The sequence below is a fragment of the Staurois parvus genome, unplaced genomic scaffold (assembly GCF_062004578.1).
Source record: "Staurois parvus isolate SC_StPar_1 unplaced genomic scaffold, SC_StPar_1.0 ptg000029l, whole genome shotgun sequence".
NCBI classification, from domain to species: Eukaryota; Metazoa; Chordata; class Amphibia; order Anura; family Ranidae; genus Staurois; species Staurois parvus.
The window spans coordinates 116402-188274 of record NW_028317825.1 but is presented as its reverse complement, the minus strand read 5'-3'; the positions used below and the strand labels follow the sequence as shown (position 1 = coordinate 188274).

The following is a 71873-nucleotide window of genomic DNA, read 5'->3' as shown; positions in this document are numbered from 1 at the left end:
GCTTGGTGAGGGAACACCAAAGGACAGGGGCAGGTAGAGGACACGTGATTTCAGTGGGCTTGCTCCCGGGCCATGCCAACTAACGGTTGTGTCTGACGTACCCACCGACCGTTGGCTGTAGGTGTCAGAGGTGACCTGGGAAGAGGAAGACGACCGAGCCAACCAATTGATGACGGCAGGGTTGTCGGTGGAGACACGACCGCTGGATGACACCGGGAGCACTGGCCTCTGGCTGCGAATAGTGCTGCCTCGACCCCTTCCTCTGCTGCCACGTCTGCTCGCTCCTAAAACATTGCCTCCTCTGCCACTCCTCTGCATGTTGTCTGACATACTCTTTAAGTAAACGATTCTGTGTCCCTGAGTAACAATTCTGTGTCTGTCCCTGAGTAACAATTCTGTGTCCCTGAGTAACGTTTCTGTGGCCCTAAGTAACAATTCTGTGTCCCTCAGTAACAATTCTGTGTCCCTCAGTAACAATTCTGTGTCTGTCCCTGAGTAACAATTCTGTGTCCCTGAGTAACGTTTCTCTGGCCCTAAGTAACAGTTCTGTGGCCCTCAGTAACAATTCTGTGTCCCTCAGTAACAATTCTGTGTCTGTCCCTGAGTAACAATTCTGTGTCTGTCCCTGAGTAACAATTCTGTGTCCCTGAGTAACAATTCTGTGTCCCTCAGTAACAATTCTGTGTCCCTGAGTAACAATTCTGTGTACCTGAGTAACAATTCTGTGTCCCTGAGTAACAATTCTGTGTCCCTCAGTAACAATTCTGTGTCCCTCAGTAACAATTCTGTGTCCCTGAGTAACAATTCTGTGTCTGTCCCTGAGTAACAATTCTGTGTCCCTAAGTAACGATTCTGTGGCCCTAAGTAACGGTTCTGTGGCCCTCAGTAACAAATCTGTGTCCCTCAGTAACAATTCTGTGTCTGTCCCTGAGTAACAATTTTGTGTCCCTAAGTAACGTTTCTGTGTCCCTAAGTAACGTTTCTGTGGCCCTAAGTAACGATTCTGTGGCCCTAAGTAACGATTCTGTGGCCCTAAGTAACGTTTCTGTGGCCCTAAGTAACGTTTCTGTGGCCCTAAGTAACAGTTCTGTGGCCCTCAGTAACAGTTCTGTAGCCCTCAGTAACAATTCTGTGTCCCTCAGTAACAATTCTGTGTCTGTCCCTGAGTAACAATTCTGTGTCCCTAAGTAACGATTCTGTGGCCCTAAGTAACGTTTCTGTGGCCCTAAGTAACGTTTCTGTGGTCCTAAGTAATGTTTCTGTGGCCCTAAGTAACAGTTCTGTGGCCCTAAGTAACGGTTCTGTGGCCCTCAGTAACAATTCTGTGTCCCTCAGTAACAATTCTGTGTCTGTCCCTGAGTAACAATTCTGTTTCTGTCCCTGAGTAACAATTCTGTGTCCCTGAGTAACGTTTCTCTGGCCCTAAGTAACAGTTCTGTGGCCCTAAGTAACGGTTCTGTGGCCCTCAGTAACAATTCTGTGTCCCTCAGTAACAATTCTGTGTCTGTCCCTGAGTAACAATTCTGTGTCTGTCCCTGAGTAACAATTCTGTGTCCCTGAGTAACGTTTCTCTGGCCCTAAGTAACAATTCTGTGTCCCTCAGTAACAATTCTGTGTCTGTCCCTGAGTAACAATTCTGTGTCTGTCCCTGAATAACAATTCTGTGTTCCTTAATTAATAATTCTGTGTCCCTCAGTAACAATTCTGTGTACCTCAGTAACAATTCTGTGTCCCTGAGTAACAATTCTGTGTCCCTGAGTAACAATTCTGTGTCCCTCAGTAACAATTCTGTGTCCCTGAGTAACAATTCTGTGTCTGTCCCTGAGTAACAATTCTGTGTCCCTAAGTAACGTTTCTGTGGCCCTAAGTAACGGTTCTGTGGCCCTCAGTAACAAATCTGTGTCCCTCAGTAACAATTCTGTGTCTGTCCCTGAGTAACAATTCTGTGTCCCTAAGTAACGTTTCTGTGTCCCTAAGTAACGTTTCTGTGGCCCTAAGTAACGATTCTGTGTCCCTAAGTAACGATTCTGTGGCCCTAAGTAACTTTTCTGTAGCCCTAAGTAACGGTTCTGTGGCCCTCAGTAACAATTCTGTGTCCCTCAGTAACAATTCTGTGTCCCTGAGTAACAATTCTGTGTCTGTCCCTGAGTAACAATTCTGTGTCCCTAAGTAACGTTTCTGTGGCTCTAAGTAACGGTTCTGTGGCCCTCAGTAACAAATCTGTGTCCCTCAGTAACAATTCTGTGTCTGTCCCTGAGTAACAATTCTGTGTCCCTAAGTAACGGTTCTGTGGCCCTAAGTAACGTTTCAGTGGCCCTAAGTAACGATTCTGTGTCCCTAAGTAACGATTCTGTGGCCCTAAGTAACTTTTCTGTAGCCCAAAGTAACGTTTCTGTGGCCCTAAGTGACGTTTCCGTGGCCCTAAGTAACGTTTCTGTGGCCCTAAATAACTGTTCTGTGGCCCTCAGTAACAGTTCTGTGGCCCTCAGTAACAATTCTGTGTCCCTCAGTAACAATTCTGTGTCTGTCCCTGAGTAACAATTCTGTGTCCCTAAGTAACGTTTCTGTGGCCCTAAGTAACGGTTCTGTGGCCCTCAGTAACAATTCTGTGTCCCTCAGTAACAATTCTGTGTCTGTCCCTAAGTAACAATTCTGTGGCCCTAAGTAACGGTTCTGTGGCCCTCAGTAACAATTCTGTGTCCCTCAGTAACAATTCTGTGTCTGTCCCTAAGTAACGATTCTGTGGCCCTCAGTAACAATTCTGTATCCCTCAGTAACAATTCTGTCTGTCCCTGAGTAACAATTCTGTGTCCCTATGTAACGTTTCTGTGGCCCTAACTAACGATTCTGTGGCCCTAAGTAACGTTTCTGTGGCCCTATGTAACGTTTCTATGGCCCTAAGTAACGATTCTGTGGCCCTAAGTAAAGTTTCTGTGGCCCTAAGTAACGTTTCTGTGGCCCTCAGTAACAAATCTGTGTCCCTCAGTAACAATTCTGTGTCTGTCCCTAAGTAACAATTCTGTGGCCCTAAGTAACGTTTCTGTGGCCCTAAGTAACGGTTCTGTGTCCCTCAGTAACAATTCTGTATCCCTCAGTAACAATTCTGTGTCTGTCCCTGAGTAACAATTCTGTGGCCCTAAGTAACGTTTCTGTGGCCCTAAGTAACGTTTCTGTGGCCCTAAGTAACGATTCTGTGGCCCTAAGTAACGTTTCTGTGGCCCTAAGTAACGTTTCTGTGGCCCTCAGTAACAAATCTGTGTCCCTCAATAACAATTCTGTGTCTGTCCCTAAGTAACAATTCTGTGGCCCTAAGTAACGTTTCTGTGGCCCTAAGTAACGATTCTGTGGCCCTAAGTAACGTTTCTGTGGCCCTAAGTAACGTTTCTGTGGCCCTCAGTAACAAATCTGTGTCCCTCAGTAACAATTCTGTGTCTGTCCCTAAGTAACAATTCTGTGGCCCTAAGTAACGTTTCTGTGGCCCTAAGTAACGTTTCTGTGGCCCTAAGTAACGATTCTGTGGCCCTAAGTAACGTTTCTGTTGCCCTAAGTAACGTTTCTGTGGCCCTCAGTAACAAATCTGTGTCCCTCAGTAACAATTCTGTGTCTGTCCCTAAGTAACAATTCTGTGGCCCTAAGTAACGTTTCTGTGGCCCTAAGTAACGGTTCTGTGGCCCTCAGTAACAATTCTGTGTCCCTCAATAAAAATTCTTTGTCTGTCCCTAAGTAACAATTCTGTGGCCCTAAGTAACGTTTCTGTGGCCCTAAGTAACGTTTCTGTGGCCCTAAGTAACGATTCTGTGTCCCTCAGTAACAATTCTGTATCCCTCAGTAACAATTCTGTGTCTGTCCCTGAGTAACAATTCTGTGTCCCTAAGTAACGTTTCTGTGGCCCTAACTAACGATTCTGTGGCCCTAAGTAACGTTTCTGTGGCCCTAAGTAACGTTTCTGTGGCCCTCAGTAACAAATCTGTGTCCCTCAGTAACAATTCTGTGTCTGTCCCTAAGTAACAATTCTGTGGCCCTAATTAACGTTTCTGTGGCCCTAAGTAACGGTTCTGTGGCCCTCAGTAACAATTCTGTGTCCCTCAATAACAATTCTGTGTCTGTCCCTAAGTAACAATTCTGTGGCCCTAAGTAACGTTTCTGTGGCCCTAAGTAACGTTTCTGTGGCCCTAAGTAACGATTCTGTGGCCCTCAGTAACAAATCTGTGTCCCTCAGTAACAATTCTGTGTCTGTCCCTAAGTAACAATTCTGTGGCCCTAAGTAATGTTTCTGTGGCCCTAAGTAACGGTTCTGTGGCCCTCAGTAACAATTCTGTGTCCCTCAATAACAATTCTGTGTCTGTCCCTAAGTAACAATTCTGTGGCCCTAAGTAACGTTTCTGTGGCCCTAAGTAACGATTCTGTGGCCCTCAGTAACAAATCTGTGTCCCTCAGTAACAATTCTGTGTCTGTCCCTAAGTAACAATTCTGTGGCCCTAAGTAACGATTCTGTGGCCCTCAGTAACAAATCTGTGTCCCTCAGTAACAATTCTGTGTCTGTCCCTAAGTAACAATTCTGTGGCCCTAAGTAACGTTTCTGTGGCCCTAAGTAATGATTCTGTGGCCCTCAGTAACAATTCTGTATCCCTCAGTAACAATTCTGTCTGTCCCTGAGTAACAATTCTGTGTCCCTAAGTAACGTTTCTGTGGCCCTAAGTAACGTTTCTGTGGCCCTAAGTAACGATTCTGTGGCCCTAAGTAACATTTCTGTGTCCCTAAGTAACGTTTCTGTGGCCCTCAGTAACAATTCTGTGTCCCTCAATAACAATTCTGTGTCTGTCCCTAAGTAACAATTCTGTGGCCCTAAGTAACGTTTCTGTGGCCCTAAGTAACGATTCTGTGGCCCTCAGTAACAAATCTGTGTCCCTCAGTAACAATTCTGTGTCTGTCCTTAAGTAACAATTCTGTGGCCCTAAGTAACGTTTCTGTGGCCCTAAGTAACGTTTCTGTGGCCCTCAGTAACAATTCTGTATCCCTCAGTAACAATTCTGTCTGTCCCTGAGTAACAATTCTGTGTCCCTAAGTAACGTTTCTGTGGCCCTAAGTAACGTTTCTGTGGCCCTAAGTAACGATTCTGTGGCCCTAAGTAACGTTTCTGTGGCCCTAAGTAACGTTTCTGTGGCCCTCAGTAACAATTCTGTGTCCCTCAATAACAATTCTGTGTCTGTCCGTAAGTAACAATTCTGTGGCCCTAAGTAACGTTTCTGTGGCCCTAAGTAACGATTCTGTGGCCCTCAGTAACAAATCTGTGTCCCTCACTAACAATTCTGTGTCTGTCCCTAAGTAACAATTCTGTGGCCCTAAGTAACGATTCTGTGGCCCTCAGTAACAAATCTGTGTCCCTCACTAACAATTCTGTGGCCCTAAGTAACGTTTCTGTGGCCCTAAGTAACGATTCTGTGGCCCTCAGTAACAATTCTGTATCCCTCAGTAACAATTCTGTCTGTCCCTGAGTAACAATTCTGTGTCCCTAAGTAACGTTTCTGTGGCCCTAACTAACGATTCTGTGGCCCTAAGTAACGTTTCTGTGGCCCTATGTAACGTTTCTATGGCCCTAAGTAACGATTCTGTGGCCCTAACTAACGTTTCTGTGTCCCTAAGTAACGTTTCTCTGTCCCTAACTCTCTCCCTGCATACAGCCAGGTCTGCCTCTGTTGAATGACTGGAGGCAAATGGAGAATTCTAAAATGGCCGCCATTTATAGCTCGACCATTACACTGTGCTGGCTACTCGGCCTTTTTGCTAAGATCAAGTGTAGTATCTGTTCTTATCAGTGTCCAGTGGGGGTGCTCCCGACCATTCTAGCTTTGCGGGGATGGTTGTTGTATAGTACCCTCACTGGTATGATGGGGGTCTGGAAGGCTGAACCGGAGGGACAGAAACCAGGGAGCGCCATGATGAGCTCTGGGGCCTTGGGAGTAATTCCTCTGGTGAAGCTGGAAAGACCCAGTACCTCCTGATTCGGACGGATCTACCTTGGTCTGGCCTGGGGCTGGGGACGCAAAAAGTCCGCAAACTCAGTGCCCCCTGGGGAAGACGCTCTCAGGGGTGTCACTAGTAACACTTGGGTGTGGGACCCCACGGTGTGAAGATGACACATGGCCACTGTTTTTCACTTCTTTTTGCACAGCGCCCTAAGGACCAGGTCTTTTGGCTAAGTCCGGGGCAATTTTTGCTACAGGCCTCAGGGCCTGGTCTGTGCACTATTTGGCACGGTACCACTTTTTTATTTTCTATTTATTTAATTTAACCACTCCCACGTCTTGTCACTTTTTCTGTTCTTATGTGTGTGTTTTTCACGGATGGAGGGTGTGGGTCCTCGGGCCTTACCTGAAGTCTAGGGGGAGGATGTGTGGCCCTACGGTTCCTTCCTCCCCTGATCCCTAGGGGGTTTTCTCTTCGGGAGAACCCCCTTGCCTAGTACTGGATGTCCGGCTTCGGCTGGGCATAAGGAACGGTGGTCCACCAGGCCTTTTGGCCAGGAGGACCAAATGGGAACCTTGTCCCTGTCAGGAGCTTCGTGCCCCGGGGGTTCGGGTGAACGGTCCAACCCTTCCAGGGGTAGGACAAACACACCCCTAAGTGCACTTTTTCGTGTGGTGTTTTGCACTTGCACATTTTTTGTGATCACTTACGGGTTTTTTCGTTATAGTTGCACGTTTGCGGACTTAAAAAAAAAAAAAAAAAAAAAAAATTACACTGTGCTGGCTGGCTGCTGATTGGCTAATGCGATCACATGTCATGAATGAATGCATTATGGGTCAGCGCGCCTTGTCTGCGCGCCTTCCCAGACATCCCCGCTCCATCGCCGCACATGTCGCCGCCATTTTAGGAAAAATTTCGATTCGCGCATCCGAAGTCTGCTTATTTTCGGATTCGACGCGAATCTAAATTTTCCTAATATTCGAAACGAATTCCACTTTGCCTACTTCGATTCGCTCATCTCTAATCATGAGCAGTTCCTTTCCTTCTCCATACTCTTCTCTTCCCATCACTCTGGTACAAGTTGATCTCGGTCTCATCTGTCCATAGGATGTTGTTCCAGAACTGTGAAGGCTTTTTTAGATGTCGTTTGGCAAACTCTAATCTGGCTTTCCTGTTTTTGAGACTCACCAATGGTTTACATCTTGTGGTGAACCCTCTGTATTCACTCTGGTGAAGTCTTCTCTTGATTGTTGACTTTGACACACATACACCTACCTCCTGGAGAGTGTTCTTCATCTGGCCAACTGTTGTGAAGGGTGTTTTCTTCACCAGGGAAAGAATTCTTCGGTCATCCACCACAGTTGTTTTCTGTGGTCTTCCGGGACTTTTGGGGTTGCTGAGCTCACCAGTGAGTTCCTTCTTTTTAAGAATGTTCCAAACAGTTGTTTTGGCCACGCCTAATGTTTTTGATATCTCTCTGATGGGTTTGTTTTGTTTTTTCAGCCTAATGATGGCTTGCTTCACTGATAGTGACAGCTCTTTGGATCTCATCTTGAGAGTTGACAGCAACAGATTCCAAATGCAAATAACACACTTGAAATGAACTCTGGACCTTTTATCTGCTCATTGTAATTGGGATAATGAGGGAATAACAGACACCTGGCCATGGAACAGCTGAGAAGCCAATTGTCCCATTACTTTTGGTCCCTTAACAAGTGGGAGGCACATATGCAAACTGTTGTAATTCCTACACCATTCACCTGATTTGGATGTAAATACCCTCAAATTAAAGCTGGCCGTCTGCAGTTAAAGCACATTTTGTTCGTTTCATTTCAAATCCATTGTGGTGGTGTATAGAGCTAAAAATGTTAGAATTGTGTCGATGTCCCAATATTTATGGACCCGACTGTACCTGCAAGACAGCATGTGTAATGTACTTTGTATATCCAGGGGTGTGGGCTTGTTGCTGGGCTGTCTGGGGTGGGCTTGTGGCTGGCCTGGGTGTCTGGCTGTTGATTAGCATACAATTTAATTAGCTGTTCATTAGATGTACTGAATATATTACTGTTTACCATTTGCAATGTTTAGGATAATGTGATCAAGCTCTTACCTAATCAGTAATGAATGTTTATCATAATGTGTAATATTTGTTTTATTGCTCATGTGGGGACTGACCCTATTTCTGAAGTGTATAAAACCTGCATTTCTGTTGAATAAAGGGTTCCAGTTTTTGCACCTAAGCTAGTGTCATCTAGTCCTTCATTGAAATGCCCAGCTATAATACCTTGGTCATGTGTCCCAGCAGCAAGGAAGCCGTTCTCTGAAAGAATCACCCAGGTGGGGTGCCAGGCAGTCTGTCATAGGAATCTTTATGGTACTGAAAAACATCTTGTTGCCTACCACTTCAACCGCTGTCATGCAGGGAATGTATCAGCACTACAGGTTCAAGTTGTAGAGAAGATTTGACCCCCTAAGAGAGGTGGTGATGTCTTTCAGCTTTTATGTAAAAGGGAAGTTTTTTGGATTTTCCATTTAAATACACGTATCCCACATGGTTTAAACCATGAATGGGATATTGCATATTTTTATGAATAGTTTGGTTGAAAAACTCTAACCTTACTGAATTACACTGTTTTTGACTATATATGTATAAAGTGCTCAGCATAAATGAGTACATCCCAACACATGTGTCAGAAAACCTTTACTTTCCTTTCAGAATCAATATTTTCTATGGGACACTATACTATACTATAAAATACTCCCACAAATTGATTGCAAACAAGATTTGTTAATTTGCACACACAAAAAGTATTTTTCCTAACAAATACATTCAAGACCATGTTGCAAAAATGAATACACCCCAATGAAAGTCTTTGGAGCAAAGCTACATTTTACACAACAAAATCCTAATTAACAAGAATTCAACTACAGGTGAGTCTAATTATTAATTAAACAGGTGTCCAGCAGACAGTTGATTATAAAAGGGCGTTACTTAACAAAGAAAAACCCTTCCCATTTCATGCTGTCAGTAATGGCATCACATGAAAGAGAAATGTCACAAAGCCTGAGAAAGAAAATAATTTCTTTACACAAGAAAGGTGAAGGCTACAAGAAGATCAGCAAAGCTTTAGTTATCAGTCAGAATACTGTAGCAAAAGTGATAAAAATATTTAACAAAGATGGAACTGCAACCATCTTACAGAGACTGTCAGCACCTGTGGTAGTGAGCCCTTGTAGATAGTCAACTTGGGGTTCCCCAGGGCGCGGAGTCTAAGTCGCAGCCTGCTTCTTCACCAGAGCCCCTGATGGTGGGGATGGACTTGCAGCAAGCTGGGACAAGGTCGCGGCCCCCTGGTACGCCCAGCTGAGAATGAGGAGACCGCTCGTGGGAGCAGAGTACAATGGGAGTAGACAAACAGAAATCTGATAGACTCGAAGCTGCTCCGGGAGGTGATTGCGGAGGCTTCCCTGCGAGACGCAGTGGGATCCGTGGGGCGCGGTTCCGTGAACTACTCATGGAGCCGCCCCGATGGATCTGTGCGCTCCAGGATTGACTTTGTGCTCACCTCCAGGGCAGTCAGGCACCGCGGGTTCTCCATGGTTCCCTGCTTTTTCTCTGACCACAGGGCCATTCACTTTCAAGGCGATCTGGGAGAGGGCTTTGCCCCGGGCCCAGGCTCCTGGAAGCTGAATTGCACCCTGCTGGACGATGAGGAACTGCTAGAGGAGCTCAGGGAAACCTACGGTGCCTGGCGAGGGGAGAAGTCTTTCTTTCCCAAGGTAAGCGACTGGTGGGAGTTCGTGAAAGTCAAGCTGCGCAGCTTCTTTCAGGCCAGGGGACGCCAGCAAGTGTGTGCCAGGAGGAGGGAACTCAGGAGGCTGCAGCGTCAGCTGCAGTCCCTGCAGGACCTTCATCTCTGTGGCTGGGACGTGAGGCAAGACCTGGAGGACACCAAGAAGAGCTTGAAAAAGCACTTTGAGGAAGAATCCAGGCACATTGTCTTCCGTGCCAAGGTGGAGCATCTAGAGAAAGGTGAGAAGTGTAACTCTTTCTTTTTCAGGAAACTCCACTCAGGACACACTCCCCTGTCTGAGCTGCGCGACAAGACTGGAACACTCCAGAAGGGGAAGGAGGCCGTGATGGAAGTGGTCAGCGACTACTACTCCGACCTCTACTCCCCCAAAGAAACAGACACGGCAGCGGCCGACAGGTTCTTGTCAGGTATCTCTAATGCTATTGATCCTGCAGGTTTGTCGGCCACCAACGCCCCCTTGACGCTGGAGGAACTGCACTCTGCCGCTAAATCCTTTAGGCGAGGCAGGACCCCGGGCTGCGACGGTCTCCCAGCGGAGCTCTATGTAGCGCTGTGGGATCTCGTGGGCCCGGACCTGCTCGAGCTGTACGAGGAGATGGTGGTGGAGGGCAAGATGCCTCCTTCGTTGAGGGAGGGGATGATCACGATCCTGTACAAGCGTAAGGGGGAGAGATGTGACTTGAAAAATTGGCGTCCCATCTCTCTCTTGAACGTGGACTACAAGATCCTCGCCAAAGTTATGGCGAACAGGTTGAAGGCTGTCATCGGACAGATAATCCACCCGGATCAGACTTGTGGCATTCCTGGCCGCAGGATTGCGGACAGCCTAGCGCTTGTCCGGGACACGGTCCAGTACATCAAAGACCGCCGTGTGCACGCGGCCCTGGTCAGCCTTGACCAGGAAAAGGCCTTTGACCGTGTCTCCCATGGGTTTATGTGCAGAGCCCTGCGCAGGTTTGGTCTTGGGGAAATGTTCTGTTCGGTTGTGGATATGATGTATAACGACATTTGTAGTTCCGTGCAGGTGAACGGCTGGAAGACTGACCCCTTCCCGGTCCTCTCCGGGGTCAGACAAGGCTGTCCTCTCTCACCTCTGCTTTTTGTTTGCTGTATAGAGCTCTTCGCCGAATGCATCAGAAAGGAATCCAGAGATCGGGGGAATCACCGCACCGGGACCAGACAGACGGGAAGTGAAGTGCTCGCTCTACATGGACGACGTGACGGTGTTCTGTGCCAACCAGCGCTCCATCGACCTGCTCGTCCAGACCTGCGAGGACTTCGGCCAAGCTTCGGGGGCAAAGGTCAACTGCGGGAAGTCGGAAGTCATGCTCTTCGGAAAGTGGTTCCTGCCTTCTTCTGCATCCATGCCCTTTGGCATCAAGACAGACTTCATGAAAATTTTGGGAGTTTGGTTTGGTGCCGAGGGCGCAGCCCTGAAGTCTTGGGAGGAGAGACTGGCCAAGATGCGTCAAAAGTTTGGACTATGGAGCCTCAGAGACCTCTCCATCGAAGGGAAGACACTGGTACTCCGCAGCGAGATTCTCCCTGTGTTGCAGTACCTCACCCAAGCCTGGCCCCCACGGGCCAACACCTGTAAGGCCATCACCAGGGCGGTGTTTCACTTCATCTGGGGCTCCAAGATGGACAGAGTGAAGCGGGCAGTCATGTTCAAGGAACCCCTCAAGGGCGGTAAGGGCGTGCCCGACATCGCCACCCAGCTGAGGGTGTTCTTTGCTTGCAACTGCATCCGCAGAACTTTGCCCAGACGGATTATGGACTCTGGCGGGAACGCAATGTCTCGCTTCTTCCTGTTGCCTCTCTGGAGGTCCCTGGGGTGGGACACTTGGGATAGTTCCATCCCCTACAACTGGGACACTCCTTGGTACTACTTGGATACCTTCAAGTTCATCAGGGAGCAAGGGCTGCAGGGAGTCAAGCCTGACTTGTGGAAGCCAAAGACTATCTACAAGCTCATCCGAGCCAGCGACATTTTGGAGTCGGTTCCAGGCCTGCCTTCAGACACCTGCAAGGTGGTCTGGAGGAATGTTTCTTCCAACATTCTTACCAACAGGCACAAAGACCTGGCATGGATGGCAATCCAAGGGGGGTTGCCTCTCAGGACATTTATGCATGCCAGGAACCTGAGCAGATACAGACACTGCCCCTTCTGCATCATCCACGAGGAAACGTCTCACCACGTTTTCTGGGAGTGCTCATTTGCTCAGGCCCTGTTGGGGGCCCTGGAACCTGAACTCAAGGACTTTGTACCACAGACAGCCATCACTCACTTTGGGGTGTTGAATGGACTATTCTGTGGGACTTTTTCTCTGGAGGACATTGACGGCGCCTGGCGGGTGCTGTTTTAAGGACGCTTTATGGTGCGCCAGAAAGCGCCTCATCCACCAGCGGGAGAGGATGTCCATTGAGGACTGCCGCAGACTGATCCTCAGTCTGCTCAGAGACTATTCCTTGATGGACTTTAAGGAGGAAGAGGACGTCTGAAGATTTCCCCCTTCCCCCTACTCCCCCTTGCGTGTCTTTGTCTTTTCAATAAAGCTTCGGGCCTGTGTTCTTTCCCCCCCTTCCCCCCCCACACACCCGATGCCTATTGTTGATCGCAATATCCGGTTTTCGTTTTTGCATGCATTAGTATTATTAGGAAACGTAATGTATATTAGGATGCTACAGTTTTTGGGGTAAGTGGCGTTATGCATGACGTGGTGGTCTGGAGATTCGTCCTCCACGCACATCACGTCAGGCATCATACCGCTGAGCGAATGTATTTATTTCTGAATGTATTTATTGTATGCTTGGAACTGTATTGCAATGTGGTGCGCTGCGTCGCAGTACAGGGTGAGATGTACCCCGATTACAAGTAACATGTTGTTTTTTGATGCTTCTGTAATAAAAGTATCTTTTCAATCAAAAAAACAGAAATCTGATAGACTAGCCGAGGTCAGGACAGGCAGAAAATAAGCACAGTCAGAGAACAAAGCCGGGGTCAGTACACGAGTAGTTAATGCAGGATACACGCAATAGCAACACACAGGAGCTCAGACAACTAGGAAGTTGCTCAGGCAAAGTGGCCCAGACTGAGCATGTCTTATATAGGCAGGCAAACAAGGAGGCAGGCCAGAAAGTGATGGAAGGGAAGGAAATAAAACCCAGAGAACAGCAGACGATGCCCATAGGTGAGCACAGCCAAACTACACATGCGAAAGGGATCAGCAACAGCAGTGCAGCAAGGAGGTAAGAACACAAACAAGAAACTACAGGCTAACTTGTGACAGAGACGTCCAGGACGTCCATTGAAGTTAAAGGATCAGTTCACCTTTTGGACAAAAATAATAAATACACATTTTTTTTACAGGTAAAAAAAAATGTGCATTTATTATTTTTATCCAAAGGAGCCTGGAATGCATTGCATCAGCGATCAGAAGATCACTGATGCCTTGCAGGTCTTCCTGTCAGAATATCTGTATGAGCAAGCATATATTCTGATAGTAAGCTCCATAGCGCCGTCGTAGTTCTATGAAAACTGCAAGCCCACAGCCGCTAAGGCTGCCAAGACTTGCATTTCATTCATTCACAGAAGTCCACGAATAAATGACACGGCCTTGTGGGTGGAGCCCTGTATGGCAGCGCTGTTTTCAAATCTGACAGATAGTAAGGGGAAACTTCTCCCCATACTGTCAGAGGGAGGGTGGGGCGGTGGGTGCAGCTACCGCAACATGTTACATGTTCCACCCTAAAAACGGGTGGAACATGTAACATATTCCAAAGGTAATCTTATCCTTTAACACCTCGCCAGGAGCGTCTTCTCCTGTTGAAGAAAATTTCACTACAGTTAGCTAAAGAAGTAGAAAGCCAAACTGGGGTGACTGTTTCCCATGAAACAATACGGCTTACACTGCAGAGGAATGGCATGCATGGGTGTCGTCCACAAAGGAAGCCTCTCCTAAAGCCCATGCACAAAAAGCCCACCTAGAATTCGCCAGGGCCCATGCTGAAAAAGAAGAGTACTGAGACTCTGTACTCTGCAGTGATGAGAGCAAGATAAATGTTTTTGGAACTCATGGCTTCAAAACTGTATGGGGTCGCAAAGGTGAGGAGTACAAAGAAAAATGCATGGTGCCTACAGTGAAACATGGTGGTGGCAGTGTCCTACTGTGGGGCTGCATCAGTGTTACTGGTGTCAGGAAGCTGCATTTCATTGATGGTATCATCAATGAAATGGAATTCACAGATGTGCTACTCTATATTGAAATAGAAGATGCTACCATCACTCTGTGCCCTTGGTCATCATGCACTTTTTTCAACATGACAATGATCTAAAACACATATCTAAGGCCATTTCTGAAGAAGAACAGGGTGAAAGTGAATAAATGGCCAAGTATGTCTCCAGATCTGAACCGGCTTTCAACCAGTCCTCCTCTGCATCATTCAGATGTTCAGTGGCAAACTTCAGATGGGCCTGGACATATGCTTTCTTGAGTAGAGGGACCTTGCAGGCACTGCAGGACTTCAATCCTTGTCGGCATAATGTGTTACTGTCAGGGCAGGAGCTGAGGAACGGACAGGCAGGCCTAACAATGTAACGCACTGGCTGACGACAACCACCACCCACAGACCAAAGTCCCTCAGGGCGCGGAGTCTAAGTCCCAGGCTGCCCTTCACCAGGGCCCCTGATGGTGGGGATGGACTTGACGCAGCCAGGAACCAGGTCGCGGCCCCCGAGACACCTCAGCTGCGGTAATGGCCGCCGCCAATGGCGTGTAGCTGGTGGAAGAGACAAAAGAGTAGTCAGACAAGCCGGGGTCAACAACAACAGGACAGAACAGTACAGGACAGCAGACAAGAATCACAGGTCACGAGCCGGGTTCAGCAACAGAGGGTCAGATCAAAGGAGAATACAAAGAATAGTCAAGACAAGCCGAATCAGATACCAGGAGAGTCACGAGAGTCAGAACAGAGTAACAGCAACACAAAGACACAAGACACAAGTGCAAAGAGCATGTGCGGGCCACAGGCTTATATGTCATCAGCCACACCCCTCTGGAGGATGGGCCACAGAAACCTGAAGGCATAAAAGGGCTCCCATCATGCACAGCAGAATCCAAGATGGACACCAGCACATGAAGTAACATAACCACAGGAAAAAGGTAGGACCTTGACAGTACCTCCCCCTCAAGGGCCCCTCCCCCTCCGCGGCTCAACAAAAGGTTTCTGAGGAAAGCGGGTATGAAAAGCGCGGAGGAGGGCAGGAGCATGGACATCCGCGGAAGGAACCCAGGAACGCTCCTCGGGACCATAACCGCGCCAATGAACCAGGAACTGTAATTGACCGCGCACCAATCGAGAGTCCAGGATCCGGCTCACCTCATACTCCTCATGACCGTCAACCCGGACAGGACGGGGCCGAGGAAGAGAGGTAGTGAAGCGATTGCAGATCAGAGGCTTCAACAGGGAAACATGAAAGATATTGGAGATCCGCATCCCAGACGGAAGGGCAAGTGCATAGGCCACCGGATTCACTTTGCGGAGAATGCGGAAAGGACCGACAAAACGGGGAGCCAGTTTGGGTGTGGGCACCCGAAGATTGAGGTTGCGAGTAGACAACCACACCCGATCGCCGACCTGGTATGAAGGAGCGGGCAACCGTCTGCGATCAGCCTGGAACTTCTGGCGCTGAGCTGAGTCCCTCAAGGCCCTCTGGATCTGCCCCCAAGAAGAACGCAGGGCAGCAAGATGGTTCTCCACAGCCGGAATGTCCTGTGGTGAGAACCTCTCAGGTAATACCGCGGGTTGAAACCCATAGTTGGCCATGAAGGGAGACATCCCGGTGGAGGAGTTGACCGCCGAGTTCCTGGCAAACTCTGCCCACGGCAGGAGATCGGCCCAATCATCCTGATGGTCTGAAATATAACACCGAAGGAATTGTTCTAAGGCCTGATTGGAACGCTCCGCAGCCCCATTGGACTGCGGGTGGTAGGCTGATGAAAAGGAGAGACTAATACCCAACTGGGAGCAGAAGGCACGCCAGAATCTGGACACGAACTGACTCCCGCGGTCTGAGACAATCACCTTAGGTAACCCATGCAGGCGAAAAATCTCCCTGGAAAAGACCGTGGCCAGTTCCTGCGCTGTGGGTAATTTCCTGAGTGGAATGCAATGGCACATCTTGGAAAACCGATCGACGATCATGAGGATGACCGTATGACCCCGAGACACCGGGAGGTCTACAATAAAGTCCATCCCTAGATGTGACCAAGGACGCTCCCCATTGGGAATGGGTTGCAGAAGACCCAAAGGGAGATGCCGTGGAGACTTATTCTGGGCACAAATCGAACATGCCGCTACATAAGAGGCAATGTCGGCACGGAGGGTTGGCCACCAGAATAAGCGAGAGACGACCCAACACAGCTGGTTCTTCCCTGGATGCCCGGCAGTTTTGGCGTTATGGTAGGTACGCAGCAGGCGGGTGCGCAATCCCTCGGGTACGAAACATCTACCCTCCGGCCTCCCGGGAGGAGCATCAGTTTGAGCCGCCAAAATCTGCTCCCCAAGGGGAGAGGTCAGACTGGTGCGAATGGCAGCCAGGATCTGATCTGGAGGTATAAGTGAGATTGGCTCAGAGTCCTCCCTGGACAACTCAGAGTATTGCCGTGATAACGCATCAGCCCTGACATTCTTGGAACCAGGCAAATATGAAACCACATAGTTGAAGCGTGACAAGAACAGAGCCCATCTGGCCTGGCGGGGTGTCAATCTCTTGGCCTCCGAAAGATAAGTCAGGTTCTTGTGATCGGTAAGAATGAGGACCGGAACCGCGGAACCCTCGAGCAGGTGCCTCCATTCCTTGAGAGCCAGAATGATGACCAACAACTCCCGATCTCCAATCTGGTAGTTGCACTCAGCCGAGGAAAGCTTCCTGGAGTAGAACCCGCAGGGAAGTAGGGGTCCATCGGGCGACCGACGCTGGGACAGGAGAGCCCCTACTCCCGTCTCGGAAGCATCAACTTCGAGGACGAAGGGCAACCCAGGATTGGGATGCGAAAGAATCGGAGCCGAAGCAAAGGCAGCTTTCAGAGCCTCGAAAGCTCTGATGGCCTCGGATGGCCACTCGTGAGGGTTACTCCCCTTCTTGGTTAGGTCAGAGAGAGGCTTTGCCAATGTGGAGAAGTTCCTGATGAACTTCCGATAGTAGTTGGCAAAACCCAGAAAGCGCTGAATGGGCCGAAGACCATTGGGACGAGGCCACTGCAGAACTGCCGCAACCTTCTGAGGGTCCATGGAAAATCCCTCCGCGGAAATTATGTAGCCCAAAAAGGCAACCTGGGATCGATGGAACTCGCACTTCTCGAGTTTACAAAAGAGTCCGTTCTCACGCAATCGTTGCAGCACCTGCTTAACATCCTGGACATGGGACTCCATGGAGGTAGAGTAAACCAAGATGTCATCCAGGTAAACCACTACGCATTGCTGCAACAAATCACGAAGGACATCGTTTATGAATTCCTGAAAGACCGCGGGCGCGTTACACAATCCGAAGGGCATCACCAGGTATTCGTAGTGCCCAGTTCTAGTGTTAAACGCGGTCTTCCACTCATCCCCCTGTCTGATCCGTACGAGGTTGTACGCCGCCCTAAGGTCGAGTTTGGTAAAGACCGTTGCTCCCTTAAGGCGGTCGAATAACTCAGAAATCAAAGGAATTGGATATGCATTTTTAATGGTAATCCGATTGAGACCCCTATAATCGATGCAGGGCCTCAATTCCCCACCTTTCTTCTTTACGAAAAAAAACCCCGCTCCTGCTGGGGAAGTAGACTTACGAATGTGCCCCCGGGAAAGCGCATCCACCACGTACTCCTCCATGGCCTTATTCTCCGCAACCGAGAGAGGGTACACCCTGCCACGTGGAGGAGTGGCCCCGGGTTGCAGGGATATGGCGCAGTCGTAAGGACGATGCGGTGGTAAGGTACCAGCGCGTACCTTATCGAACACGTCCCGGTATTCCCCATAGTCGGTGGGCAACGCAGAGTCCGAGGAGGCACACAATACCTTAACCGGCCCCCGGATGCACCCGGCCCCACACTGTGGAGACCATGAGAGAATCTCGGCTGTTTGCCAATTGAAGGTTGGATTGTGCCTCTGGAGCCAGGGATACCCCAAAACCACCGAATAGTGTGGGGAAGAAATCACCTGAAAACAGGCCAACTCCCTGTGAACAGCCCCAATGGCTACCTCTATTGGCAGGGTCTCGTGGGTAACCTGCGGCGGCTGCAGGGGCCTGCCATCTATTGCTTCGAGAACCAATGGGGCAGCACGAGCCTGCAGGGGAATGGAGTGCTGCGCAGCAAACGAGCTGTCCAAGAACAACCCACCGGCCCCAGAGTCTACCAACGCCTGGGCCGTCACCGAGCCCCCTGTCCAAGAAAGGACCACGGTGATCAGTGGCTTATCCTTGCGGGACGCCGGGGACGAGGAAACTCCACCCAAGATCTGTCCCCGACATGATCTCAGGTGCGAGCGTTTCCCGGACGGACCGGACAAGACTGCCGAAAGTGCCCACCGAGGCCACAGTACAGGCAGCGACCCTCCCGACGCCGAGCGGCCCGCTCCCCCTCGGAAAGGCGAGCAAACCCCAGCTGCATGGGTTCCCCACCAGACAAGCCATCCCCAGGAGGCGTGGGAGGAGAGGGAGGAACGGGTGGGACAGAAAACGCAGGTGCCAGTCGATTGGAAGGCCTCCGCAGGCGTTCCTTGAGTGAAGGCCTCTCCCTGAGCCTGGTGTCAATCAGGATCAGGAAAGAGATGAGCTCCTCCAACACCACAGGCAGTTCCTTAGCTGCAATCTCGTCCTTCAATGAGTCAGAAAGACCATGGGAAAACGCAGCCACCAGAGCCTCATTGTTCCAACCGACCTCTGCCGCCAGGGTACGAAACTCTATAGCGTACTCGGCCACGGTCCGTGAACCCTGATGCATGGTCATGAGCAGCTTGGCCGCCGAGGCGGAACGAGCCGGTACGTCGAATACCCTACGGAAGGCATCGACAAAACCAGAAAAATCTTGAATCACCGGGTCGTTCCTCTCCCATAAGGGATTTGCCCAGGCCAAGGCCTTGTCTGAGAGTAGTGAGATGAGGAACCCCACCTTTGACCTCTCAGACGGAAAGGCGTGGGGTATTAATTCAAAATAAATACCCACCTGGTTGAGGAACCCACGACACTGACTCGGCTCACCCCCAAAGCGCTGTGGAAGAGGGGCTGAACCGGTCATACCTCTGGACACCGCGGGTGCCGCATCAGCCGCGGCGGTAGGCACAGCAAGCGGAACGGCATCGGAAGCGACCACCGGAGCGACAACCGGCCTAATAACACCAGGAGTAAGGTGCGCGGTGCGTGCAAGCAGAGTTTGCAACGCCTGAGCGAACTGATCCAACAGGTGATCCTGTTGATCGAGTCTGGCGACTAGCATTGGGAGCGAAGGCGTGCCTGCACCGTCAGGGTTCATGGCACTTGTGTAATGTCAGGGCAGGAGCTGAGGAACGGACAGGCAGGCCTAACAATGTAACGCACTGGCTGACGACAACCACCACCCACAGACCAAAGTCCCTCAGGGCGCGGAGTCTAAGTCCCAGGCTGCCCTTCACCAGGGCCCCTGATGGTGGGGATGGACTTGACGCAGCCAGGAACCAGGTCGCGGCCCCCGAGACACCTCAGCTGCGGTAATGGCCGCCGCCAATGGCGTGTAGCTGGTGGAAGAGACAAAAGAGTAGTCAGACAAGCCGGGGTCAACAACAACAGGACAGAACAGTACAGGACAGCAGACAAGAATCACAGGTCACGAGCCGGGTTCAGCAACAGAGGGTCAGATCAAAGGAGAATACAAAGAATAGTCAAGACAAGCCGAATCAGATACCAGGAGAGTCACGAGAGTCAGAACAGAGTAACAGCAACACAAAGACACAAGACACAAGTGCAAAGAGCATGTGCGGGCCACAGGCTTATATGTCATCAGCCACACCCCTCTGGAGGATGGGCCACAGAAACCTGAAGGCATAAAAGGGCTCCCATCATGCACAGCAGAATCCAAGATGGACACCAGCACATGAAGTAACATAACCACAGGAAAAAGGTAGGACCTTGACAGTTACCAATTGTTTCTTGGTGACTGTGGTCCCAACTGCCTGGAGATCATTGACAAGATGCTCAAGTGTAGTTCTCGGATGATTCCTCACTGTTCTCATGATCATTGACACTCCACAAGGTGAGATCTTGCATGGTGCACCAGACCTAGGGAGACTGACAGTTGTTTTGTGTTTCTTCCATTTGCGAATGATTGCACCAACTGTTGTCACCTTCTCACCAAGCTGCTTGGTGATAGTTTTGTAGCACAGTCCAGCCTTGTGTAGGTCTACAATCTTGTCCCTGACATCCTTGGACAGCTCTTTGGCTTTTGCCATGGTGGAGAGTTTGGAATCTGATTGATTGCTTCTGTGGACAGGTGTCTTTTATACAGGTAACAAAAGGAGATTAGCAGCATTCCCTTTAAGAGACTGCTTCTAATCTCAGCTTGTTACCTGTATGAAGACACCTGGTAGCCAGAAATCCTGCTGAATGATAGGGGATCAAATACTTATTTCCCTCATGAACATGCAGATCAGTGCATAATTTGTTAGACATGCATTGCTTATTAATTTTTTGTTGCTATTCTGTCTCTCAGTGTTACAATATACCTACCATTCAATTTTCAGACTGATTATTTCTTTGTGAGTGGGCAAACATTCAAAATCAGCAGGGATCAAATACTTATTTTCTTCACTGTATACTGATATGGACTGCGTAATGTGTTAGGAAAAGAAGGATGCCCCATCGTTTGATGGAAATAGAAATGATCAACCTACAGAAGACTGAATTCAAAGACACCCCGAAAATCAAAGTGAAAATATTATGCAGCAGGGTAGTCCATTTTACTGAAATTTTATTAGAGCAACTCAAAATAGTACTCAGTAGGTTTGTATGGCCTCCACGTGCTTGGATGAATGCCTGACAACATCGGGGCATGCTCCTAATGAGACGACGAATGGTTTCTTCTCTCAGGTATTTTCTCTCAGATCTGGACCAGGGCATCACTGAGCTCCTGGACAGTCTGAGGTGCAACCTGGCAGCATCGGATGGATCAAACATGATATCCCAGAGGTTTTCTATTGTATTTAGGTCAGGCGAGCGTGAGGGCCATTCAATGGTATCAATTCCTTCATCCTCCAGGAACTGCTTGCATACTCGCACCACATAAGGCTGGGCATTGTCGTGCACCAGGAGGAACCCAGGACCCACTGCACCAGCGTAGGGTCTGACAATGGGTCCAAGGATTTTATCCTGATAACTAATGGCAGTCAGGGTGCCATTGTCTAGCCTGTAGAGCTCTGTGTGTCCTTCCATGGATATGCCTCCCAGACCATCATTGACCCACCACCAAAACGGTCATGCCAAAAGATATTACAGGCAGCATAACGTTCTCTGTGGCTTCTCAAGAACCTTTTACGTCTGTCATATGTGCTCAAGGTAAACCTGTTCTCATCTGTGGAACACAGGTCACCAGTGCAGACCTGCCAATTCTGGTGTTCAACAGAAAATGCCAATTGAGCTCTATGGTGCCGAGCGGTGAGCACAGGGCCCTCAGGCCACCCTCATGAAGTCTTTTTCTGATTGTTTGCTCAGAGACATTCACACCAGTGGCCTGCTTGGGGTCATTTTGTAGGGCTCTGCCAGTGCTCATTCTGTTCCTCCTTGCACAAAGGAGCAGATACCGATCCTGCTGATGGGTTAAAGAACTGCAGCCCTGTCCAGCTCTCCTAGAGTAACTGCCTGTCTCCTAGATTCTCCTCCATGCTCTTGAGACTGTGCTGGGAGACACAACAAACCTTCTGGCAATGGCACGTAGTGATGTGCCATCCTGGAGGAGCTGGACTGCCTTTGCAACCTCTGTAGGGTCCAGGTATCGCCTCATGCTACCAGTAGTGACGCTGACCCTATCCACATGCAAAACTAGTGAAAAACAGTCAGAACAGATGAGTAGGGAAAAAAATGTCAGTGGCCTCCACCTGTAAATACATTCCTGTTTTGGATGTTGTCTCATTATTGCCCATCTAGTGCACCTGTTGTTAATTTCATTAACACCAAAGCAGCTGAAACAACCCCTCTGCTACTTTACTGACCAGATCAATATCCTAGGAGTTTAATTGACTTGATGCTATACTCTGATTAAAAAGTGTTCCTATCATTTTTTTGAGCAGTGTATATATACCTCCCGTTACAGGATTTTCTTTTCAAATTGATTGATTTCTGTACTCCTAACAAGATTGGCTGGATTTGTATGGTCATTGTGATTTTACTACTGTATATTTGAGTTTTGTTTTTGTTCTGTGTTTAACTTACAGAATTCCTTAATATTTTGGGCTCATATACAGTTTTTCTTATAGTTAAAATTTTTTTCTTCTATGTACGTTTTTACATTTTTGTATTGCTTTTTGTGTGATGTTTGTCATAAGGTGATTAGGAGTGCTAACTGACACAGGTGGTATCCTGTGGGTTGGTGATCATAAGGAATAGCACTCCTGATCACCTCTCTGTTATGGCTAAGCACTTAGGACTCATTCACACTTGACTTTATTTCTAACTCTTGCCAAATGCCCCTATAGCGTTTGACAGGCATTTGTGAAGCGTTTTCAATGCTCCTCAAACGCCCTATGCACGGTTTTGAGGCGGTTGATAGGCATTTGCCAAGTGTTAAAACCGCACCACAAACTCCTATAATGAAGTTAAATGGTATTAACGCTCCGCAACCACCTTGCAACTGCACCGCATATGCCTGCCAGGCGTTTGCTGAACGGCACCATAGACTTAGTTGGGAGGCTTCAACTCCTCCTGACTCGACATGAGGCATCAGTTTTGCCGCAACGCTGACACTTCCGTGTGAACAGCACTGTGTGCTGACTTGTGCAAAATTTTCATAGGCATTTGAGAAGCGTTAAAAACACTTCCCAAACGCCTGTCTGACACCTGCTAACAAAGCTAGTTTGAACGTAGCCTTAATTGTGTGAAACACATTAGCAGCTTGTCAGTCCTCTGTGCTGTTTGTCCCATTTTGGAACATTAAAATTTTTTTATCTTTTACTAAAGGTGGGAATACATGATTAGAAAATCGACCGATCGGTCATCCGACGACTGAGAGGTGTTGGTTGGTTGGTCGAAATCGTGGCCCACATTAACCAATCTAAAAAAATCATTCATTGGGCAATATGTAATGTCTTCCGTACAAGTGTAAGTGATGCAGTGTGCATGTGATTTTGTAGCCATGCCCTTCCAGCCAGAATGAACGATATACACAACAATTAACAGCAATGAGTATAATATAGTTTATTTCATTACCTATATAGATAAATAGTGATACATAAAAATATAATTTGCATAATTCTGGTTTCATTATCTCATTAGGCCAATCTACTTTTAACATTTGGATTTTTTGTTCGTGTTTACGAAGATTCCTTGGATATAAACATCCGAGTCATCTTCTGTTTCCGCTCATGCGTGATAGCACTTGATAGATTTTTTTCGTATGACCGTCATACCACCGCATAGAAAATTGGTTGTTCGTATGCAAAACGACAACATTTTTCACTGTTGTTCAACCGGATTTTTTTTGTTCACAATAATGTTATCGGTTAAAACATCCTACTCATCAACAAAGAGAAAATCGTTCGATCAACGGTTCCGTGAAATTTTTCGGACGATTTTCTTATCGTGTGTACAGGGCATAAGTCTCTGGTGTGCGGCCATCATCTTTTTTCCATGTTGTACTCTAGACTAATACGCCACTAGTGTGTGGTAGCGATAGAAGCAGTCCTTAATGCAGAGATCAGTTGGCCAGGACAGAAGTGACAGAAAAAAACAGGTGTCTCGTTTTATTTCGCATCTACTACAGACATCTTCTTTAGGGTGACCTTTGGGTTGGGCTACCAGAGAGAACACCTGGAAAATGCCTCTCATGAAGCTGACTAACTGCATCTCTATTTGGGGTTTGGGCCACAGCACCTTCTGGATACAAAAGGGCTGTGATGATCGCTTCCTGAAATTTTAGGAAGGATCCAGTTCTTCCAGTTGCTTTGTATATAACAAAAGCATTATATATAGCCAATTTAAATAAATAGACACTTTTTTGTATGAGTATCTAACTCTACGGGAAACTACGTACAGCTTAACATACATTTGGTCATTGAAGTCTACATCTCCCGTATTTGGATTATAGTCGTGGATACAGAGAGGCTTTTCAACGACACCAGATGCAGTGTTAATTTGGACCATCGTGTCTGAATGAGTGGAAGACAGGACAAAAACATCCCGGTTGTTCTTCCCCTTCAATGTGAAACGTTCACCAATGCTCAAGTAGACTTTCTCACCCTAAACCGGGTGTTAACAAGCTGTTGGGGGAAGCCCCAGTGACTGGGTTGCACAGTGCCACAGCCAATTCAAAGATTGAATAAGTGTCTAAAAAGTGGCACGCTTGCATTATATTTGTCCATGAACAAATGGAACTCCCTAGGAAACAAAAGTGACGCCATTTCCCACACTATCTTGACACTGCTCCTCATGTAGTCTGGGCAGTCGGGGGTTCCACTTCACTGTCTTTTCCTTCATAAACTCTAAATTTGTATGTATAGTCTGTTGCCCTTTCACAGAGCTTATACATTCTGATCCCAGATCTGGCACACTTGTTGGGGTGATATTGCTTAATTGTAAGGTGGGCAGTGAAATGTATGAGAGACTCGTCTACGCAGATGTTTTGTTCAGGCACATACACATCTACAAATTTCTTGGAGAGGTAGTTTATGAGGGGCCAAATTTTGCAGAGCCAATCATATTCATGGTCACCACAAGGACAGCAGAGTGTATTATTAATAAAATGCAAGAAATGCATTAGTTAGTCTGGCTGAAAAAAGACAAGTCCACCCAGTTCAACCATTAAAAAAAAAAAAAAGTTATAATCCCATACCTACAGTTGATTCAGAGGAAGGCAAAAAACCCCAGCAAAGCATGATCCAATTTGCTCCTGCAGGGATAAAAGTTCCTTCCTGATCCCCCAAGAGGCAATTGGATATTCCCTGGATCAACTTTACCTATAAATGTTAGTATCAAGTTATATTCTGTGTGTCTAAAAAAGAATCCATGCCTTTTTTAAAGCAAACCACTGAGCTGGCCAGAACCAACTCTTCAGGGAGTCTATTCCACATTTTCACAGCTCTCACTGTGCATAAACCTTTCCATGTTTGGAGATTAAATTTCTTTTCCTACAGATGTAAAGAGTGCCCCCTTGTCCTCTGTGATGACCTCAGGGTGAATAACTCTACACCGAGTTCACTATAGGAACCACTGATGTATTTATACATGTTGATCATATTCCCCCTTAATCTCCTCTTCTCAAGAGAAAATAAATTCAGTTCTTCTAATATTTCCTCATAGCTGAGCTCTTATCAGTTTGGTTGCCCTTCTCTGTACTTTCTCCAGTTCCCCAATGTTCTTTTCGTGAATTGGTGCCCAAAACTGAACTGCATATTTCAGATGAGGTCATACTAATGATTTGTACAGGGGTAAAATTATATCTTTCTGGAGTCCATACCTCTTTTAATACAAGAGAGGATTTTGCTCACTTTAGAAACCGCAGCTTGGCATTGCATGCCATTTTTAAGCTTGTGGTCTACCAGAACTCTCAGATCCTTCTCCACCATTGATTTCTCCAGTTGTACTCCCCTAGTATGTATGATGCATAGCCCCCAAGTGCATCACCTTACATTTATCAACATTAAACCTCATTTGCCACATACTTGCCCAATTAAACAGTGCATTGAGGTCAGCTTGTAAATTGAAGACATCCTGTAAGGACATTATTCCACTGCACAGCTTGGTGTCATGTAGACTGTATTTTTAATCCCAGACCCTATATTGTTTATAAATATATTAAAAAGTAAGGGCCCCAACACTGAACCTTGGGGTACACCACTGACAACCCTAGACCATTCAGAGTATGAATCATTAACCACTACTCCCTGAATACGATCTTTTAGCCAGTTTTCTATCCATTTACATATGGATTTTTCCAAGCCTGTAGACTTTACCTTACACATTAGCCATGTGTGGGGAACTGTGTCAAACGCTTTTGCAAAATCCAAGTATACCACGTCTGTGACAGGAATCACTTTGGGTGGGGGGTTCATGGAACCCAGCTTACTTTGCAGAGGTTGGGAGACCCCTGTCTCAGCTCCCCATATCCCTCTTAAGTGCAAGTCACCCTGTGTCTCTTAGGGCCGCAGGGTGACTAATGGACGCTGAGAATGCGGTTGGAATTACTTCAGATGGGACAGTAATATTGGCCTCAGGGCCTGGTCTGTGCACTATTAGGCACGGTACCACTTTTTTATTTTATTCTATTTATTTAAACCACTCCCACGTTTTGTCACTTTTTGCTTTCTTATGTGTGTGTTTTTCACGGATGGAGGGTGTGGGTCCTCGGGCCTTACCTGAAGTCTAGGGGGAGGATGTGTGGCCATACGGTTCCTTCCTCCCCTGATCCCTAGGGGGTTTTCTCTTCGGGAGAACCCCCTTGCCTAGTACTGGATGTCCGGCTTCGGCTGGGCATAAGGAACGGTGGTCCACCAGGCCTTTTGGCCAGGAGGACCAAATGGGAACCTTGTCCCTGTCAGGAGCTTCGTGCCCCGGGGGATCGGGTGAACGGTCCAACCCTTTCGGGGGTAGGACAAACACACCCCTAAGTGCACGTTTTTCGTGTGTGTGTTTCTGCACTTGCACTTTTTTGCGGACACTTACGGGTTTTTACGTTATAGTTCCACGTTTGCGGACTTAAAAAAAAGAAAAAAAAAAAAAAAGTAATATTTGCCTCTCAGGACATTTATGCATGCCAGGAACCTGAGCAGATACAGACACTGCCCCTTCTGCATCATCCATGAGGAAACGTCTCATCACGTTTTCTGGGAGTGCTCTTTTGCTCAGGACCTGTTGAGGGCCCTGGAACCTGAACTCAAGGACTTTGTACCACAGACAGCCATCACACACTTTGGGGTGTTGAATGGACTATTCTGTGGAACTTTTTCTCTGGAGGACATTGACAGCGCCTGGCGGGTGCTGTGTTGTTTTAAGGACGCTTTATGGTGCGCCAGGAAGCGCCTCATCCACCAGCGGGAGAGGATGTCCATTGAGGACTGCCGCAGACTGATCCTCAGTCTGCTCAGAGACTATACCTTGATGGACTTTAAGGAGGAAGAGGACATCTGAAGATCTCCCCTTCCCCCTACTCCCCCTTGCGTGTCTTTGTCCCTTCAATAAAGCTTCGGGCCTGTGTCCCCTTCTTTTCCCCCTTTCCCCCCCCACACACCCGATGCTTATTGTAAAGTGTAACATCCGTATTTTGCATGACTCTGTAATGTTTACAGTACTTGTACCACTAATTGTACAGAGTACAATTCAGCTTCCAGGAGCCCGGGCCGGGGGCAAAGCCCTCTTCCAGGTCACCCCGAAAGTGAATGGCCCTGTGGTCAGAGAAAAAGCAGGGAACCATGGAGAACCCACGGTGCCTGACTGCCCTAGAGGTGAGCACAAAGTCAATCCTGGAACGCACAGATCCATCGGGGCGGCTCCATGAGTAGTTCACAGAGCCGCACCCCATGGATCCCACGGCGTCCTGCAGGGAAGCCTCCGCAATCACCTCCTGGAGCAGCTTCGAGGTGGCATCGAGTTTAGCGTACATGCTGGAGCTGCGCCCGTCCTCCTCCTCTGGGGAGGTAAAACACAGACTGGGGGGTAATACACAGACTGGAGTGTAATGGACTGGGGGTTGGGTAATAGACTGAGGAGGTAAGACACTAAGACACAGACTAGGGGGAGGGTAATAGACTGGGGATAATACACAGACTGGCATGGTAATAGACTGGGGAGTATTGAACAGATTTAGGAGTATAATATACAGATTGAGAGGTAACAGACTGAGGGGATCGTAATAGACTAGTGAGGAAGGACACAGACTGGGGGGGGGGTAATAGTCTGGGGATAATACGCAGACATGGGGGGTAATAGACTGGGGAGTAATGAACAGACTTAGGGGTGTAATACACAGACTGGGAGGTAACAGACTGAGGGGATTGTAATAGATTAGTGAGGAAAGACACAGACTGGGGGGGGGGGTAATAGACTGGGGATAATACACAGACTGGCGTGGCAAGACTGGGGAATTATTAACAGACAGGGGGAGGGTAATAGACTGGGTATTATACACAGACATGGGGGGGGTGGTAATAGACTGGGGAATAATGAACAGACTTAGGGAGGAAGACACAGACTGGGTGGGGTAATAGACTGGGGAGGTAATACACAGACTGGAGTGTAATAGACTGAGGGTTGGGTAATAGACTGAGGAGGTAAAACACAGATGGGGGAGGGTAATAGACTGGAAATAATACACAGACATGGGGGGTAATAGACTGGGGAGTGATGAACAGACTTAGGGGAGTAATACACAGACTGGGAGGTAATAGACTGGGGAGGTGATACAAAGACTGAGGATAATACACAGAGTAGGAATGAACTGCTTCCCGACTGCCCTATAGCAGAAATACTGCTACAGGGTGGCACAGGTGCGTAAAATCACGTATATATAGGTGATTTTGCATTTCCGGGTAGGGGGCGTGTGCAAGCCGGGCATGCTCCCTACTCGCAGTCGTCAATCACCGGGTCCAGGCCGGTGATTACTCGCCGGCGCCCCGTGATTTCTGAGGATCTCCGATAGGGAGGAGAACTGTTTTGTTTACAAACAGTTCTCCTCCCTGTCAGCTTGGGTACACTGCTTTGGATGGCTGCAGTGTGATTGCAGTGAAGCACAGTCACCACCCCCTAGTAAAACACTCCCAGCACACTTAACCCTTTGATCACCCCTCATGTTAACCCCATCCTGCCCAGTGCCATTAGTACAGTTTCAGTGCTTTTTATTAGCACTGATCACTGTATTGGTGTCACTGGGGTTGTCAGTGACACCAATTCAGTTCCCCCCAGTGTCAGAATACCCGCCGCAGTCCCGCTATAAGTCGCTGATCACCGCCATTACTAGTACAAATTTTAAAAAAAGAGCCCAGTATATATACCGCCATTTGTAAACGCTATAATTTTCACGTAAACCTATTAATTTACACGTATTGGGGTTTTTTTTCAGCAAAGACATGTGGCAGAATACATTTTGGCCTACATTTATGATGAAATTTGATTTTTAAATTTTTTTTACTGGACATGTTTAATAGCAAAAAGTCAGAAATATTTTTTTCTCAAAAGTGTTGGTCTTTTTTATTTTCATAGCGCAAAAAATAAAAAACACACAATCAACTACCACCGAAAGAAAGCTCAATATGTGGGAAAAAATGAACTGAAATTTTATTTGGGTGCAGAGTTGCATGACTGCGCAATTGTCAAAGTAATGCAACGCCATAATGCAACAAATGGCCTGGTCAGGAAGAGGACTAAATCCTCAGGAGGGAAAGTGGTTAATAGCCTGGGGGGGTGGGGGGGGTAATACAGACTATTGGTTCACGTGGTTCCTTGGTCTGGAGCCTATCTCGGAGGTGAGTGTAGGGTTAACCCGTGCCCCGCCCCCTGACTGATGTCCTCCGCTCCTCCCCCTCCTCTCAGGCTGTACGTGTCTTTTCTCCCGCCGTACAGGAGGATGGAGGTCCGGTGTCGTGCCCCCGCTCTCCTACTCGTCTTCCTCTTCAATACGGCCACTGTCACGTGTCATGGTGCTGAAGACAAGGAGCAGCCCCGGACCGGCCGGGCTCACCAGGACGGAGAGTGTCACTTCTACGCCGGGGGGCAGGTATACCCTGGGGAGGCCACCCGTGTGCCCGTGTCCGACCACTCCCTGCACCTGAGCAAGGCGAAAAGTGAGTGTGACCTCCAGAGCCTGGGCGGGGAACCTCCCGCAGAGCGTCGGGCCGCGGTACCCCTCCCCACCCCCCCAGTGCTGTGCTGGGTGTCTCCGATTGGTGGAGACGTTCAGTCCCGAACATCTGTCATCCTCCGCTCTTCTCTCTACAGAGGGCGGAGCCTGTACTGTCACATGGACTGGGGGACCTCTGGACGTCTAGATATGTCAGGAAGACTTTGGTGTGATGTTGATTATAGTGATATTGGAGCCATTCATCACTGATACATTAATTACACCCATCATTGGTTATTACAGGTACTTGTATAGCGCCATCAATGGATGCAGTGCTAACCCAGTCCCTGACCCTCGAGGGGTGTACAATCTAAGGTCCCTAACTCACATTCATACATACATATACTAGGACCAAGTTAGACAGGAGCCAATTCACCTACCAGCATGTCTGTGGAGTGTGGGAGGAAACCAGAGTACCTGGAGGAAACCCACACAGGCACAGGGAGAACATGTTAAGTCAGGTGGTGCAGTGGTTGGGATTCGAACCAATGACCCTAGTACTGTGACTTTTTTTTTTTTTCATTGCAACAGTGATCAGCAGGTGCCATGCTTAGCCTCCAGCAGACTGTATCTCCAGCTGTACACAGGCTTACAGGGCAGGAGGAGGAAATGCATGGACTACCAGCGTGGTAACATCACTGTGCTTGTGCTCTATTGACATCCGTTAGACCCTGTGTGGTAGATGGGACTTGTAGTTTTTCCAGTTACCCATCTCTGTGAATGGATGAGACAGCTCTGTGGGTGGAGCCATGTACAACTGCACCACATTTCAAACCGTGAAATGATGCTTCAAGAATAATGCCTGGTAAGTGGGGGAGATCCCTAAATATGCATGTACTTGGAAGTCTCAGGAAAGGGGGAGTTGTCCTTAAATCACTAATGTATAAAGCAAAAATGTACCCACTCCAAAATATGTACAGTCAACCCTAATCTTCTTGAGTGCCCGCTGTTCCATCAAGTGACGACTTGTTTTTGGACTGCATGTCTCTAGATTCCTCACTTCCAGCCCATATTGTATCCACTGTAATGCAGTCAGGTGGCGGCTCGCTGCATCCTTGCACCCAGCCCATACAGCACGTGTGCCCTCTGTAATACTATTGGGTGGCCTCCTGCGTCCTTGCTCCCAGTCCATACAGCACGTGTGCCCTCTGTAATACTATTGGGTGGCCTCCTGCGTCCTTGCTCCCAGTCCATACAGCACGTGTGCCCACTGTAATACTATTGGGTGGCCTCCTGCGTCCTTGCTCCCAGTCCATACAGCACGTGTGCCCTCTGTAATACTATTGGGTGGCCTCCTGCGTCCTTGCTCCCAGTCCATACAGCACGTGTGCCCACTGTAATACTATTGGGTGGCCTCCTGCGTCCTTGCTCCCAGTCCATACAGCACGTGTGCCCTCTGTAATCCTATTGGGTGGCCTCCTGCGTCCTTGCTCCCAGCCCATACAGCACGTGTGCCCTCTGTAATACTATTGGGTGGCCTCCTGCGTCCTTGCTCCCAGCCCATACAGCACGTGTACTCACTGCAATACTATTCGTTGGGCCTCCTTGCTCCCAGCCCATACAGCACGTGTACTCACTGCACTACTATTCGTTGGGCCTCCTGTGTCCTTGCTCCCAGCCCATACAGCACGTGTGCCCACTGTAATACTATTGGGTGGCCTTCTGCGTCCTTGCTCCCAGCCCATACAGCACGTGTGCCCACTGTAATACTATTGGGTGGCCTCCTGCGTCCTTGCTCCCAGCCCATACAGCACGTGTGCCCACTGTAATACTATTGGGTGGCCTCCTGCGTCCTTGCTCCCAGCCCATACAGCACGTGTACTCACTGCAATACTTTTGGTTGGGCCTCCTGCGTCCTTGCTCCCAGCCCATACAGCACGTGTACTCACTGCAATACTATTCGTTGGGCCTCCTGCGTCCTTGCTCCCAGTCCATACAGCACGTGTGCCCACTGTAATACTATTGGGTGGCCTCCTGCGTTCTTGCTCCCAGCCCATACAGCACATGTGCCCACTGTAATACAATTGGGTGGCCTCCTGCGTCCTTGCTCCCAGCCCATACAGCACGTGTACTCACTGCAATACTATTCGTTGGGCCTCCTGTGTCCTTGCTCCCAGTCCATACAGCACGTGTGCCCACTGTAATACTATTGGGTGGCCTCCTGCGTCCTTGCTCCCAGCCCATACAGCACGTGTACTCACTCCAATACTATTCGGTGGGCCTCCTGTGTCCTTGCTCCCAGTCCATACAGCACGTGTGCCCACTGTAATACTATTGGGTGGCCTCCTGCGTCCTTGCTCCCAGCCCATACAGCACGTGTACTCACTGCAATACTATTCGTTGGGCCTCCTGCGTCCTTGCTCCCAGTCCATACAGCACGTGTGCCCACTGTAATACTATTGGGTGGCCTCCTGCGTTCTTGCTCCCAGCCCATACAGCACATGTGCCCACTGTAATACAATTGGGTGGCCTCCTGCGTCCTTGCTCCCAGCCCATACAGCACGTGTACTCACTGCAATACTATTCGTTGGGCCACCTGTGTCCTTGCTCCCAGTCCATACAGCACGTGTGCCCACTGTAATACTATTGGGTGGCCTCCTGCGTTCTTGCTCCCAGCCCATACAGCACATGTGCCCACTGTAATACAATTGGGTGGCCTCCTGCGTCCTTGCTCCCAGCCCATACAGCACGTGTACCCTCTGTAATACTATTGGGTGGCCTCCTGCGTCCTTGCTCCCAGTCCATACAGCACGTGTGCCCTCTGTAATACTATTGGGTGGCCTCCTGCGTCCTTGCTCCCAGTCCATACAGCACGTGTGCCCACTGTAATACTATTGGGTGGCCTCCTGCGTCCTTGCTCCCAGTCCATACAGCACGTGTGCCCTCTGTAATACTATTGGGTGGCCTCCTGCGTCCTTGCTCCCAGTCCATACAGCACGTGTGCCCACTGTAATACTATTGGGTGGCCTCCTGCGTCCTTGCTCCCAGTCCATACAGCACGTGTGCCCTCTGTAATACTATTGGGTGGCCTCCTGCGTCCTTGCTCCCAGTCCATACAGCACGTGTGCCCTCTGTAATCCTATTGGGTGGCCTCCTGCGTCCTTGCTCCCAGCCCATACAGCACGTGTGCCCTCTGTAATACTATTGGGTGGCCTCCTGCGTCCTTGCTCCCAGCCCATACAGCACGTGTACTCACTGCAATACTATTCGTTGGGCCTCCTTGCTCCCAGCCCATACAGCACGTGTGCCCACTGTAATACTATTGGGTGGCCTCCTGTGTCCTTGCTCCCAGCCATACAGCACGTGTGCCCACTGTAATACTATTGGGTGGCCTCCTGCGTTCTTGCTCCCAGCCCATACAGCACGTGTACTCACTGCAATACTATTCGTTGGGCCTCCTGTGTCCTTGCTCCCAGCCCATACAGCACGTGTGCCCACTGTAATACTATTGGGTGGCCTTCTGCGTCCTTGCTCCCAGCCCATACAGCACGTGTGCCCACTGTAATACTATTGGGTGGCCTCCTGCGTCCTTGCTCCCAGCCCATACAGCACGTGTGCCCACTGTAATACTATTGGGTGGCCTCCTGCGTCCTTGCTCCCAGTCCATACAGCACGTGTGCCCACTGTAATACTATTGGGTGGCCTCCTGCGTCCTTGCTCCCAGCCCATACAGCACGTGTGCCCACTGTAATACTATTGGGTGGCCTCCTGCGTCCTTGCTCCCAGCCCATACAGCACGTGTACTCACTGCAATACTTTTGGTTGGGCCTCCTGCGTCCTTGCTCCCAGTCCATACAGCACGTGTGCCCACTGTAATACTATTGGGTGGCCTCCTGCGTTCTTGCTCCCAGCCCATACAGCACATGTGCCCACTGTAATACAATTGGGTGGCCTCCTGCGTCCTTGCTCCCAGCCCATACAGCACGTGTACTCACTGCAATACTATTCGTTGGGCCTCCTGTGTCCTTGCTCCCAGTCCATACAGCACGTGTGCCCACTGTAATACTATTGGGTGGCCTCCTGCGTCCTTGCTCCCAGCCCATACAGCACGTGTACTCACTGCAATACTATTCGTTGGGCCTCCTGCGTCCTTGCTCCCAGTCCATACAGCACGTGTGCCCACTGTAATACTATTGGGTGGCCTCCTGCGTTCTTGCTCCCAGCCCATACAGCACATGTGCCCACTGTAATACAATTGGGTGGCCTCCTGCGTCCTTGCTCCCAGCCCATACAGCACGTGTACTCACTGCAATACTATTCGTTGGGCCACCTGTGTCCTTGCTCCCAGTCCATACAGCACGTGTGCCCACTGTAATACTATTGGGTGGCCTCCTGCATTCTTGCTCCCAGTCCATACAGCACGTGTGCCCACTGTAATACTATTGGGTGGCCTCCTGCGTTCTTGCTCCCAGCCCATACAGCACATGTGCCCACTGTAATACAATTGGGTGGCCTCCTGCGTTCTTGCTCCCAGCCCATACAGCACGTGTACTCACTGCAATACTATTCGTTGGGCCTCCTGCGTCCTTGCTCCCAGTCCATACAGCACGTGTGCCCACTGTAATACTATTCGTTGGGCCTCCTGCGTCCTTGCTCCCAGTCCATACAGCACGTGTGCCCACTGTAATACTATTTGGTCTGCATCCTTTTCAAGCCATACAGCATGTGTGCCTGCTGTCACATGGGTGGCTTGCTGCATCCTCATTTCCAGACCCATATTGCACAAGTTCACTTAAATAGGTGACTTGCTTTGTCCTCCCTGGCCCTGTGCATCTGTGCCTGCTGTAATAGTCTGGTGGCCTCCTGCATCCTTGCTCCCTGTCCATACTGCACGTGTTCCCACTGTAATACAATAAGATGGCCTCTTACCTCATCACCCCCCCGCCCCCATACTGTACATGTGTCCACTGTAATGCATACATACAGGTGGTCTCCTGTGTGCTCATAATGCCCATGCATGCCCAGTCTAATAGTCTTAGCTGTCCCTACTTCCAAAGCTATGTGGTCCTGGCTGGGCGCATGTGCATTGCAGTGGCTTCAGGGATACCCTGTTTTGAAGCATGGCCAACCTATAGGTGGTTGTGACAGACCCAACTGGGGCAAGGGCTTTTGGAGGGAACTAAAGGCTAGCCTTGCACCCACTGATTATGGCCCATGAAGGAGACCAAGCATTTTGTCTGCTTTTCCCTGTCAGAATATGGAAAAAAGCTTGGTTCAGTTTATGATCACATGTAGAGAGCGGATCAGTCTGATGGATGAAAATGTGATGAACGCTGTGAATGGCTTGGCTTAATTCTCTGAATAAAGGCAATAAAGCTTTCCTTCTGGATTGGATGGAAATGTGTAATATTAAGTTACACAGGTTGTACAGGTTAATGGTCAGAGGAAATATAGTGGCCCTCTTGCAGACTGAGCTCGGTAAGCTCCACTTGGGATATACATATGTATCACCAGTCTCCTTCAAGAAATCCTATAAAGATAAATTATTTCCTTTTTGTCAGACTGCTGGAACATTGTATGAGTTTAATCTTGCGACGACTTTTCCAGTGGACAGATCATACAAAGGAAAAGCAAACACCTGAAAGACAGCGTGTGTTGTGTACTTTGTATATCCAGGGGTGTGGGCTTGCTGTCTAGCATGAGCTCTTGGGTGTCTGGCTGTTGATTACCTTGCTGTTAGCTGTGCATTGGATGTACTGATATTACTGTTAAAGGTTTGCATTGTTTAGGATAATGTGATCAAGCTCATACCTGATTCTGTGTGGTATAAGTTGTGTGAATCAATGGTAAGGAGAGTTCCGATTGCACCTAAGCTAGTGCTTAGTTCTTGGGTGCAGTGCCCAGCTATAATACCTTTTGTGTCCCGGTGTTGAGGAAGCCGTCCTTTGATGGAAGCACCCAGGTGGGGTGCCAGGTATTCTGTCAGTGGTAGTACCGGTGGCAACATTTTGCGTCCAGGTTATGCTGGAAGCACATGCTGCAGGGACGCTAGGTATGGAGGTATTGTTAAGTAACTTTTTTTTTCTTTACAAATGTATATATTAAAGAGCCCAAGCCCCATAACTGATCAATGGAGACCCAACATGTTGTGAATGAGCTCTTATACTTACCAATTTTAATCCCCCCCCCCACCCCATTTTGTTTGCTACAGTCTCGGGACTTGCAAAGATGACTTGTTTTCCCTTGTTTAAAATGCATGCCAAAGGCAGGTGAGCAGATTCCCATTGCTTCAATGTGTGTATTTGCATATCCTGCAGTTAGGAACTAGCAGCCACATACTCAGATTGTGTCCAGGGTCAGACATTTGTCCCTAACAGGTAACAACTGGATGTGGCTACATGTGAAAACCCATGTTATTGTTTTTTTACAGGCTTTCTGGCTGCAGCTGTTAATGTTCACATGTTACTCTTAACAGCAATAATCTGCTGATTCTTACACAGGCAATTCTTCAGTTTTGGCACCTTGTAAAAGTATGCAGAATTTTGAGGCACCCCAGTCTAAAGTGGAAAGTTCCCTCATATCAGTTGCACTTCACATCAGTGCCGTTTCTTTTGACTCCAGAAGCACTGCAGAGGGCAGTATGTGGAGGAGGTCTGAAGGGAGGTAGTCTTCTGTCTTTTGAATGCTAGGTGCAGCCCTGCACGCTGCCAGCCCCAGATTAGTCGTGTTGGGGTCCTTGAGTATCAATGGTTGTGGTGCTGACATCCAGTCTGCCCGTGTTGGCAACTCATGACCCTGATCCAGGGAAAACCAAGTCCTGTCTTCTGGGAACCCAGATGGCACCCCAGGATGCTACAGCACCCTGGTTGAGAAACACTGGCTTAAACCACTTAGGGTTGCAGAAAATGGAGAATGAAGGCCACATGTAGCCGTGAAAATGCCAGCTGGACATGTCTGGCTTTAGGTTTTCCGACAGGGGACACTTGTATTTGATACTATCCATGAACAGAATGTAACCTGTACATGTTATCATTGTGCTTCTTTTCTCAATCAAATTGTTTTTGGGAAAAATTAAATTTTTTTTGTTTTTTTTTTGTACAGTATATCTAAAATGGCTATCCTATACATTTTTTTTTTTTTTTTCCTAAGCTAATTTACTGAAGTGATTAAAGTGAGGGTTTATGGACATGGTGGTTTCTTTCGTTTGTTTTATCTTGGCATGAAGGACACGTATGATGAAGCGGTTAGCCCTAGGAGAAGTTCTTTGAATTCTTTCTGCTGTAACTGAACTACTATTCTAATAATTTTTGCCTTCCAGCATGCATTGTCATCGTGCAGACGTCGGAGAAATTGGAATTTTTTTCTTCATGTTGACTTGTTGGTAAACTTTAAAATGTAGTTTGCTCCACAATGTCACAGTGCTGATAGTGTGTACATATGTGAGCTGTCACTAAGTATATATAAAATGTTAAATTTTTTTACTGTGCAAACTGTTGGTGCTGTATAAATCTATAATAAGTGCTGAGACAAATGGACTCTAATGCTGGCAATACACTTAGATGATTCTCATCAGTACATTCAATGATGTGACAAATGTCATTCAAAATTACTAAAAAAAAAAAGGTCTTGCTTTTTTTAAAGTTGAAATCCAGCTTTTGGCACACTACATCATTCATTTTGACCAAGCTGGCCCAAACGAACTAGGTTCCTCACTAACATGAGGCTGTTGGATGTGCTGTATAAACTGTAGTGGAGGCTGCATAGAGCACTGTGTTTTGGGTGCGAGTTGAGAACTTCCTGGCTCAGACCTGGAACACAACACAATGGTCTGAACGGCGCTCAGCCAATCATAGAAAGCGATTGTGTTCTACCAATGAATACAAAGCTTCCTGTGGCTGAATCGAGAATTGTCATCAGCCCACCTTTGACTCAGCCAATCAGAGTAAGCTGTTAAACCAGTTTATGATCTGTATTTTAATGAAGTATGGGAAAATCTGGAACCTGCCCTTCATAAAGAATGTTTGTTTCTCTTTAATCCAGTTTCCAAGCCTGCTCCATACTGGGAAGGAACAGCTGTTATAAATGGAGAATTTAAAGAGTTGAAGCTCACAGATTACAAAGGAAAATACTTGGTCTTCTTCTTCTACCCTCTGGACTTGTAAGTATATCTTCACGTGCAGTCCACATATGTTCATATTTTTTTTATATTCTTTATTTTGTATATTGTACAAGAAAACTGTAGCAAGCATTTGCCTGTAAACATTACATTCATAGTAACGCATATGGGTCCGGAATATAGTCATGATATGGGCTATCTACATGTGTATTAAGTTATTTACTAAAATTGGAGAGTTTTCTATGCAGAGCTGCACCAGATTTTGCAATCCGTTTCCAGCTTTTTTTTTTTTTGCCAAAGTTTAAATGAACAATCTGAAGTTAGTAGCTGATTGCATACCATGCACAGCTGCCCCAGAATCTTCTGAGTGCACCAGTTTTAGGCTGGCCATACATTATACAATTTTCCTGAGATTTTTGGTTTAGATTTACCAAAAACCATGTAATAGGAGGTCAAACCTAAACAACACTTTCAATTGTATCCAATTAGGCAGGCTCTTGTACTACATAGTTGAAGGTAAATCTAAAGAAAATTGGACAGAAAATTGTATAGTGTATGGCCAGCCTTAGTAAATCTCCCTTTAGGTGTCCAAATCCTTTTTGGGTTTTTTGCTAATCAGTTGTTGGTGGGCAGGTGTGACAGGCCTGTTTTTGCCTTAAGTCCCAGGTAATAAAACCAAATATATTTAAAAAAAATATATCTCCATGCCTGCAGTATGGTGTGCAAATACAAAACCCCCAAAGTGAACCAGAAAAGTGCATGTGAACACACAAAGGTGCACAAGGGTGTGCCAAATGGTCCCCCTCCTGAGAAGGAGAGGACCCTCCCTGACCCTCCGGGTCAGACTCCTGAATAGTGGGTAAGGTGCACTTGAATCCACCTAGCAAATGTCCCTTTGGACCTTGCTCCTCATGATCAGCTGAAGCAAGGCAACAAGTACTGGGTGGGAAGCTCTCCTGAAGACGAGAAAGGAACCTGATGGCCACTAATCCTGCGCCCTAGATTTCATGGTAGACCTGAATACCTTACACCCTACAATGCTGAGTGAAAAGGTGATGCACAAAAAAGCAACAGGCACATGGAGAAAAATAGCATGTTAGACAGTGGTTAGGCCCTGCAGCCTGTTTTTAAAAAAAACAAAACAAAAAAAAAACCCCGGTCTCAGCAAAAAGGCCTAGCTAGTGAGGTGTTGAGAAATGCTGTGGTGCAGTGGTTGGGTGCCCTTTCTCACAATGGGGTCCTGCACTGATACTTGTAGCATCACTGGGTTGCCACTCCCAGGGGGTGCTTAACACTGCAGGCTCTGTCTTCCCAGCCAATGGACAGACCAGGTAGCATTGCTGATATCGGGAGGATTTGCTTTACCATTTTACATTAAGGTAGATTGGCATGCCTTCATAACAGGGAAGGGTCCTGATGTCATTAGGACCAATGCCCTGTATTGGACATGATGATGTCAAGGGACAGTCCACCACCAGAGCATGGGAGTGTCTTCTGCTGGAGTAGTATGGAGGATTGGTTAAGGAAATTTTTCTAATCTCCACTAGACAGAACAAGCTATTATCATAATGTGGATGCAGCCCCACTGAAAGGAATTGCTTTAAACAGTATAAACATTATGTAAACAATTCTCCAAGGTGTGAATTTTTTTAAACTGCTTGTCAATGGGAAAAAAAAAATTTGAATTCTAATACAAAAAAGACACAATACACAGCTGGGGAATCCAGATCTGATGTATGGTCCAAGGAGTGGGTGCCAGTAGGATAGGGAACAATGTCGGTAGAACAAGAAAGCGGCCCATTTATAAACGGCCACCCGCCCCTGCACTGCTCCCGTCTGGCTGTTTATATACATGGGCTGGACGGGAACTGGTTAAAGAATTAATGCCAGCAACTGTTGGACCTTGGTCAGGAGTGTGTAACGTAATGTATAAACATGTATAGAGTGCAGGGGTAGTAATCTATAGAATGCAGCATTCAGGGAGACCCCCTCCCTTTCCTCTTGCATCAGTGTCCTGGGTACCCTTCAACTCCTAGTAGACAGCATTCAGGGGAGGATGATTAACTTCCTCCACTAGACCTGAGCCCTTGGCAAGCAAGTAATCGGTTGCCAGGACACCAGGTGGTCTTGGCAAACTATAACCTTGTCGAACTCGGGACTCAGAAATACAAACTGCTCTGGAGTCCTGAAGACTAGAAGGGGGGGTGGGGGAGGCGCTAGCTGAGATTTTTAGTTTCCCCCAGCCACAAACTATGCATTATAATTGGTAACTGGTTTAACCTTCTGAAGTTAGTATTGGCTATTGCTTTGTTCTAACATATAATATATATTTTTTCCCCCTTTTTATTTATGCAGCACATTCGTCTGTCCAACGGAAATAATTGCTTTTGGTGACCGCATAGAAGAATTCAGATCAATAAATACTGAAGTTGTAGCTTGTTCGGTGGACTCTCAATTCACGCACTTGGCATGGTCTGTACCTTGTTTAAAGTCTAGATAGGTGGGTGGAGGATTTGCAAGCCAAAACAAGGAGGCTAAGCCTGCATGTGTACCATGTAAATGGTTACCCCCATATACATCTCAAATTAAAGGAACACTTTTTTTTAATCGTAGTATAACATCGTCAAACTCCTGGGATATTGATCTGGCCAGTTAAGTAGCGGAGGGGGGTTGTTAAATAGCTTCAGCTGCTTTGGTGTTAATGAAATTAACAGGTGCACTAGATGGGCAACAATGAGACTACCCCCAAAACAGGGGGGGTTTTACGGGTAGAGGCCACTGACATTTTTTTCCCCTACTCTTTTCTGACTTTTTTTTCACTAGTTTTGCATTTGGCTAGGGTCAGTGTCACTACTGGTAGCATGAGGCGACACCTGGACCCTACAGAGGTTGCACAGGCAGCCAAACTCCTACAGGATGGCACATCAATACGTGCCATTGCCAGAAGGTTTGTGGTCTCCCAGCACAGTCAAGAATGTGACAGACGTGAAAGGGTCTGGAGAAGCCGTGGAGAACATTATGCTTCCTGGAACATAGTGCAGCATGACCGTTTTGCTGGTGGGTCAGTAATGGTCTGGGGAGGCATATCCATGGAGGTACACAGACCTCTACAGGCTAGACAATGGCACCCTGACAGTCATTAGGTATCAGGGTGAAATCCTTGGACCCATTGTCGAACCCTACGCTGGTGCAGTGGGTCTTGGGTTCCTCCTGGTACACGACAATGCCTGGCCTCGTGGTGAGAGTATGCAGGCAGTTCCTGGAGAATGAAGGAATTGATACCATTGAATGGCCCCCACGCTTACCTGACCTAAATCCAATAGAACACCTCTGGGATCTCTTTTGATCCATCTGATGCTACCAGGTTGCACGTCAGACTGTTCAGGAGCTCAGTGGTGCCGTGGTCCAGATCTGGGAAGAAATACCCCAGGACACCATCCATTGTCCATAGGAGAATGGAGGTTCCAATCGGGCCCCCCTGATAAATGGGCAGGCGGATCAGATTAGAACGTTCATGTGAAAGAGGTCTTAATCAAAACAAGTAACGGCTATAAATTTAGCTTTTTAAGAGTAGCATGTAATGGTGGTCTTTCCAGTTTCCCTCATGACAAAAAGATAGGAAGCGGTATGTATGTGTAGATGGATGGATAGATTAAAATAAGTAATGAACTTGTCACCATTTTTCTAGGTGAATAGTTTTCTAAAGGTGCTATTGTCATGCAATTTTCACCACATGTTGGTTATAACCAATGCAATCCATCCATACAAAGAAAACAAAACAAGTTCAGAAATTAGGTTGTGTAATGACATGGAAAATATTGAACAGGCTAACTGAAATGTAATACTTCGTACAAAATCCTTTGACAGCTTCAAGACTCCGCCTGTATGGAGAAACTAGTCCTATGCATTGCCCAGGTGTGATTTTACCCTTTCTTCCACACTGTTTTCAAATCTTAAAGGTTCCATGTGCCTCTTCTATGAACTCTGATCTTTAGTTCTTTCCATAGATTTCTATTGGATTCAAGTCAGGTGATTGGCTGGTCCATTCTAGCAGCTTTTTCTTTCTTTGAAACCATTTGAGTTTCCTTGGCTTTGTTTTTTGGTATCATTGTCTTGCTGGACTGTCCACTTGTTTCATCTTCATGGTAGATGGCGGCAGAATTTTAGCAATGTCTGGGTACATTTTTGCATTCATCCATCCAACAATATGAAATTTGCCAGTACTGTATGTTGAGAAACAGCCCCACACCATGATGTTCCCACCTTCAAGCTTCACTGTTGGTATGGCGTTTTTTGGGGTGATGTGCAGTGCCTTTTGAACTTCAAACGTGGTGTGTATTATGGCATCCAAAGAATTCAATTTTGGTCTGACCAGACTATATTCTCTTAGTATTTCTGTAACAAATGCCTCAAGACCTTTGCAGGTCTTGAGAGCTCTTTGCTTTTACCTATTGTGAGATGTTTCTTGTGTAACACCTTGGTAACTAAATACCTTTTAGTCAACCAGTTGAGACTGAAACAGCTGATATTAATTTGCACTGATACGGGGCAGGATTGCTTTCCAATTACTGAGATTTCATCTGGTGTCTTGGCTGTTACTAAACCCACAACAGGAAGATCAGTCTGTATATGCAGTAAGGCATGCTGGTTATACTCACTGTGGCACCTAAGGGGTTAATCCTCTACATTTTGTAAAATAGCCATTTGATCCTAACTTTTCTGCTCCTCTTGTTCAAATGTCTGTCTTATTTCCTGATAAGACACACTGAATCGTAGCCATTCTGCGCATACTCAGTTTAGTGTGTATTGCTAGGTTTTTTTTTTTCTTGGAAGAGTGCATGTGATCAGTACAAAGGCAATCAGCTCTGTCCAGGCACTGGTCAGGGGTTTTGCATCCTAGAGCAGAAAACTCCTCCTACAAGCTTTGACCAGTGCTTTGCTGAACACAAATCATAAGATTGCACTAACTGCTAATTGGAAAAGGGTGTTTAGCAGTTTATTTACTAAAATAATTGTATTTCTATGTTCTGAGTACTGTGATATAGTGAATGTGGGGTCCTGTGTTTAGTAGCATGTTAACCACTTTTCCTCCAGAGGATTTACCCCCCACTGCACGTGCCCCCCACCAAGGAAATACAAAGTCGTGTATATCTAGAAAAATGGGGACGTGTTACTACTTTTACCTGCTGTGTGTGTATACAGTATAATGATGTTCCCTTAGGTAGACTGCAGCACCTTTACATTTCAGTGCAGACCAGGGGCGGACTGACCATTTGGAAACTCGGGCACTGCCCGAGAGCCCGGGGTCAGCAGGGGACCCCATGAGATGCCCCTGGTACCCTTTTTTTTTTTTTTTTTTTCTTTTTTTTTTTTTTTTTTTCCATAGGCTTTTTTGAGTTTGGGCAAGGACACGGGCCCCATGATCCTCTATTGCCCGGGGGGCCCCACGAGTTGTCAGTCCACCCCTGGTGCAGACTGATTACCACCATAAGCCTTTTCATATTGACATTTGTGTTTGCATCTCTGCCTTTTGTGGCAAGGTGTAGTAACGGTCTTTTTTCGCTTTGTCCCTTTTTTTTTTAATAGGATAAATACACCTCGAAAGCAAGGAGGACTTGGTCCAATGAAAATTCCTCTGCTTTCTGACCTAACTCACCAGATCTCAAAGGATTATGGTGTATACCTGGAGGACCAAGGTCACACGCTAAGGTTTGTAGATACATAATTCATGGGCATAGTGAAGTAACTATAGCAAAAGACAAATAGGGGAAACGAAGTATTAAGGTTGATTTCCCACAGTAATGATCTACATTTTATCCAGTGTGGAAAACTCTAGTCACCACACAGTGTGAACGAGCCCTGTGTTTTTTAAATCAAACTGGTACCATCTGGTTGTATTTCAGATATGCTTTACACTCATTTGATATTTCTTTAGGGAAGTTAAGGAATAGGAAACTCCTGACATGTAAAGACCTATGGGTAATCTAGTCATCGTAATATTGGCTGGGATCTCAGAAGGGCTTTTTAGGGTTGAGCTATAAAGGTGACCTTGGGGCTCCAGGCTGTCAACATGCTTTGGGCTTGTGTTAGCATTTTGAGATGCTTCTGAATCAGTCAGAATTAATTACTAAATGCCTTTTTTACCTGCAGTTGACTTCCTGACCTACATTCAAGCTGGATTTGCATTCCCAAAGATTTGCATGGGAATGCATAACCCTGCATGTCGACACAAACCCTTAACTTTTAGCCACTGAAAGATTGAACGACTTAAATGAATGTAGTGCTAATGAGGTAACCATCAAAAAATGATAACTCTCAGAAGTGACTTTTTAAAGTGACTGCTGCTAAAATGAAAGTCCCACCCATGCTATTGGTTATATAAAGTTCACCTTTTTTTTTTTTTTTTTTTGTGTGGTTTAAAAAAAAAAAAAATGCTAATTTTTGCAGGTACAAAAATGTGCATTTATTTTTTTCTACTAGGAGCCTAGAAGGTGATCTAATCGAGGGTGCCATGCAGGACTTCTGTGCATCTGTCTGTATATCTGTGCTCATACATGGGGGCAGCTGAACATGTTAGAAAAGGTGAACTTATCCTTAAGATTCTTTAGAAGCCAAAACATCAAGGCTGGATTCCTGGTCCTCTGCTATATTCTGTGCTTCATCCCTTCAGCACCACACAGTGGTGATGTAGGGGTAATTGCATTGAATCAGTGGGTGCAGCTGGCGACCAGGCACTTGACCATATCAGGGTGTGCCATCAGCACCATAATAAAAAAGCAAAAACTTTTCAGAAACAGGTTTTTTGCCCCCACAAAAATTACTTTGAGTGGAACAATTTAATCTAGAAGTATGCTGCAAATTTAAGTCGGAATTCTTTATCTGCATACTTGTTCATATCAGACATAAAGCATTGATGCCAGTATGATGGCTAAGCAGTTCTTTCCGAAGATCAGCAGGCTTAGGTGTCTCCAATGACAGGTTTGCAACAGCTAGCAAGGGTTGGTCGTGTGGGGTTTTTTTTTTTTCTGTTCTTGTGAAGTTACTTTGAATGTTTTTGTTTTTTAATTTTGTTAGAGGGCTCTTCATCATAGATGACAAAGGAGTCCTCCGACAGATTACCATGAATGATCTTCCTGTTGGGCGATCTGTAGATGAGACCCTTCGTCTTGTACAAGCATTCCAGTACACAGACAAACATGGGGAAGGTGAGTGATGGCCAGATACCAACTTAGTGTGTGTTCAAGCAAGAATGTGATTTACACTCTGGGGAAAAATGTTTGATTTGGACATACTCTTAAAAGATTGGAACGAGTGTGGGTCCGACATGGATTTTGAAATGTTTGTATATTTAGTTAAATGAGGTTTGAGGAACCTTAGGAAATTCCTGGATGTCTGGATTACATAGATTGAGCAATTAACCAGAAGCCCAACATTACTCACATCCAACAGGGAAACCAGCCAATCTCCAATTTTAAAATTGGCACAACTTTTGAAACTCTTCAGAGCAAGAGAGCTCAGCTACGTTAGCTCATTAAAGTGCAACTTTGCATGAGGGGTTGAAAAAAGGCAAGTGGGCAGGGTTTTAATACAGAAGAGACTGATGTCTCCTGCATGAAAATTCTATTACCTGTCTAGATACCCTGTACACTGGGTAGGTGTACAGATTTCAGCAATGCCAAGATGAATGAGCTCCTTACGTGGGCAGGAGAGATGTCTTAGCCAGGCCAATGAAAATGCCTGAAGATTGGTACGTGGAAGATGGTCTGGCTAAAGATAACAGTAGGGAACTCTGGGAGACCACAGCACTGGGTAGAAGGGGAATATAATTCCTTAATTTTGGTTTTCTGTTTCTTTGACCAATACACTAAATTAGTGAAATAGTACAGTGGAAAGGCTTGCATATTAGTCTTTTTGTAAATTCCTTGCTGTACTGTAGGTCCTCGGTTAAAATATTTTTAGGTTTAGATGCTCTTTAATAAACTATTGCTTAGATGTGGTGGCTGCTTTGTTTTCTTCAGGCTTTCTTTTATTCACCTTGATATCCTGCCAGTAACACCTCCTGTCCTAGGATGACAATGCCCACCCGTCATACTGATGAAGCAGTGTAGTTTACGCAAAGACCCTATTCTACTTCTCAAAAAAATAAAATTTTAGTAAAATGGAAAGAAAGGGGTTGTTCTTTAGTATAAACATAACTTAGATCTCTGTTAACTGATGACATTCAACAGGGGCAGAGAGCTCAGGAAATTATCAGCTATTAAATTGTTACTAAAGTCTAGTTGTGTGGGTTTTTTTTTTTTTTGACCTGCTCTGTGCAGTGATATTGCAGAGTGGCCCCGATCCTGCTCTTGGGTCCCCACCAGCGGTCTTGGCAGCTCCTTTCTTCATGTCCCTGTAGCAAACTACTGCTATGGGGGGGGGGCACACTGTCCGCTCGCTCCCGAGTGGAGTGTCTGTGGAGACACGCCATAACTTACCCAGCTGGCTCGCCCCTACTTCACTGTATTTGGCAGGAGCCAGTGGAAGAGGAGAAGAGATCTAGCTGTGTAGAGCTGGATCTCTTATCCCCTCCTCCCCTTCACACAGGGAAGAGGGGAAGACAGAGGAACTGAAACCTTTTTTACCTTATTGCAAGGTAACCGATTTTAGGTTTAGTATCGCTTTAAGACTTCTGTAATTGACTTTTTTTTTTTTTTTACATTTATTGAGCATATTCTTTCAATGGTACATTTACCAGACCAAAAGAAAACACATACAAGAAGTTCACTTTTTGGTTTAAAAACCTTTTTAAACTTTAAAACCGTTTTTAAATATTTTGAGGCTTTTCAAATTGGCTATGTGCTTTTATTAACCGCTTGCCGCCCTGCCACTGTGTATATACGTGTGCAGGGCGGCAGTGGAGCACAAAACCACGTTTAAAAACGGGTTCCGCGCACCCGTCACTTTCGCCGGCAGGGGGCGCACACGCTCCCGACGACCCGCGGGTGACACGATTTGATCCAGGAGGGATCAATCATTAGATTTCAGCCAGTGATTTCTGGCTGAAATCACATGATCGGTCCCTGTCCTATCCTGTCCTGTGTTGACATACACACAGGGCAGGATATGATGTCATTCTTCTCTGCCTGGACACATTCCGTTCCAGACAGAGAAGACGACATCCAAAAAGTGAGTACACAAGCACTACACTACAGTTAGAACACTCTAGGACACATTTAACCCTCTGATCGCCCCCCCCCTCCCCCCCAGTTAACCCTTCACTGCCCTGTCACCAGTGTCACTGATCAGTGAAGCGATTTTTACTGATCAGTGTCGCTGGCAACTTCCGATAGAGTTAGCGCCCCTCCCAGATAGCGCCAGTTTGCCCACCAGTACACCAGTAATCCCGTTTAACCCCTTGATCGCCCCCCAGTTAACCCCTGCACTGCCCTGTCACCAGTGTCACTGATCAGTGAACCAATTTTTACTGATCACTGTATCAGTGTCGCTGGCGACTTCCGATAGAGTTAGCGCCCCTCCCAGATAGCGCCAGTTTGCCCGGCAGTACACCAGTAATCCCGTTTAACCCCTTGATCGCCCCCCAGTTAACCCCTTCACTGCCCTGTCACCAGTGTCACTGATAAGTGAACCAATTTTTACTGATCACTGCATCAGTGTCGCTGGCGACTTCCGATAGTGTTAGTGCCCCTCCCAGATAGCGCCAGATTGCCCGCTAGTACACCAGTAATCCCATTTAACCCCTTAATCTTCCCCCCCCAGTTAACCCATTCACTGCCCTGTCACCAGTGTCACTGATAAGTGAACCAATTTTTACTGATCACTGTATCAGTGTCGCTGGCGACTTCCGATAGTGTTAGCGCCCCTCCCAGATAGCGCCAGTTTGCCCACTAGTGCACCAGAAATCCCATTTAACCCCTTGATCGCCCCCCCTCCCCCCCCCCCAGTTAACCCCTTCACTGCCTTGTCACCAGTGTCATTGATTACAGTGAACAGATTTTTACGGATCACTGTATTAGTGTCACTGGTGACTTCCGATAGTGTTAGCGCCCCTCCTAGATAGCGCCAGTTTGCCCGCTAATGCACAGGATTTTTTTTACCAAAAACATGTAGCAGAATACATTTTGGCTTAAATTTATGACTAACTTTGAGTTTACGATATATTTTTTATAGCTGAAAGTAGAAATATTGGTTTTTTTTCAAAATTTTTGTGGTTTTTTTTGTTTATAGCGCAAAAAATAAAAAGCGCACAGGTGATCAAATACCACCAAAAGAAAGCTCTATTTGTGTGAAAAAAAGGACGTAATTTTCGTTTGGGTGCAGCATTGCATGACCGCGCAATTATCATTTGAGTTAGTGCAGCGCTGTATAGCAAAAAAAGGCATAAATTACAGTATCTATACCATAGTTTGTAGACGCTATAACTTTCACACAAAGCAATCAATATACACTTATTGGGATTTTTTTTACCAAAAACATGTAGCAAAATACATTTTGGCTTAAATTTATGACTAACTTTGAGTTTACGATATATTTTTTATAGCTAAAAGTAGAAAATATTGTTTTTTTTCAAAATTTTTGTGGTTTTTTTGTTTATAGCGCAAAAAATAAAAAGCGCACAGGTGATCAAATACCACCAAAAGAAAGCTCTATTTGTGTGAAAAAAAGGACGTAAATTTCGTTTGGGTACAGCATTGCATGACCACGCAATTATCATTTGAATTCGTGCAGCGCCAAACAGCAAAAAAAAGGCCTGGTCATTAAGGGGGGTAAATCCTCTGGGGCTCAAGTGGTTAAATTTATAAAGACCACTAAAATTTGATCAAAGGGTTTTTTAATTTTTTTTTAACTTTTTTTTTTTTTTTCCCCTCTCCATATAGTTTGCCCCGCTGGTTGGAAACCTGGCAGTGAAACTGTAAGTATACATGTGTATCCGTTTTGGAGTCCTTGATAATTGCCACTTTTTTTTTTTTTTTTCTTTTTTATGTAAATTTTAGTTGGATAGCCTGTCAAAACCACCATGCTTTTCCAGCAGTGCTGCTGGCAGCCCAGACCCCCTGTTAAATTCTACGTTTTAATGATTGGGACAAACTGGACTGATCTAGGCAGCCCTTTGTCCTCGGTTGTCCCCTCATCAGGGCTACAATGTGTGATGTAAGAAAATGTATAGTAATATTTACAGTTACAAAAATATTTAAAGAAAACAAAGACTTTACAAAACTTTATTCAGATAAATAAAGCAAATTTACAAAAATGTTTACTTTTTTCTAGTTTCTGCTGACAAGTTTTTTTGGTTTTTTTAGAATTTTGGTCTTGGGACCCTATTAAAGGCGCTTCATTTGTGTTTCACTTTTGGTCCAAGACTGCAAATTCTTCTCTTTACTGATAAATCCATGTTTTACAGATTCTGTGATTCAATTGGCTGAGACCTACATTGCTATAATTGGCCACTGGTCCTTTGCAATTAAATGCCACTAATTAATGGGTACTTGGCAGTGTTAATCATTTCCAGTCCAGACACTTTTACCCCCTTCCTGTCCAGGCCAATTTTCAGCGCTATCACACTTTGAATGACAATTGCGTGGTCATGCAACACTGTACCCATATGAATTTTTTTGAGACAGCTAAAACTTTATTTTGGTGGTATTTATTCACCACTGGGATTTTTATTTTTTTTGCTATTTAAATTAAAAAGTCCAAAAATTTTGACAAGTCTTTCTTATAAAATTTTGCAAATAAATAGTATTTCATCATAAATCTTGGCCAAAATTTATTCTATTTTTAGTAAAAAAAAATAACCCAAATTAGTTTATAACCAAAATTTTATTATTTTTAAACTTTTTTTTTTTTTTTTACATTTTTTATTTTATAATATTTTTTTTTTTTAACATATGGTCACCCTAGCAGTACAGTGTCACCATGGTGACACTGAACTACTTGTGGGGGGTGATGAAGATTTTTTTTTTTTAATACACTTATTGCTTTTACACCCATAAAGGATGTAAAAGCAATCATTTCTCCTCTCTAGCTGCATTCTTGCAGCCAATGAGAACTGAGTGAGCTGTGATTGGTCACAGTTTGTCACATGGTACAAGGCTGTTGTGAATAGCCTTGTACCATGTGACCTCTGTGATCATTCACAGATTTCACACGTAGTAAGCAATGTCACAAGTGACATCTTGCTTACTACTTTGCATGTGATCACTGATTGGCCAGTCAGTGCTCACATGATCGGGACCTCGTACAGAGGTCCCGTCCGATGATCGGTTTTCCACTGCTGTGTCTGGAGGACACAGCGGGCACTGGATCGCGGTGCTGCGTGCTCCTCGGCCACTCGACCCTGCACTGCCACCGTCTGGCTCTTTTATATACAACAGCTGGACGGGAGGTGGTTAAGGGGCCTATGGACATCTGTAAAAATTGATTCTAAATGTGACAGCAGCTGCAGGGGCTGGCCAAAGCCAACCAGAGCACTAGATGAGGGGCTCTTCTGAAGTGAGATGAAAGTGTATAACAAATATGATGTCCTTGCCTATATATTTATGAATGCTAGCAGAATAAGGATTAAAAATATTTCAATGTTTTAGTGAATTTCCACTTTAATTTTATTGCACACAAACCTAACATTGCCAACATTTTTGCTAAAATAAAAATAAACAATGATTTTGTGTCAAGTAAATATACTAAACTTGCAAAGTCTTAAACTGTGTGAAATGGCAACAAACTAGAGTACCTAAAACTGTCCATAGGAGACACTTTAAAAGCCCTTACAGGTCAGTGAACAAAGGCCCTAGAACTTCTGCTTTCATCCACATTATCATCAACAAATACGGGACTTTGTTAAATGTACTCTGAGTGCTGGAATGTAAACAAGTCTGGTTTATTGTGTTGTCGGTGATATTTCACTCCAAATACAGTGCCATCCAATTGTATGTATGTCATATGTTACATGTTCTCTTTAGTTCAACCCCTACACTTGATAAATGACAGATTTTGTTTTTTTTTCACTCTGTAGTCATCTACAATCATATGCATACTTCATGCAGTACTCCCATAATTTCTTCATTAAAGTCAATATAACATTACAAACATGCAAATACATAGACATTTGTGCTTTTTTTGGGCTCCTCATGTATGATTTCGATATGCTATACCAATTTTGGTGGCGCTGCATCTGCCAGCGTGTAGGGAAGAGATCTTGGTGGCTTTACAGCCACCCAGATCACTTCCACTAGAAAGTGAGCAGTCACTTCCAGCTGTTAGAGCAGCCAGAAGCCTGTTTTTATAGGGCTGCCCTTGATCATGGAGTACTTGCATCCACAGCATCAAAATTAACTTATGCCTGTTGCATTATTGAACCCACAGGTTTTTGTGTTTTTTTTTTTTCTTTTTCATTTTTGTTTTTTCTGTTTTTTTTTTGGGGGGGGGGGTTGTTGGTATTTAAAGCCAGGCAACTATTTTGAGGAGGTGGCCAGTATAAACATTTCTCTCGTAACAGATGTAGTTTAAGCTTGTGAAGGAACTGATACTCCTTGGTAAACACTCAGCTTCTCCTTTTTGCTTATTACAGGCTAACTTCTAGTCAGCAATTTCCATTCAAGTTGGTAATTTTTCAATTAGACCATTAGTGTCCACTAAGCCCTGGTTCACACTGGCTCATCGCATGTGATTCAGAGGAATCGCACTGAATTCCTGTGCAAATCACATGTGCACTGCATTCGCATGAAAAATTCAGATTACATGGGTGTTCATACCCATGCGATCCGATTGAGGCAAATGTGCAACCTGCTTATGGGGTGCTAACTTTTAATTGACACAAGCACAGTGCAATGTGGGAAATGCAGCAACTCCTGTGCCTATCCCCCATTGCATCAGTGTGAACAAAGCCTAAACCTTTTAATTTGCGTATTGCTCAGCGTCTATAGCAGCTTCTTTTAAATGAGTGCACATCTTCCTGTGAGCTGTTATTGGTATGCTATCTTTCTAATGGTGTGACTTGTCTATAGTAAGATTAGTCTGAATACATTTTGCATAGCATCATTATCTTTCTGAAAGCAGTACATTTGTCTGATTTTAATTAGATCAGGCCTGAAGATGCTATGAATGCTTGGTGGCCAAGACAAGAGCTGTAAGTAAACCTTTTCAAGCACATGCCTTATCTAGGTGTCTTAACATTCACCAGGCTTTTATTTAGGGTTTATCAAAGAGTCCTATAGAGTTGTGAACTGTGAAATACTAGGCTGTGGATGGGGGTGGGGCTATCTTGCATTTTAAGTCTACATGTTCACGCTGTCAGTAGAAGTTGTGACATTTGTGTGAAGTTTGCTTCTGGCTTCTTGGATGTCAATCATTGGAGCTTAAACTTTTGTCAAAACTTGTCCATAAAAGTGCTTAATTGCAGGAACCTGGAATGTATACAGTAATCTTCAGCAACATGGGAATTCTGAAGGCTAGGTTTTTTCTGTGGAAAAAAAAATGCCCCTGCCATTTGCTAGTGGTTTTTTGCTACCTTGACATGTAGTACAACCCTTTCACTGCCACCAGTGTACATCATACGTTTCCAGTAGCGAGAGGTTTTACACCCACGTAGATGACACCAATGGTCGGCTTTCCCATAGAAACCCCCCCAATATACATGCTCATGCATAAACACATGACACTTGTGTACTATGTCTATTTGGCTGCATATTGCTGTGTACGCTCTAGTGAGAACAAGGTTCTTGGAGAATTTAACCAGTTGTTGACCGCAGATAGCCGAATGACAGCTGCACTGCAGCCAGCCAGTTCTGGGAGGGCGTCATATGATGTCCTCCCAGAATGCGCTCTCCTGCGCGCCCCCGAGTGCACGCACCTGGCAATCTCTGTGATCGCTGTGTCCTACGGACACAGCTGATCATGTGATGTGGTAAAAGGTCAATCACAGCGGCCTTTTACCACGTGATCAGCCGTGTCCAATGACACACTGATCACAGGGAAATGCAATTGCTGGTTCTCGGCTGCACTTTCCTCACGCTGTCAGAACGTGGGGAAAGTACTGCCGAGAACTGGCAGTTGTCGGAGCAGGGAGCAGTGCCACCCACCTGTGCCCAGCAGTGCTACCCAGCAGTTGTGCCAGTCAATGCCCAGCAGTGACGCCTATCAGTGCTGACTATCAGTACCCATCATCAGTACCGTCTATCAGTGCCCATCACTGCTGCCTCATCAACGCACATCAGTGAAGGAGAAAAATTACCTGTTTGCAAAGTTTTATAATAGAAACAAACTTTATTTTCCAAAATTTTTTTGCACTTTTTTTGTTTATAGTGCAAAAAGTAAAACACCCAGCGGCAATTAATACCACCAAAAGAAAGCTCTATTTATGATAAAAATTTTGCATGGGTACAATCTTTCATGACTGCGGAATTGTCATTCAAAGTGTGACAGCATTAAAGCTGAAAATTGGCCTGGTAAGGAAGGGGGTATAAGTGCCCAGTAGGCAAGTGGTTAATGATGAATTCTAGATTACCTGTAAGAGCTTTTAAAGTGTCTCCTTTGGAAATTTTTGGGTACTAAAAAAAATGTTGCTGTTTCACAGGCACATGTAATTTAAAGGCTGAAAATATTTGGTATGCCAAGCACAAACTTTTTTTTTTTTAATTTAACCAAAAGATCTGGTAATAGTGTTTTTGTATGCATGAATGTCACGTGGCATAAAAATTCCAACTGCTATTCTATTTTCACGGGTTTCTGCTTTCAGAAAATGTACTGTTTAGGGGGTATTAACTAATCTTCAAGTATAAAATGTTTTAACGTGTGCACATACTGGTCTGGCAGCAAATGGGGTTAAAGATATTTGCTGTCTATGCAGAATAGTCACAATGTACTGCAGGGCTCCTCAAATCCAGATCAACATGGCGAGTAGAAATTGCATCCTGGCGCCTAGGTTCACATGCTGCCTCCCATAGGCTTTGATGGGAAGCCACCTCCCCCATGTGCCACTCTACCCTACTTCATTCTAATAAGTTTGTGTCTGATATGGAGCTTGATTGGAAAAGCTGTCTCAGGGGTTCACAGGGATCAGGATTTTCCCCGCTTTTGGCTAATACTCTCCTGTATGCATGCCATGGTCTATTCCAGTTTAAAATTGGTAATTCTGTGGAGATGGTCATATGCTGGAGAAGCAAGACTGAACAGTCTGTAAATATGATTACATTTTTTTTTTCCCCTAACACTTGAGCTCTAGGCACCTTTCTCCTTTAGGTAAACTTAGTTGCTTTCCTGCATTTAAGATCAGGCCTAAAAAGGCCACAAAGTTTGCCCAAAACTGTATAGGTTTCCCTGTTTTAAGGGTAAGGTCACTTTGGCATTTTGGACAAGCTATGCTTGCTTCTCTGCCCCACTCTATCCAAGGCTTGCTGGATTTGAGGTTTAGCCTGGTCTCAGACATCCAGTGTGGGAAACCACATGTGATTCGGTTAGGAATCATGCTACATTTATTCAAATTGCATGTGATTCTTCGCAGTGCGATTTGAACACAATGATTTTTCTATGGCACAAGTCCCACCGCACCCACGAGATGTAAGCAGTGATATTTTTTTTCTTTGCCATTAGAATCTGACTGCATGGATGTTCACACCCATGCAATCCACTTCTGGCAATCAAGCTTTTTTTTTTTTTTTTTGCAACCTGTCTTTGAGGGGTCATTAACTTAACTTTGAACTTTGACACACGCAGAAAATTCACAGGCTTCACTGTTTTTTGCACCACTTATGTGAACCTTGCCTTAAATATCAGAAAGGAATTACATTTCCAAAGAATGGCTGGCATAGTTTTGGTAGCACTTCATAGAAATTAGCACTCCATAACTGCCTATGCTTATTAGCTGATAAACAGAGGGGGGAGTTGGAGCACATTTCATCAGATGCGTTGAATGCTCATCCCTCTGGTTGGTGGTCTCCAGTGTTCACGTTCCTTTACAGGAGCTTGGATGGTCTGTTAGCAGTGATAGAAGTGACTGCCATTTTGGTTGTTTTTGGGGGTTCCCTCGCACTGGGCATAGTTGAACTGAAAAGTGCTAAAAAGAGTTCAGTTGTACCCCTCCCCACACTTCGCTAGTCTATTTCTCTGGGCTTTAAGCAAATGTTCCCAGGCACACCTAATCATTGCCTCTATTAATCAGGGATAACTGTGGTCTGGTTAACAATACATGGAGAGGTCTGTGTTTTGCCATGCTTTGCACTCAGGTGAACCGTACCAGACCACGTGTTTCAGGACCACTACTTCAAAGTGGTTTCAGGTATGGTACACATTCCTGGGCATGATTCGGAAAACTTGCACTACACTAAAGAACCAGACCAAGGGGTGAACTATGCCTGAGCTCTGTTAAAGTGTATATCTTTTGCATCGTACTTACTGTGCTTCAGATTGTACATGCCCTACTTTTTAAATCTATTAAAGTGTTTATCTGTCCCAGATAACTGGGACGCCTTTGGTCATTGGACTAGTGCAGTACACCCATGCTTTAGTGTATTCTTTTTGAGCTTCATTCACATGAATGCTGAGGCCTGTAAAGCATGAAGTTGTTGTTTACACATCTGGAAATGCGTGCTGGTAGCCTATATTACTGAATCCCCTCAATGCCAGTCAAATTAGGATGTGTGGCAGTGTTTGTACAGCTGCGGTGTCTTCGTATCATAAGCTGCTTGCATGCAGCTTCAGGTGACCTCATCCGCATTAACAAACTGAGCATTCACACTGACCATGTGAATGAAGCCTAATTGTCAGTAGTGTGTAGCAGAATTCATGGATAAGAGAAAGTTATTAATTTTTTTTTTGTTTTTTCAGATAATTCCTGACCCAGCCGGAAAATTGAAGTATTTTGACAAACAACACTGACATTTTGTAGCCACTAAAACATACATGGATCAGAACTATTAAACCTGGTTAAGTCTGTCAATAAAATTCTATGAATTTTGTTAATTTGTGTGTGGGTTTGTTCCTTTTTTTTTTTTTTTTTTTTTTCCCACATCCTGATCCATAATGGTTTCCATCCTCATTTTTCAAGTAACCTGCTCCCCCAACAAGTAATTTTCTCAGGATTTCTTTTGCCTTGCACAGGTGCTTTAAATCAATGCCAATAGTTAGATAAAATAGCCATCATAAATACTAAGGTACATTTCCAAAGCATTGCCTGCTTGCAGTATTTGAGGAATGACCTTGAACATTGATATATAATATTATTATTATTATTATAGTTCATATTATTCTAGTTCATCTGGACCAAGCAGGTCCCAACAAATGATTTACTTCACTGACAGAGCAGTGGCTGTGTGCCCTGTATAAACTATATGTAGCTTCAGCTACATACATTATACAGCGCTGTGTTCCCAGAACAAAATCAAGTCAGGCTTGTCAGGGAGAAGAAACGGGCAGATCGCTGATCTGTGTCCAGAGCCTTGTGTGTTCTGTAAATACAGGAATTTGTGCTATAATGAGCTACAGCTGTGCGGTAGCTCTCAGCCATAGATCGACTGGGACTTGCTAACAAAATTGCTCTGTAGCAAGTGACAGCGTTGGGTCAGCAGGAGGTGTGCATATCTGTGCCCCAAAGCTGAAAGAGGCTGGATGATATACAGTATCTCAGAAGTGAGTACACCCCTCACATTTTTGTAAATATTTTTTCTTTTCATGTGACAACACTGAAGAAAATTACACTTTACTGCAATGTAAAGTGAGTGTACAGCTTGTATAACAGTGTAATTTGCTGTCCCCTCATAATTACTCAACACACAGCCATTAATGTCTAAACCGCTGGGAACAAAAGTCAGTACACCCCTAAGTGAAAATGGCCACATTGGGCCCTATTAGCCATTTTCCCTCCCTGGTGTCATGTGACTCATTAGTGTTACAAGGTCTCAGATATAAATGGGGAGTAGGTGTATTAAATTTGTTGCTCTCAAGCTCATAGTGCTCACTGGAAGTTCAACATGGCACCTCATGTCAAAGAACTCTGAGGATCTAAAAAAAAAAAATTGTTGCTCTACATACAGTCAGGTCCATAAATATTGGGACATCGACACAATTCTAACATATTTGGCTCTATACACCACCACAATGGATTTGAAATGAAACGAACAAGATGTGCTTTAACTGCAGACTGTCAGCTTTAATTTGAGGGTATTTGAATCCAAATCAGGTGAACTGTGTAGGAATTACAACAGTTTGCATATGTGCCTCCCACTTGTTAAGGGACCAAAAGTAATGGGACAGAATAGTAATCATCAAACTTTCACTTTTTAATACTTGGTTGCAAATCCTTTGCAGTCAATTACAGCCTGAAGTCTGGAATGCATAGACATCACCAGACGCTGGGTTTCATCCCTGGTGATGCTCTGCCAGGCCTCTACTGCAACTGTCTTCAGTTCCTGCTTGTTCTTGGGGCATTTTCCCTTCAGTTTTGTCTTCAGCAAGTGAAATGCATGCTCAATCGGATTCAGGTCAGGTGGTTGACTTGGTCATTGCATAACATTCCACTTCTTTCCCTTAAACTCTTTGGTTGCTTTTGCAGTATGCTTTGGGTCATTGTCCATCTGCACTGTGAAGCGGCGTCCAATGAGTTCTGAAGCATTTGGCTGAATATGAGCAGATAATATTGCCTGAAACACTTCAGAATTCATCCTGCTGCTTTTGTCAGCAGTCACATCATCAATAAATACAAGAGAACCAGTTCCATTGGCAGCCATACATGCCCACGCCATGACACTACCACCACAATGCTTCACTGATGAGGTGGTATGCTTAGGATCATGAGCAGTTCCTTTCCTTCTCCATACTCTTCTCTTCCCATCACTCTGGTACAAGTTGATCTTGGTCTCATCTGGCCATAGGATGTTGTTCCAGAACTGTGAAGGCTTTTTTAGATGTCGTTTGGCAAACTCTAATCTGGCCTTCCTGTTTTTGAGGCTCACCAATGGTTTACATCTTGTGGTGAACCCTCTGTATTCACTCTGGTGAAGTCTTCTCTTGATTGTTGACTTTGACACACATACACCTACCTCATGGAGAGTGTTCTTGATCTGGCCAACTGTTGTGAAGGGTGTTTTCTTCACCAGGGAAAGAATTCTTCGGTCATCCACCACAGTTGTTTTCCGTGGTCTTCCGGGTCTTTTGGTGTTGCTGAGCTCACCGGTGCGTTCCTTCTTTTTAAGAATGTTCCAAACAGTTGTTTTGGCCACGCCTAATGTTTTTGCTATCTCTCTGATGGGTTTGTTTTGTTTTTTTCAGCCTAATGATGGCTTGCTTCACTGATAGTGACAGCTCTTTGGATCTCATCTTGAGAGTTGACAGCAACAGATTCCAAATAGCACATTTGAAATGAACTCTGGACCTTTTATCTGCTCATTGTAATTGGGATAATGAGGGACACACCTGGCCATGGAACAGCTGAGAAGCCAATTGTCCCATTACTTTTGGTCCCTTAACAAGTGGGAGGCACATATGCAAACTGTTGTAATTGCTACACCGTTCACCTAATTTGGATGTAAATACTCTCAAATTAAAGCTGACAGTCTGCAGTTAAAGCACATCTTGTTCGTTTCATTTCAAATCCATTGTGGTGGTGTATAGAGCCAAAAATGTTAGAATTGTGTCGATGGCCCAATATTTATGGACCTGACTGGAGAGATGGTCTAGGCCAGTGTTTTTCAACCTTTTTTGTGCAAAGGCACACTTTTTTCATGAAAAAAATCACGAGGCACACCACCATTAGAAAATGTTAAAAAAATTTACCTCTGTGCCTATATTGACTATATATAAAGTAATTCTCTTGAATAGGAATCAAACACAAAGAAATTATTTTATAATTACTTTATTATGAAATAATAAAGTATTTTATAATTGGACCCGGGGGCCGGACCAAGAGTAGATGAATGATGTGTATGTGTCATCCATAGTAAGTATAGTAATATTCCCCCATAGTAAGCATAGTAATTAATCCCCCATATAGTAATTCATCCCCCATAGTAATTAATCCCCCATATAGTAATTCATCCCCCATAGTAATTCATCCTCCATATAGTAATTCATCCCCCATAGTAATTCATCCCCCATAGTAATTAATCCCCCATATAGTAATTCATCCCCCATAGTAATTCATCCCCCATAGTAATTAATCCCCCATATAGTAATTCATCCCCCATAGTAATTAATCCCCCATATAGTAATTCATCCCCCATATAGTAATTCATCCCCCATAGTAATTCATCCCCCATATAGTAATTCATCCCCCATAGTGTAATTCATCCCCCATAGTGTAATTCATCCCCCATAGTGTAATTCATCCCCCATAGTGTAATTCATCCCCCATAGTAATTCATCCCCCATATAGTATTTCATCCCCCATATAGTATTTCATCCCCCCATATAGTAATTCATCCCTCATATAGTATTTCATCCCCCCATATAGTATTTCATCCCCCCATATAGTATTTCATCCCTCATATAGTAATTCATCCCTCATATAGTATTTCATCCCCCCATATAGTATTTCATCCCCCCATATAGTATTTCATCCCCCCATATAGTATTTCATCCCCCCATATAGTATTTCATCCCCCCATATAGTATTTCATCCCTCATATAGTATTTCATCCCTCATATAGTATTTCATCCCCCATATAGTATTTCATCCCCCATATAGTATTTCATCCCCCCATATAGTATTTCATCCCCCCATATAGTATTTCATCCCCTCATATAGTATTTCATCCCCTCATATAGTATTTCATCCCCCCATATAGTATTTCATCCCTCATACAGTAATTCATCCCTCATATAGTAATTCATCCCCCATATAGTATTTCATCCCTCATATAGTATTTCATCCCTCATATAGTAATTCATCCCCCCATATAGTATTTCATCCCCCCATATAGTATTTCATCCCTCATATAGTAATTCATCCCTGATATAGTAATTCATCCCCCATATAGTATTTCATCCCCCCATATAGTATTTCATCCCTCATAAAGTAATTCATCCCTCATATAGTATTTCATCCCCCACAGTACTATTCCCCCCCCCCCTTCTAGTAAGCCAAGTCCCCCGTGTCAATTCACTTACCTTTTGCGTTCCTCTCGCTGTCTTCCCGCGCCGTTCGGGTCTTCAGGGCGGACTGTGAGAGGAGCCTAGCTCCCCTCCCCTCACGTTCGGCACGCTGCCCCGCCTACACACATCCTGACAGCCACATCCGCAAGCCGGATTAAAAGGTCCGCGCGGACTTTTGGGGCTGCCAACCGAGAGGAGGCAGGGGAGCAGGCGCCCGGCACACAGAAGAGCCGCATTAGACTGGGTAAAGAGCCGCATGTGGCTCGCGAGCCGCGGCTTGCCGACCACTGAATCATTAGATTCTAATGATTGGTCTATTTGTGAGCCGAAGCCACATGTTACAGATGAAATTGGAATTTTTCCCACGGCACACCAGACAATATCTCACGGCACACTAGTGTGCCGCGGCACAGTGGTTGAAAAACGCTGGTCTAGGCTATAAGAAGATTGCCAAGATCCTGGAACTGAACTGCAGCACGGTGGCTAAGACCAAACAGCAGTTTAACAGGACAGGTTCCACTCAGAACAGGCCTCACCATGGTTGACCAAAGAAGTTGAGTGCACGTGCTCAGCATCATCAAGAGGTTGTTGGGAAATATATGTATGAGTGCTGCCACCATTGCTGTAGAGGTTGAAGGGGGGTAATCAGCCTGTCAGTGCTCAGACCATAAGACGCACACTGCATCAAATAGGCCTGCTTGGCTGTCATCACAGAAGAAAGCCTCTTTTAAAGATGATGCACAAGAAAGCCCTGCAAACAGTTTGCTGAAGATGAGCAGACTAAGGACATGGATTACTGGAACCATGTCCTGTGGTCTGAGGAGACCAAGATAAACTTGTTTGGTTCAGATGGTGTCAAGTGTGTGTGGTGGCAACCAGGTGAGGAATACAAAGACAAGTGTGTCTTGGATGCTGGTCCGAGTGTCATGGTCTGGGGCTGCATGAGTGCTGCCAGCACTGGGGAGCTATAGTTCATTGAGGAATCCATGAATGCCAACATGTACTGTGACATAATGAAGCAGAGCATGATCCCCTCCCTTCAGAGACTGGGCTGCAGGGCAATATTCCAACATAACAACCCCAAACACCCCTCCAAGACAACCACTGCCTTGCTAAAGATGAGGGTAAAGGTGATGGACTGGCCAAGCATGTCTCCAGACCTAAACCCTATTGAGCATCTGTGAGGCGTTCTCTTATGGAAGGTGGAGGAGCACAAGGTCTCCACCAACCACCAGCTCTGTGATGTCATCATGGAGGAGTGGAAGAGGACTCCAGTGGCAACTTGTGAAGCTCTGGTGAACTTCATGCCCAAGAGGATTAAGGCAGTGCTGAAAATAATGGTGGCCAAACAAAATATTGACACTATGGGCCTAATTTGGACATTTTCATTTAGGGGTGTACTCACTTTTGTAAACAGCGGTTTAGACATTAATGGTTGTGTGAGTTATTTTGAGGGGACAGCAAATTTACACTGTTATACAAGCTGTACACTCACTACTTTACATTGTAGCAAAGTGTCATTTCTTCAGTGTTTGTCACATGAAAAGATATAATATATTTACAAAAGTGTGAGGGGTGTACTCATTTCTTTGGGATACTGTACATGTATGTGATCCAGCCTGGCTGTGGCACCTGCCAGCAGTAAATGTCCTGTGGGCAGGTGGCAAGCAGTTAAGTGAAGAGTGTTCCAGGAACACCTGAAAAAGGGGAGAACAAGCGAATAATAATGCAAACCTTAACCAACTGTAAAACTTAAACTGTCTTTTTGTGACCTCCTTTAGCCACAATTAGAGACTTTCGTGTCCATCTGCAGAACGGAAGGTAACAACGTGCATCGGTCCTTCTTCCTTCCCCTTGATCAAGTCTTGTTTAGAACATCGGGCATGAAGGGAAATCTAATTGGGATGCAGATAGCAGAAAAAAATAATTTTTTTTTACAGGGGTTATAACCCTTGCTTACTCTATCCGAAGTGAAAAAAAAGTTTTGACTCTAGTTCTAAATGTTACAAAAAGAAATGCATTTTTAAATCCATTTTACAGTGTGGCTGAAGAAACATTTGACTATTTCTTTACTGGACTTTTTAGCAGTTTTATCTTTCCAAAGAAAAATATCCCACTCTTATGCCTTCTTCATGTCATTTGTTTTCGGCCCGCTAGATTTGAGCAGTTTAACCACTTCAAGTCCAGACATTTTTACCCCCTTCCTGTCCAGGCCAACTTTCTGCTTTCAGCGCGGTCATGCAATACTGTACCTATATGAATTTTTTAGCATTTTTTTGAGACTGATAAATCTTTATTTTGCTGGTATTTATTCACCACTGGGATTTTTATTTATTTTTTGCTATATAAATAAAAAAGTCCAAAAATTTTGAAGTGTTCTTATAAAATTTTGCAAATCTTTCTTCATAAATCTTGGCCAAAATGTATTCAGTTATCTTTTTAGTAAAAAAAAAACAAAAAAACAAATTAGTTTATAACCAAAAATTATAATTTTTAAACTTTTTTTACATTATTTTATTTTTTACACATACTGTCACCCTAGCATTAGTGTCACCATGGTGACACTGTACTACTTGGGGGGGGGGGGAGGGGTTATGAAGATTTTTTTTTTTTTAACACTGATTGCTTTTACACCCATAAAGGCTGTAAAAGCAATCATTTCTCCTCTCTGGCTGCATTCTTGCAGCCATTGAGAAATACTGTGTAAGCTGTGATTTGGTCACAGCTTGTCACATGGTACAAGGCTGTTGTGAATAGCCTTGTATCATGCGACCTCCTGTGATCATTCAGATTTCACATGTAGTAAGCAATGATGTCAGCAGTGACATCTTGCTTACTACTCTTCATGTGATCGCTGATTGACCAATCAGTGATCACATGATCCGGACCTCGCACAGAGGTCCTGTACAACAGTTGGTGTTCCACTTTGTCCGGAGGAGACAGCGGGCACTGGATTGCAGTGCCGCGCGCTCCCAGGGAGTGTGAACAAGCAGGGGGCTGGGACGCTGTTTATAAACTGCCACCCGCCCCTGCACTGGCACCGCCTGGCCGCTTATATACAACAGCAGGGCGGGAAGTGGTTAAGGATGAAGCACATTAAGGACAAAATTAGAACCAAAATAGCTGAGCCCATTGAGAATTAAGAATTGCTACTACATCCATTGAACCAGATATTGAGCTGTCAAATATCGCACTAGTTTTATGTTGCCTTGTTACTTATACTGTGAATATTATGAAAGTTTTATTATTCAGGTACATCATCTACAGTGGGTATAGAACAGAATTGCCCCCCCCCCCTTTTAAAACCACCCCATTTTGTTGCTTTGCAGCCTAGACAGTGTTTTTATCCAGCTGTATTTACTCAACTGTGAATGCAACTTATAACATTCCAGTAAATGATATACTACCATGTCGGGGGGGGGGGGGAAATAATCAAACACTGAGTTGGAAAAAGGATCACCCCCTTGTCTCTTTGTTGAACCACCTCTTATTACAGCCTTTAGTATGTTGGAATATGTCTCTACTAGCTTTGCACATCTAAACTTTGCAATATTTGTCCACTCTTTGCAGAACTGCTCAAGTTCAGTTCAATTTGATGGTGACCGTTTTGTGGTCTGCAGTCTTCAGGTCCTTCCACAGATTTTCAATGGGGTTTGGGTCCTTTTCTCTCCTTCAACCACTCTGTGGTCATTTTTGCTGTGTGCTTTGGGCCGTTGTCCTGTTGGAAGGTAAACCTTCTTCTTCCCAATGACAACTTTCTGGCAGAGGGCAGCAGATTTTCCTCAAGCATTTGATGGTATTTTGCCCCATTTTTCTATCCTGACAAGTGCTCCAGTGCCTGCCGCAGCAAAACACCCTGATAACAAGATATTGCCACCTCCTTTAGGACTGGTGTTATTTGGATGGTGAACTGTATTGGATTTCTACTGGACATCTCGTTTATTGTTGAGGCCAAATAATTAAATTTTAGTCTTATCTGACAAGGTGTGTTTTGGCAAAGCTCAGTTGTGACTGCTTGTGATCCTCCCCCTTAATTTTGTATTTTGTATATCAATCTTCTGAATTGTGCCTGTTCTCAACGTTATCCTGGAGAACCTTTTAACAGTGCCTTGCTACCCATAGGAAAGCTCTTCATGCTGAGCTAATCAAAATGACCACAGATGATCAGCCTAGGTAGGCAGTGATGTCATGCTGGGTGAAGCTAGAATGCCATTTGCAGTAGTGCTGTATGAGATGCCTTTTGAAATGTCAGTGTAATTTTAATTGTATAATAAACTGGATTAGTGATCTGCACTAGTTGGTATACTTTTTGCTTCCCTTGTGTCATCTTTGGAACTGAGGACTTGATGATTGGAGGTGTGGCGATATCGAGAGAAGCTGTGTTCCTGTTTTAACAAAGTTTGACTTCCTTTAGCACAGTGAGGTCCTTTAGTGAAGGCGAGATGACATCCATGAGGCATGGTGAAGGGCACTGTGGTGAGCTTAAAGTGAAGATCATCCATTGGGAAGAGAATTGCATATTTAAGATTGCAAGATTTATTGGATGGTGTATGGGACTTATACAGACTTTTTATGGACTTTATATTCATTTATTTCTGCTGAGTATCACTAAGCACTAAAATATATTTGGAGTTATTCAAGATTTATTTATATACATTATCATTGATTAGAAATTTATGGAAGTGCTGCACAATTTGTCAGATAAATATACTTAAAGGGCTACTGCCACAATCTAGTGCTCCACATGACAACTTAGCCCAATTACCACATCAGACCAGGCTAGAAACCACTAACTGTGGAAATATGCAGAGTCCGCTACCTGCTCCCAGTGGCATGTAGGGTAATAGATTGCAGCAGTAACCCTTTAAGTGTCATTGTGATTATGTGAGCAAAGCACAGCCCTGGATGATGTTGAAGCGCACATTTGTGCAATCTTCTTGATTTCTGCATTTGCAGGTCAAGAATGGTGGTCCCATTGGAGCAACCTGCAGGGTATTTGTATACTTTTTGACCAGTGAATTATTAGCCAATACAATTCTGGGAAACTTTCTCTTTTGCTGGTAATTTTGGAGTCTGTGTCCCTCTCTACAAATGATTAATACATACAGTTTTGAATATACATTTTTAATAAGACCCTAATCAAAGTTAGGATATATCCCTTTTTGAGTGGGTATATGCATCCCCAATCTGTTTTCAGTTTAGAAGCATCTTACAGTGAATGGTAAAAGGTGCTATGAAGCCCATCATAGATGCTGTTCACAGTAGACAAGACTCCTCATTTTCATGAAGGGCTTGTCAAGTTACTTGAAACCTGAATGTGTCTATTTTACACAACATGGACTCGGATAGCTTTGGGATGTCAAAGGAAAGATCCATTCCAAACTTTAATCCCTTTACACTAATAGCATGGCCATGAGAAGGAATGGCTTTTATTACCTTGTCACTGTGAGACCATTTTATGAAGCTTTGAGGTTTGCAGTGGCAAGCATATCCTGAGTACTCTTGAGAAGATCAATTGCTGCTTCTGTATGCAGGAATTTGAGCCCAATACTTGCATAGAAATGTTTTCCCACAAATTGAGCATCAGATCCAAATCCTTTCACCTTCTTGAGCTGTTGTTCTGAGCCCATAAATTGCAATAGTAATGACCTTATCATTTGACGTTGTTGCAATACCATTGGAACCTGAGTAAGTTTATCTATCTTGTCAAACAATGAAACTGTAGAACATTTGCTGAATGTCAGCCATAACAGCAACTGGTTCTTGTTTGAAGTGGAGCAAAACTTCTATAGGGTTATTCAGATTATGCCAGAACATCAGTGAGATAAATGCCTTTGTATAGAGCACTTGGAGTCCAAGACCATTCTGATCTGGCTTAAGAAGATTGTACTGTATATGCATGGGAGGTACCCACTTTCCTCTCCTTCCTTGAAAGGTAATGCAGGCTCAGTATGACCTCTTACCAACACTTTCTGGATAAAGTCAACAGTGTTTTTTTCTGGTTAAAAAAAAAAAGGAGAAATGAAAGTTCAAAATCAGCCAGCTTGCCAACAACCGAATTAACCTAACAGTATGCGTTAAAAATGGGTTTAGTTAGCACACATTTGCAAATATATATGTAAGCCACAGAGCCACGTCACGGCACCCCGATATTCTGTGGTCCTAACGCTAAAAATTTTGAGAGCCCCCATAGTAGAGGCACATGTATTTAATGGATAGATCAAGGACAGGTGAACCTGAGGGAGTCCACCCCTCTTTAAAGGCACAGGCGCGCACTGGACACCCAGCATATAGCACAATGGAAGCCAGGGTGTCCTAGTGCACCCACTCACCTATAGTTCAACAGAACAAAAAATGGCCACTGCCCCAGTCTATAACTGGTTTTTGCAGCAAGGACACATGAACGGGCAATGCATGTAAAAAAAAAAAAAGGAGAAATGAAAGTTCAAACTCAACTTGCCAGCCAGCTTGCCAACAACCAAATTAACCTGTCTAACAGTATGTGCCTTTAAAGAGGGTTGGGCTCCCTCAGGTTCACCTGGCCTTGATCTATCCATTAAATACATGTGCCTCTACTATGGGGGCTCTTAAAATTTGTAGAATTAGGACTATAGAATATTGGGGTGCCGTGGCTCTGTGGCTTACGTATGTATTTGCAAATGTGTGCTAACTAAACCCCTGGTTTTACCACATACTGTTAGGTTAATTCGGTTGTTGGCAAGCTGGCTGGCAAGTTGATTTTGAATTTTCATTTCTCCTTTTTTTTTTTTGACATACGTTGCCTGTTCATGTGTCTTTGTGTTCATGTGTTCATGTATATAACTGCTTCGACCGCTGCTTCAGCTCTGTGCTCGCTTCGGCAGCACATATACTAAAATTGGAACGATACAGAGAAGATTAGCATGGCCCCTGCGCAAGGATGACACGCAAATTCGTGAAGCGTTCCATATTTATTGCCGCTCTCATCTGGAAAGAAGTGGAGCCGCTCAGCCATTTACCCTTTGACGGTAAGGCCTGAAAAGCTTCATGCTGCCGCAGGGATCTGCTGGCATGACGTATCCTTATTTCAGGAGCCAAGCGGCACTGTTCTTTGGCAACCTTCTTTCCTACACATCTCCGGCTTTTCTTTGACCTTCAGGACACGTGTTTGCCTTGTTTTCCCTTCTCTCCTGAATTCGGCTGATTTGGCAGTTCGACCGCAGCTGCTTTCACTTTCTGCCCTCTCTGGCCAAACAAGGGGAAGTCTGCCTCTGCTGACTGATCAGCATAATTTATTCGCCTTCGGTGCTAATGGCAAAGCAGCTGATGGAAAATCCTGACCTTTCCGAGCAGCAAGCTCAATTTTCAGTCATACAGAGAAGATTAGCATGGCCCCTGCGCAAGGATGACACGCAAATTCGTGAAGCGTTCCATATTTATTGCCGCTCTCATCTGGAAAGAAGTGGAGCCGCTCAGCCATTTACCCTTTGACGCCCGTCAAACCACTGACCCCCGTCAGTCCCTGGCCTTGATCAGTGATTACCTTTTGGCTAAGATCAAGTGTAGTATCGACCTTGCCTTTAGGGGTGTCCCTGCTTCCAGCTAGGACGTTGAGAACCACTTGAATCTATCCCAGCCATTTGGTCTGTGTGGGGTACCCTCTTCTCGGCCTTGTAGGATCGTCGATTAAATTCGGCTTCACCTGCTTGCTGCTATTGGGTTTGAGGCTTAGCCCCCACACAGAACGAGTTTGTGATCTTCCCCCCCCTTGTTCACTCTGCGTTACTACCTCCGGGCAGTAGACGCTCAATAGCCTTTTCAAAGGCTAAGCAAGAGTGAAGCCGCCGAGGAAGAAGAAGGAGAAGGAATCCGACCAAGATCTCTGGGAAGCCCTCCTGAGAACTCCTCTGCGACAAGATGGGGAAGAAGCAGACTACGAAGAAGCCACAGAACGCCACCCCTGCCAAGACCCCGGGAGAAGCCCCCTCCGCCTCCACCTCCACCTCAGATCGCCCCGGCCCTGCAGACGGTCTCCCTCCACTGGAGCCCTGGATGAAGCAGACAGTCGTGCTGCGGCTGAAAGAGGTGGAAGGCAGAATCCCGGACATGACCCCGGAAGTCTTTGGGAAGAAAATGATCCTTGAACAAGGATTCAGCAAGGCAGAGACCCTGTCGGTGCAGTCCTTTGTGAGAGGTATGTTCCTTGTCACTTTCGTCTCCCTACAGGTATGCAGAAGGTACTGGGAGGCAGTGAAGACCTCTGGACCCGACTCCCTCTTCCGAAAGTTCACTGCGAACTCTCCCATTCAAAGGGACGAAAGGCGGATCACGGTGTCCATGAGGAACCCTCACGTCCCTGGTAGAGACATCGCCACCTACCTCCAAAGGTTTTGCGTCGTGTTGAAGGACCCAGTCCGGATACTAGACGCCAACGGCTTCTGGACAGGTAAGTGGGCTGTGTTTTGCAGGCTACTAAGAGATCGTCCCGCTGGAGATCTCCAACACCTGCAACAGTGCTTCTCCCTGGGATCGTCAACAGGTCTCCTACACTACCCGGACCAACCCCAGTCATGCCGCAAGTGCGGCCAGCCGGGGCACAAGGGTAAGGAATGCAATGTGCTTTCTTGTACGTTCTGTAGGTCTGCAGGTCACGAGACCAAGGATTGCCCGAGGTCCAGAACCTGCAACCTCTGTGGACGGTCAGAGCACGTCTACAGAGACTGCCCAGAAAGAAGCAGGACGTACGCTGGGGCCCTGAGCAAGGGCCCTGCCACCAAACCAGCGCCACAGAAACCTCCAAAGGACCCGGGTAAGAGGAACCCCCCCCAGGCCCCAGGTCCCCCTGCCCCAGGTCCCCCTGCCCCAGGTCCCCCTGCCCCAGGCCCCCCCCGCCCCTGGTCCCCCTGCCCCCCCAGCCCCCCTGCCCCTGCCCCCCCTGCCCCTGGTCCCCCTGGCCCCCCTGCCCCTGGTCCCCTCGCCCCTGGTCCCCCTGCCCCGGGCCCAGTTCCACCCCCCCCTGACCTGTCCTCACAGGAGGACTTCCCGCCCCTTCCCCCTGTCACCCCTGTCAGCAACTCTGCGACGGGGTACAGGAAGCGGAAGAAGGAGCAGGCCAGCCCGGCGGCGGAGGACCCCTCCTCTGCCACCAAGCGGCCTGCCGTCCTCCAGAATGTCGCAGGTCCCGACCCCGTGGGGGAAGACCTCGACACGCTGGAGGAAGAAGAGGTGGAAGAAGAGATGGCTCTGACCCAGTCGGACCCAGATCTCTCCACCGACTTCGATGAGGTCCTCAACGAGGTCCTCAATCAGATTGGTCTGGGCCAGGACACCTGTCAGGCTGCAGAAGTCACAGAGGTCGCCCCCCCTCTCCAGGGGAGGTAAGCACAGCCCCTGCCGACTAACCCCTTCATCTCTTTCCCATGATGGCTGAGATATCTATCTTTTCCATTAATGTGAGGAGCATCAAGGATGTGTCTAGGAGGCAGACTGTGCTGACCTTTCTTTCCACACAGCAGAGTGATGTGTACATGCTTCAGGAGTGCGCACTTCCCCCTCTGAGGAGGTACACTCATTTGTCCTCCCAGTGGACCCACGGTCCCTCCTACTGGTCTGGGGGTGGCGATTGCAAGTCCGCAGGGGTTGCGGTTCTTGTCAGGGGAGGACGTTTCACTGTTGACTCCGTCCATGAGCTCGTCTGTGGCCGCCTTCTGGTCATAGACGGTTCGTGGGCGGGGGAGCCCGTTAGGCTCATCAACGTGTACGCCCCCCCGGAAAAGAACGCGCGGCTGGAACTTTTCCAAACCCTGCGGACGCAACTCGCCACAACGAGAACAGTAGTAATCGGCGGTGATTTTAACTGTCCGATAGAGAAGGATGGGCGCAGCTCCAGCATGTACGCAAAACTCGACGCCACCTCGAAGCTGCTCCGGGAGATGATTGCGGAGGCTTCCCTGCGAGACACAGTGGGATCCGTGGGGCGCGGTTCCGTGAACTACTCATGGAGCCGCCCCGATGGATCTGTGCGCTCCAGGATTGACTTTGTGCTCACCTCCAGGGCAGTCAGGCACCGCGGGTTCTCCATGGTTCCCTGCTTTTTCTCTGACCACAGGGCCATTCACTTTCAAGGTGATCTGGGAGAGGGCTTTGCCCCGGGCCCAGGCTCCTGGAAGCTGAATTGCACCCTGCTGGACGATGAGGAACTGCTAGAGGAGCTCAGGGAAACCTACGGTGCCTGGCGAGAGGAGAAGTCTTTCTTTCCTAAGGTAAGCGACTGGTGGGAGTTCGTGAAAGTCAAGCTGCGCAGCTTCTTTCAGGCCAGGGGACGCCAGCAAGTGTGTGCCAGGAGGAAGGAACTCAGGAGGCTGCAGCGTCAGCTGCAGTCCCTGCAGGACCTCCATCACTGTGGCTGGGACGTGAGGCAAGACCTGGAGGACACCAAGAAGTGCTTGAAAAAGCACTTTGAGGAAGAATCCAGGCACATTGTCTTCCGTGCCAAGGTGGAGCATCTCGAGAAAGGTGAGAAGTGTAACTCTTTCTTTTTCAGGAAACTCCACTCAGGACACACACCCCTGTCGGAACTGCGCGACAAGACTGGAACGCTCCAGAAGGGGAAGGAGGCCGTGATGGAAGTGGTCAGCGACTACTACTCCGACCTCTACTCCCCCAAAGAAACAAACTCGGAAGCGGCCGACAGGTTCTTGTCAGGTATCTCTAACGCTATTGATCTTGCAGGTTTGTCGGCCACCAACGCCCCCTTGACGTTGGAGGAACTGCACTCTGCCGCTAAATCCTTTAGGCAAGGCAGGACCCCGGGCTGCGACGGTCTCCCAGCGGAGCTCTATGTAGCGCTGTGGGACCTCGTGGGCCCGGACCTGCTCGAGCTGTACGAGGAGATGGTGGTGGAGGGCAAGATGCCTCCTTCGTTGAGGGAGGGGATGATCACGATCCTGTACAAGCGTAAGGGGGAGAGATGTGATTTGAAAAATTGGCGTCCCATCTCTCTCCTGAACGTGGACTACAAGATCCTCGCCAAAGTCATGGCGAACAGGCTGAAGGCTGTCATCGGACAGATCATCAACCCGGATCAGACTTGTGGCATTCCTGGCCGCAGGATTGCGGACAGCCTAGCGCTTGTCCGGGACACGGTCCAATACATCAAGAACCGCCGTGTGCACGCGGCCCTGGTCAGTCTTGATCAGGAAAAGGCCTTTGACCGTGTCTCCCATGGGTTTATGTGCAGAGCCCTGCGCAGGTTTGGTCTCGGGGAAATGTTTTGTTCATATGTTGACATCATGTATAATGACATTTGTAGTTCCGTGCAGGTGAACGGCTGGAAGACTGACCCCTTCCCGGTCCTCTCCGGGGTCAGACAAGGCTGTCCTCTCTCACCTCTGCTTTTTGTTTGCTGTATAGAGCTCTTCGCCGAATGCATCAGACGGAATCCAGAGATCGGGGGAATCACCGCACCGGGACCAGACAGACGGGAAGTGAAGTGCTCGCTCTACATGGACGACGTGACGGTGTTCTGTGCCAACCAGCGCTCCATCGACCTGCTCGTCCAGACCTGCGAGGACTTCGGCCAAGCTTCGGGGGCAAAGGTCAACTGCGGGAAGTCGGAAGTCATGCTCTTCGGAAAGTGGTTCCTGCCTTCTTCTGCATCCATGCCCTTTGGCATCAAGACAGACTTCATGAAGGTTTTGGGAGTTTGGTTTGGTGCCGAGGGCGCAGCCCTGAAGTCTTGGGAGGAGAGACTGGCCAAGATGCGCCAAAAGTTTGGACTCTGGAGCCTCAGAGACCTCACCATCGAAGGGAAGACACTGGTACTCCGCAGCGAGATTCTCCCTGTGTTGCAGTACCTCGCCCAGGCCTGGCCCCCTCGGGTCAACACCTGCAAGGCCATCACCAGGGCGGTGTTTCACTTCA

The 71873-nt window shown here is 46.2% G+C and overlaps 1 protein-coding gene and 2 non-coding genes across 5 annotated transcripts; all 3 read left to right on the top strand.

Moving 5' to 3' along the window:
* The first annotated feature begins 29513 nt into the window (after positions 1 to 29513).
* On the top strand, positions 29514 to 55847 carry PRDX4 (peroxiredoxin 4). 3 transcript variants are annotated; one of them, XM_089656864.1, is made up of 8 exons: positions 29514 to 29780; positions 37817 to 37934; positions 40248 to 40364; positions 43479 to 43601; positions 44967 to 45097; positions 48770 to 48804; positions 51971 to 52017; positions 55713 to 55847. In XM_089656864.1, the coding sequence occupies exons 1-8, from the start codon at positions 29564 to 29566 to the stop codon at positions 55714 to 55716; spliced, it is 792 nt and encodes a 263-aa protein (XP_089512990.1). In that variant the 5' UTR covers positions 29514 to 29563; the 3' UTR covers positions 55717 to 55847. The 3 variants fall into 3 exon arrangements, with proteins under 3 accessions (XP_089512990.1, XP_089512998.1, XP_089512984.1); XM_089656872.1 differs by lacking the exon at positions 55713 to 55847 and having other exon boundaries at positions 51971 to 52021; XM_089656858.1 differs by lacking the exon at positions 51971 to 52017 and having other exon boundaries at positions 29518 to 29780.
* Positions 55848 to 66819: 10972 nt separating this feature from the next.
* Positions 66820 to 66926, top strand: LOC149471024 (U6 spliceosomal RNA). Its single transcript, XR_016307627.1, has one exon. It is a non-coding gene; the product is annotated as a U6 spliceosomal RNA (small nuclear RNA).
* Positions 66927 to 67288: 362 nt separating this feature from the next.
* LOC149471023 (U6 spliceosomal RNA) lies at positions 67289 to 67391 on the top strand. Its single transcript, XR_016307691.1, has one exon. It is a non-coding gene; the product is annotated as a U6 spliceosomal RNA (small nuclear RNA).
* Positions 67392 to 71873: the final 4482 nt, after the last annotated feature.

Bases quoted from the DNA above. Each gene is read 5' to 3' on its own strand.
- PRDX4 (XM_089656864.1), top strand. From the start codon at position 29,564: ATGGAGGTCCGGTGTCGTGCCCCCGCTCTCCTACTCGTCTTCCTCTTC. The intron at 29,781-37,816 runs GTGAGTGTGACC...TCTTTAATCCAG, and splicing joins GCACCTGAGCAAGGCGAAAA to TTTCCAAGCCTGCTCCATAC. The intron at 45,098-48,769 runs GTGAGTGATGGC...CTCTCCATATAG, and splicing joins CACAGACAAACATGGGGAAG to TTTGCCCCGCTGGTTGGAAA.